The sequence below is a fragment of the Erigeron canadensis genome, chromosome 4 (assembly GCF_010389155.1).
Source record: "Erigeron canadensis isolate Cc75 chromosome 4, C_canadensis_v1, whole genome shotgun sequence".
NCBI lineage: Eukaryota > Viridiplantae > Streptophyta > Magnoliopsida > Asterales > Asteraceae > Erigeron > Erigeron canadensis.
The window spans coordinates 2,870,042-2,938,762 of record NC_057764.1 but is presented as its reverse complement, the minus strand read 5'-3'; the positions used below and the strand labels follow the sequence as shown (position 1 = coordinate 2,938,762).

The window sequence follows — 68,721 nt, the reverse complement described above, 5'->3', positions numbered from 1 at the left end:
CTAGGACGGTCTTGGGGTCAAGATCGTCCTAGTGCTTCATGAACAAGATCGTCCAACACCTCAAGGACGGGCACGAGTTCGACAAAAAGGCTTAGATCGATTTCGGGGCTTGTTAGAACATAGAACTAGTACATATATGCACAATAACATTAACCATTAACACTTTAAACGATTTCAAAACCATCTATAACATGAACAAGGTGCGGCACATCAAGAAAAAGTTTCCCTTCATTTTCAAAAATGGGTTTTGTAGATTAAAGCATGTTATGACCCAAATTTGTTTATACAAGTGTTACTAAACACATTTAGACACAAACCCATTAACTATTAACACAATTTTCATTCCAAAATTGGACCAAATCATCAAGAACATAAACTTGAAAAAGTACACTTTTAATTTGATCAAAAACTCAAATTTGTTGTTGTTACCTGAGATTTGATTCTAGAAATATGTTTTGATTATCACAAGGATGCTAAAAGTACAAATAATTTTGGTTTAACAACCCAAAATCAAAAGATGAATTTTGTGTGTATGAATGTGGCTGCAAGTGTGTGTTTTAGAGAGAGAGAGGTGAGATGAAGAAGATGAAGGAATGAGTTTCTCTCACTAAGTTCTTCTATTTATAGTTTTCCAATAATAATGATCTTAATAACTGTAGGGACTATTTGTGAATATTTTAGGGCTAGAACTTTCATAACTACGATCGTTTACGACTCGAAATCTAGTATTTTATCATAATAAATTATGAACTCGTCTTATAATTCAAGGTTTAAGATCAAAATGGGCCTTCATGTAAACACATACTTGAGTCTAAAATATATCAAGAACTTAAGTTAAATTGAGCCGTCTAATCGTTCTAATGGCGACAACACGATTCAAGGAATTTATTTAAACATTTCTATGATGGTTGTTACAAGTCAACCCCCTTCTTTTGTGTAAAACCTTTGGCTACTAGTCTAAACTTTTATCTCTCTATGGTACTATTTGCATGATACTTGATCCTGAAGACCCATTTGCAGCCAATGGGGTCTTTGCCAGGTGGTAAAGGTTGGAGAGACCAGATGTTGTTTGATTCTAAAGCACAAATTTCTTTAGTCATGGCTTTCACCTAGTTGATGTCTTTAGAAGCTTGAAGATAAGTGGTTGGTTCTGATGTGGAGTGTAGTGAATTAAGGAAGTGTTTGGTTGTTGTGGAGGAGATATTGGAGTAGTTGATGAATTTAGAGTGGTGGAATTTGGATTGAGAGGTGGAATTAATGAGGTGTTTTGGGAGCTCACAATGGTAGTCTTTGAGCTTAACAGATTGTTTCATAGTTCTTGTGGAAGATCTGGTGGGTGTTGAGGGTTGGGTTTGAGTGTTGTGAATGTTGTTAGTTGGTTGATCAATTGCAGTGTGTGTGGTTTGAGCTATGGTTGTTAACTATTCAAGTACACGAGGGTTGGATTGATCAGTTGTTGGTTCTGTTGAACGTGATGAAATTGTTTCAGGTGCAGGTGTGGTATTTTCAATGGATTGAGTAGTGACATTGTTTATGGGAGGTGTTGGAATGAAGGTGGGTGTAGGTGTAATTGGTGGTGGTGGTGTTTTATTTGGAGATGTGAGATGTGGTTGGTTGTGAAAAGGAAAAATGTCCTCCTGGAAAAGGACATGCCTACTGACAAAAGTGGTATTGGAGGATAAGTCATATAACAAGTACCCTTTTTGAGTAGTAGAGTAACCAAGGAGAACAGATTCCACAACTCTTGGGGCAAATTTGTCTGATGTGTGTTTGTGGGCAAAGGCTTGGCAACCTATAACTCTGATATGTTCAAGTGATGGCGTGGTGTTGTAAAGGAGTTCATATGGGATCTTTGAGTGAATTGATTTTGATGGGAATCTATTTATGAGATATGCAGCATTAAGGATATAATGGCCCCAAAAATGCAAGGGAAAGTTGGCCTGAAATCTTATAGCTCTAGAAACCTCTAATAGTTGCCTATGTTTCCTTTCCACCCTAGCATTTTGCTGGGGCGTGTATGGGCAGGAGGTCTGATGAACATTTCCATTAGAGTGAAGATAGTCTTGTAAGAAAGAGTTAAGGAATTCAGACCCATTGTCACTCATTAGAGTTTTGATTGATGTTTTAAGATGATTTTGGACATAAGAGTGGAAAAATTTTAGATGTGTAGTGGCAAGTTGTTTGTTGGGTAAGTGAAATACCCAAGTTGCTCTTGAATAGTCATCAACTATTGCTAAGAACTATTTACAGTTATGCATGGTAGTCTGTTTGTAGGGCCCCAAAATATGCACATGAACAAGATCAAATAAAGATGATGCATGAGATGTACTAGTAGTGAAAGGTAAAGCATGATGCTTAGACAAAGGACATATCTTGCATTTATTCACATAATCATTACAAGTTACAAGAGGAGCAAGATTTTGAATTTGTTATAAAACACAAAAAGAAGAGTGACCAAGCCTAGAATGCCACAAGTAGGATTCGTCCTTTCTTGTTGAGAGAACAAAATGATGAATTTTGGGCTCTTGTTTGAGGATGTAAAGACCATTACAGAGGGTGCCATGTGCCATCCTCTGGTGGTGGTCCTGGAAGTAACAAGATAGAGGAGTGAATATAATAGATAAGTTCAAGTTACTGCTTTCTTTGCTAACAGATAGCAAGTTGTAATGGAAGGAGGGAATATAGAGTACTTCCTGTAAAGTAATGGTGGGATTAATGGTCACTGAACCACACCTAGTAACTTCAGTATTAGTGCCATCCGGAAGAGTTACATAGATTGGGGGATTGCATATACGAATATTATGCATTAGAGCCAGTGATATGGATACAAGGTCAGTTGCACCACTATTAACAACCCAAGAGTCTTTTAAGTGTGAAACTAAAGAAGCAATTAGTGCATATTTTTGAGCAGTTAAGTGTGAGGCAATGAGTCTTTGTGTACCTGCAGTGGTGGTGTATGTACCAGCCGGAGGATTTGTTTGAGGGCTTTGAGAATTTTGCATCAAAAGGACAACTTGATTGAGTTGGTTCTGCAGCTGGTTCATTCTAGCATATAGTTTTAGTTCAGAGTTGAGAGCATTGGTTCCATCAACATTTGTCTGAGTATTGGTGGACTGAAAAGTGTTGATAGCTGCTGTTGTGCTTTATGTAGAAGCATGAGTAGGTTGAAAGGCGGATTGTTGATGAATAGCCATGTTGACAGATTTTTGTGGGTGATTTGGAGGTTTGTATTTTCCATGAAGAGGATGGCCAACTGGATAACCAAAAATCCTATAACACTCTTCTTGTGTATGTCCCTCTTTTGAACATCCTCCACAGAATATGCCTTTCTTAAAATGACTCTTTCTTATTGTGATTTCTGTGGTGTAGGGTTTGGTATATTTGTTGCAGTTTGATTAAGGTTTGTGGGTAAATGATTGAGCAAAGAAGACCATAGATTGAGTAGATAAGGCTACATTCAGTGCGGGTTTGGTCAAGATTCCCTCTATTTGTTTTTCTTCTTGCCTAATCATTCCATAGGCCTTAGTAGTGGTAGGCAGTGGGTTCATGAGGAGGATTTGGCCTCTAACATTGGAATAACACTCATCTAGCCCCATAAGAAATTGAATTAGCCTTTTCTTACTCTCCCTCTTAGTGTTAACCTTACCATTAGTGCAAGTACATGGACAAGAATAAGTAAATGGTGCTTCCAGTGCATTAGACTAATCCCAAAGACCCTTAAGTTTGTGGTAATAGACCTCAATGACACAATTACTTTGTTTATGATTAACCATGTCATTTGCAAGTTGATAAACCCTGTGTCCATCAAGCTGAGAATAATGTTATTGCAATTCTATCCACAATACATTAGCAGAATTGATATAGTTTAGAGAATTACCTATTTGATCATCAATTGTGTTGAGAATCCAGAAGATAATCATATCATTGTTTCTGTCCCATAAGGCATGAGCATCATGTTGAAAGTCAGGTTTCTTGATCTTTCCATTGACTATCTTCAATTTATTTTTTGCATTCAGTGCAATCGTCTGTGATCTTTTCCAAACGCCATAGTTATCAGAACCAGAAAGCTTCTTTGAGATCAAAAGTAGACCTGGATGATCATTTTGATGGAGAAACAAGACATGATTTGGCGAATTGTAATCAGTTGATGTAGTTGATGACGTATCAGTGGTTGTTGATGACGTATTAGTAACCGCCGATGCCGAATTGAAATATGATTGAATTTTAAGGAAAAATAGAGTTTATAATTGGGAAATAGTGGAGAAATTGATAAAATTTGTGATTTTATGGTTTATGAGATCGGTAAAGAGAAAACAGATGATTTCAATCGGTGGTGATTGATCGGAATATGAGAAGATTTCAATGAGGAAGATGATCGGAGCTGGTTATTCCGGTTAACCGGAGCTCTGATACCATATAGACAGATGAGACATTTGAGAGAAAAGGGGAGAAAGATATTTGGGAATACTTTGTGTAATTGATTAACTGAATATACAAGGAATAACAGTTATATATATATACAACAGGATAAACTTATCCACGTGTCTAACTACTTGAAATTGCCAATCCTAAGAGCTTTCTAACTACCTTCTCTATATAATTACGTATTATTATAATCAGTAAAGTATTTACAATGCCAAATATATTGTGTAGTGATATTGTTAATGGTAGGTGTAAAGTTTACACCCTTAAAACTGCTTAGTTTTCAACGGGTTTTGAGTCTCAATACCTCATGAGCTTACATCTACCTAAGAAAGACTGATTCCATTTTTCTACTTTAATGGTAGAACAGACCTTCAAACCTTTGAATGGGATGTGGAGAGAACTCATGACCTCTGTCTCCAGAGACTAAGATGTTCACCACTAATCCAACCATACTGTTTGATATAGCCTAATTAACCTGTCTACAGAGCCAACCCAATAGTATTAATGGGCTAGGCGGCTGTTTAAGGCCCACAAATGATAAGAGCCCCTAAAATTTTCAGGTTTTAGGCTTAGTTTCAGCCTTTAGCCCTTTGCATTTGTTTTGGGCTTATAATTTGTCAAACTACAATTGGGATTGTGCTTGACATGCATCTTAAATCCTTGCTTAAATCACCTCCGGTAAAGTGAAAATTTTGGATCTTAGTTTAATAGATTGATCGACTTTTTTGCACCTTTATTCTCAACTTTGGTACAAAAATTAATGTTGAATTCAATCTAATAGAATGTTTTGAATTTATTTCTATAATACACAACATAACTTTTGCTAAGTTTTTTCTTGCAATTAATTTTTATTATACTTTCTTATTTGTTAAATTGAGTATAATTCTAAAGAAAATATAATTTATTGAGATTCTTAAACGAAGAGCAAAAAACAAAAGGATTTTATGCTCATCTCATAAAGCCATATGCCCATATGTTTGTGTTTAATGGAAGGGTACCTTTTTCATATATGTTTTTGTATTTTTATAATTCAAATCTAAGTTTTATCTTGGTGTTCGATATAAAAGCCTAATTATTTTTTTGTCATATGGAGCTAAAAATTGAAGTTTTTACATTACTTGATGTGATTAAGATTGACTTTTGAGAGCTAAAAGGTTGGTTTAGACATATGAAACGGTTTTTGTTAAAGACTTTAGAGAGAAGACCCCCAAATTAGTCTCGCTTAGAGCCACCAAAAAAGTTAAGCCGGCTATAGTTATTTCTTTTGATCAAACGTCTATATTATTTGTAGAAATTGCCGAGATACATGGATTTTCATCCAATTCAAATTGGTCTTGCTTACCGTTTTGCCCGGACTCAGCATGTATCTGAAAAAGTACCTAAATGGGTTCCCTATCATGAACTGGCTTGATATCAGCTTAAAACAATCAATTTCGGCCCATATTTCACATTTAATGGCCAAATTTCTTTTAGCCTAAGTTTCAGCCATCGTTTCAGTTTCTTTTTGGCCTGAAGACGTGCTATTGAAGCTGGACCAAGATAAAATAGTGGGATTCAATGAACTACGTCTCGCGTTGAACAACGACCAGATTATGGACTTCCTAATTGATTATTTTGGCATTTTTCTTAACAAAAGCTCGTGGACGTGCTTTGATTGTTCAAAATTCATTAGTTTTTTTTTTCTTTTAAGGTAGAAAGGATACATGATTAACATTTCCGACTTTGATGCGCACATCACTTTGAAATTTTGGCAACGTACACCTTAAAAAGTTGCTTCTTCTAGTTCATACTAACCACTCTAATATGAAAATACTAATAATATCTGCTAAATAACGTATATAGATGTGAGTTCAAATAAGAAGTATTTTAAATTTAAAAAAAGAAAACTTTTTAAAAGTCATCAATAACATGCACCCATACTAATTCACACCTTATTTTATGATTTTGTAAAGGGCACAGTAATGTAATTTAAATTGGCTTATAATTCGATTAAAAGACAAACCTTATTCTTCAAATTTGAAAAGGCTTTCTCGAAAAAGAATTTCTAGTTACTTTACCATTGAATAAAAACTTTTGAAAAATCAAACTAGCTAGTCAATTCTTTTAAATCAATTTGAATAAATAACTTTTTTTCTCGATCAATATAACCAGTCAATATTTTCCTAACTAAAGTCTTTCCAAAATAAAAGTTAACTTTTTATTTTATACACTAGTTTTAATGCCCAATGTACGGATTGACTATGTATGTATATAACCTTATTCTTCAAAAGAAAATGATTAATCAACCTAAGTCGTATGTCTAAAAATCAACCTAAAACTTTAAGAATCTGATATGTGGATTCCACTAATTCTTTTTCCTAATCATGTCCCCTGATTTTTCGACATGGCATCATCTTCTTATTAGGCATATTTTTAGGCACACCAATTAGGTTGATTTATCATTATCCTTCTTCAAATTTGAAAATGCTTGCTCGAAAAAAAAATTCTAGTTAATTTACCAATGAAAGATACTTTTGAAAAATCGAACTAGTCAGTTCTTTCAAATCAATTTGAATAAATAACTCTAGGGGACCCTCCGCCGATGGTTTTCGATCAATATAACCCGTCAATATTTCCCTAACTAAAGTCTTTTCAAAATAAAAGTTAACCTTAATTTTATTTTATGTATATCATGATTGGTTACTATTTTTGTTTAAAACTTGAAATTAAAAATGTTTTAAAAAAAGTTATCAATCTACCAATATATATATATATATATATATATAACAAGGTCCTAAATTCATTCCTAAACAAATAGCAACCCTTAGATGACTTTGATTTAAAACCATTAAATCAAATTTAATTATTTCATCTTTCATTAATAACAATATTAATACTTATACTTTATATGATTTGTCAAAATATACCCTTCTAAATTAGTGTAATATGCCATATAACATATAATATAATATAAATTATATATTGATTGATGATTCGATTCGCTAAAAGATGTTGTTTAACGTAAGATTGTGATGGTATTACAAAGTTGTCAAAATTATATTATTCATTGTTTTTTAATTAACAATTTAGTAATTTAATGAGGGTTTTTTTTATTTATTTTATCTTTGTTTACTTTTAAATATTTATTTAGTTTTTACCAGAATATAAAATTGACTAATTTGATTGGTTAATAAGTTATTAGTTCAACTGTTTTATAGTATATATTAAGATTAAGATTAAGATTATAATCTATCTAACAATATATGTATGTATAATAAAAATTGAAGACTTTGATTACGGCTTTCAAGAGAGTGTTTGTGATTACGTTTTAAAGTGACTATTTAGTTATTACGTTTGTAAAAAACACAAATTATCTAAAAAAGTGTTCGTATGAAAAAATAATTTGTTTGGAGAAACAATGATATTTATAATAACATTATGTTATGGTCATAATTAAACATATGATTATTATTAGTTGATAAAACTATATCTAAATAGTTATTAAACTAAAAACTATGAAATTATATAAAAGTGGTCATTGACTTTTGCTTATAATGCTAATAACATTTCAAACAAATATTGCACGTAAGATAATAATCACTTTAAAAAATTTTAAAAATTAAGAAGATTTATTTACTAGGAATTTTAATTTGTAAATTAATTTATATCAGTTTTAACATAAGTAAGTCATAATTTAATAAAATCTAACTGTTTTGATTGGTCAATGAATAGCTAAACTAACCTTCACTCATTATTGTCATTATGGTTTTGTTATTCTTTTAAATGAGAAAAATAAAAATCAGCCAAATGTCAAGATTAAGATTAAGATTTAAATAAAAGCTATAAATTAATTTAAATATGTGTTGATTTAATTAACTTTGAGAATTTGAGAGTTGTAATTAGTCAACAGATATTTGGTCAGTCAATAGATATTAGGTCAATTGTTGACCAAATATCTGTCGACCAATATGAACATTACTTATAAACTATTGAGTAGATGTTATAAATTATTGAGTAGTGAGTAACTTTAATATGAACGAATTTTCAAAACCATATATTATTTTTAAATCTGTACCCGAATAATGTTGAACATAAAATGTAGATGTTATCGTTATGTTTTTATACAATATATCAATCTCTAGGTTCATTAGGAAAAGCTTATAGTTAATAAGTAAATTAATTAAAAGATTTGACAAGTAATAAGTTTTCAATTTAATAAATTAACAACATAATCAAATGTTATCTAAATGAATTTGAACATTTTAATTGGTAATTAATCTACCAATATATATATATATACTAAATTCTTTTATAGAGAAACAAAGATATATATGTACTAAATTCTTTTATAGAAAAACAAAGACCGTTAGATGAGTCCAAATTTTAAATTGCAACCCTTAGATCAAAATTAGATTGAACTTTAGATGTTTTTTCATATATATAACTTTCATTAGGTATTATATTATACAAACAAAAATACTTACGATCAAAATTAGAAAAGAAAAACTCAGCAATTCAAATTTGGACATATAATTGGGATGGAAGGAGTAATAATTAAATCTAGAACTTATAATTAGTAGATAATATTTGGTATTTTAATACTTATAGACCATTAAAAACTATAATGTAATAAATCTATTAGAAAATATTATAGAAACTTGATTACTAAATATTTTCAAATTTTATATTACACATATAGCAATTTAAAAGAATTTGTTTTAACAATAAAACGTTACATAGTAGAAATCTTACTTGTAAAAGAAAATGAATGTCACATAAGTTATATAAAAATAAATGATAAATAATTTGGCTTTACTTTAGCTACATAAACAGTTTTACCAACCTAACAAATATTTTATAAGGATTATGCTAAAAAGATTGACAATTAAAAATATCATGATTTAGTGATATGAGTATACATAAAAATAACATTTAATTTAAATTTAAATAAGAGCTATTTAACTAACAATGGACAAATAAACAAATTCTCGCATTTATGAGGGTGGATTAATAGGGATTATTTGAGAGTTCTGGTTTTCAGACATATATGTAATTTAGAAGTAGAAGTAAAAAATAAAAAAACAAAACAAAAATCTTACATGTAATTCAATTTAGAAATATACTATTCAAACTTTAAAGTGGATAAACTAATAATAATAACTATTTTTAATGTATATTCATGAAAAAAAAACTATTTTTTTCAACATATTATTATCATTATCATGTATTATTTCTTTTCATTCTATTATTATCATTTGTGTTTTGTTTTATTACATTTTATCTTTATCCATATATTATTCAAACGGTAAAGTTTTACAAAATAATAATCAATAAAATACTTCTTTTAATATAAACTTAAGTAAACTATGTGTCGTAAACTATACTAAAATAATAATAAAAAAAAGGTACTAAAAAATTATAAAATTTTGAATGATAATAAATAAGAGAGGGTTTGAATAAAATAATTCATATAATTCATAGATATGAAATGCTTAAAATCGGCTTAACTCAAACTTAAGTAAAAAATGTCATCATCTTTATATAAGAGAGTCTTAAATTATACTCATACAATGGAAAAACAATGACCATTAGATGACTCTCCATTTTTAAAGCACGGCACATGCGTAATGTAGCAGTGATGATTGTGATGACGGTCTGGTGGTGTCAGCGACGGGTGGTGATGTCACAACTATTGGTGATGGTGGCAGTGTGAGGGGTGTAGGTTGATGTATTTGTAGCTGATGTAAATGTAACTGATCTAAATGAGTATCAAAATATTCTTAAAGATAAGAGATTGATTGTATTAATTAACTTTATAATTGGTCAAACACAACATTAGCCATTCTATTTTTTAGTTTAGACAAAATATATATTACAAAAAAGGATAAAATAATAATAATTATTTTTTAATGTATATTCATGCGCTAATTCTTATTAATCTATAATAATCATTATCATGCATTATTTCTTTTAAATCTATTATTGTCATTTGTATTTTATTTTATCTTTATACAGTTTTTGTTTAAATGGTAAAGTTTTTCAATATTGTAACTATTAAATAGAATTTATTTGTATAGAAATTCACATAATTTATGTACTTCAATTTATTATAAGATAATATAAAAAGACTAAATATATCAAAAAAAAAAAAGTTGAAGAAAACAAATAAACCATGGATAAGTAAGAAATCAAAATGAATAAGCGATTATGGCTATGAATCATAATGAAAATTCTTTTGAGGTTCGGGTTAAGAAAATATAATCCTTAAAAAAATAAAGAATTTAAAAAATTGTAGATTAATCTCATAAAAATAATTTAAAACTTAAATTTGAATTTTTTTAATTATATCACAATTAACTTTTCACACAAATTTCGAATGATAGGTGAAAAGATGGTTTTGAATAAAATAGTTCATACAATCCATAATATAAAAAGCTTAAAATCGACTTAACTCAAACTTAAGTGAAAGATGACATCATTTTTATATAAGAGAGAATTAAATTATTTATTAGAATACAAAATGATCATTAGATGAATTTCAATTTTTAGTTACAACGTTTAGATCAAAATGATGATTCACATTGACTTTAAGATTGATCAAACACAACATTAGTTTTTTTATTTTATATTTTAAACAAAATATATATTTGCTTATTTAGATATATTAGTGTATGATAATCAAAATATATATATATATATATATATATTTAGAAAAGGTTTCAAAAGAGTAAAATTTATCTATAAAACTAATTTGTAAATTTTGACTTTATGTTATACATATATCAACTGAAACTATTATATCTATAACATATAATTTAAGACTAATTTAAGTTTAATCAAGTTAATTTCAAATTTCACCAAGTCAAATAGCTCTAATATTTTTGTTTACATGTTAAAATATATACCATGAAATTATAAATGTTTGACTTGGTATTTTAACTAGATAATGAACCTGATTCAACCCGGACCGTTTAATTAAAAAGTTAAAACAAGAAAGTATATAAAAATATGTATGTAATGTGTTGTCGATACATTATAATTTGATATAAAGATAGCAACATCTTTATATATAATAAAAAAAGATTGTTTTTCAAAAGTATTTTTAGAAAGATTATGATGTGTCATGATCACACATTTTTTAAAAAGTTTTTTCTTTCATTTATGATGTCATCTTTAAGAAAAATTTTTTTTTTTTCACTTAATGCTTATTTAAAATTCCTAATCTTTTATTTGAAACAAATAAATATTAATTTTTTCTATAAAATATTATAAAATGTCTTTTTATACTTTGTTAACGCAACAGGTACTCTTATTTTACGTATCATTGTGTTAATCGATTCACTATCTTCATATCAAGTTATAATATATATATATTGATAATAAAAATTACATACATTCTTTTACATTTTTTTGGTTTTAAAATTTTGATTACAATGCCCGGGTTGAACCCGGGTTGCTTAGCTAGTTTTTATAACATTAAACTAAGATAATAGTAATACGATATAGTCACTATATCATAATCAATTAAATAGATTATATAATTCATTTAAGTAAGAACATACCCACTGTTGTAAAACTCACCGAGTCGATCCGAGTAATCTCCGAGTACTCGCTACAAGGTAGGGTGTCGAGTCGACCGATTACTCCGAGTACTCTCCGACATGGCCACTTTAACCCCCGAGTACTCACCGTATACACCCGAGTACTCCCAACTCACTTGTCGGCCACCCTGGGAACGATTACCGACTTCTGCAACCTTAAACATACCTCTTTATCATTAACCATGTTAACGGTTTAGCTATCAATGAATCATCTCAGATTTCACCTTCTCATGTAAACGAATAATTACCTAAACAAATAAATGCGTTAGCAAACGTATATGAAGCAATGTCTTTCATCAATTATTCAAGCAAATTCATAGTACTAAAATATCAAGCCTTATAATACGCAGGAAAACCAATGCATACATAAATTCTATGATCTTTACATAATTATATGAAAACATAAAAGTTTATAATCCAAATCTTAATCTTTATCTTTATATATACTTAAAAAACAACTGACCTAATAGCTTATTAACTAATCATATCTCGATTTGATCAAAATGAAAATTAATGATATCATTGTTAATCTACCAATATATATATAACAAGGTACCAAATTCATTCATATAAAAATATGAACCATTAGATAGATTTCATCTTTAATTTTAAATCATTGGATCATATTTAATTATTTCATCTTTTATTAATAACAATTAAAATACTTATATTTTATATATTTAGACAAAAAAATCCCCCTCTAAATCACGTACCGTAAATAATAATAATAATATTCTATGTACCACTAATAGTAATTATGGAACGGAGTAAATCAACAAGGACCAAATATGAAATATCTTGCCAATCTAAATTTTTTATTTATTTATTAGCAATGTCATCGTCATCATAAAAATACACATTTATATTTTAATGCATGTGTATTTGATATATTTTTTTTATAATATTAGCTAATCAACCCGGACGGGCATAATTAAAAAAATATAAATATAACTTTCTATATACAATTACACATAAATTAATTACAACTTTTATGTAAAACATCATCATACCCAAGCTTATCGATCCAAGTAAAATAGTCACTTTCATTCAAATCATTAGAATATGTTACTAACTCAAAATTTGTAAGTTACAAATTTAACGGCCCAAGTTGACTTGGATGGCAAACATTGCTTATGCAGCTTCATTTCCGAATGTTGTCATGTCGACTTTCAAATCTTGTAATCGAGTATGTTACTTCAAGTTCCATAATGACATCTGAATTTTCTTCTCCTTTCTAACTTTTTCTTGCATCTTTGAAACTTCAGCGACATGCCATTTAAAAGAATTATCATAAAATTACAATTACACTATATGGTAGATCATTTAGAGCTATAAGCTACTCAAACACATAACGTTGTTACAATATATCAAAACACTTGTACCCCAGTTTCTCATTAGCATTCTGTCATGTAACATGAATTCAAGCGTCTTTAAGTAGAGGAGCACTGCCAATGCTCTTAATAGCTCCGCTTCACTCAACTTGTACACACAATTTTGCAGTTTAAAATAATGATAGAAAAAAGCAATTGATTAATGAGAATATTTAGACAAATAAATATTTTAAACGTTTAACTTGGAACTCCTAGCTATTCTAGCTGCCATATTTCCCTTCATCTTCAACTCAAAGTCTACCCACATCTCCATGACTGCTTATCCAAATAACTTCTCAAAATTGACAGATTATCAACAAATGTTAATGTACACATTATATTTGATGTTCTTTGAAATCGAAGCTTCAAGAGCCCCTGATGTAGCCTCGTGTAAGAGAAACTCTGCCACCATGACCTGCTTAGTGCTTAGAGACATTCGATTATATTTGAATATCAACTTTAACTCCATAAACTCCACATGAAGCAAGGTACGCATGAAGCTCATTGTAGAAATAGAAAACCTTTATGGGGTGCACCACACGCAATCCATGGACCGATAGGGTGTCTACTACTATGTCTGGATGGTTTCCTTTTAGACCCGGTGACTGAATTGAGTATGCCATAGTCGGATCATAATGTTCCATCCCAGCCACACTTGGGATGACAGCGCCGGAGCAAAGAGACCAAAGAGCGACGACAGAGGCATCATGATAGTCACCAAAAGGCTATATGCAAGTATGAAGATGTTTTTTTCTTGTTTCACAATTGTTAGAAATTAATACAGTTTCAAATTACACAATCCTTTTAGAATGGGTAACTAATTAAATTAGCATAAAATTTGGCTAACTAACTTGAATAAATCCTTTACTCGCAACAACTAAATTCACATAAATTCCAGGACTTTAAAAAATAATCTAATTGGATTGAAACATGAATTGATGAATTTATAGGCACCATGTATATAATAACGTGAATGATGTGAACTATTATCATTATAAAAAAAAAGAGCAAAACTCACATCATCCAGTTTATTTAATTAAAATTGTAAGAATAACATAGATTACACAAATAGCGAGGGTGATGAGTATGTGCTGCCCAAAGCTTCTACAATTCCAATAGCGAGGGTGGGAAACAATATATAAAAGCATCCAGCTGAACACTTGGTTGCACGCCTCACTGCACACATAAAAGAGGTACTCTTCTCTCTAAACTCTTCTTTATACCCCAAAGACAGCGACCGGGAGGCAGCACTTTTTTCTGATGAAGTGGCTGATACGGTCGCTGTGGATGCCCCAATGCCTTCTGAGGCTGGTTCGTTGGTAAACCCCCCAGCGACCTCCAAAGCCTCCAAAAAGACCAAAAGATCCAAGGCAGCATCCTCAACTAAAACTTTACAATCTTCACCCTCCGCTGACGTCCCAAAACGTAAGCGGAGTGTACCAAAGGGCAAACCTAAGGTTAGGTAGTCCTCAGTGCCCATGAACATTAGTACCCAAGCCACCCCATCAGCAGCCTCCCAACAGGCTGTTGACGAGATAAAAGGGAACAACGAGCAGCCACCTCAAACTTCTTTAGGCGAGGTTGGTGAAGATATTGGGTCACCCCATCCCACTAGAGGTCTAAGTCCAACTCCACCCCCAAATACTTCCTCTTCTTCTCAATTACCTTCTGAGTCGTTGACAGCAGCCAGATCACAGGTGATGCTATCAACAAATTCTACGGCCAGTGATGTCTTGGTCGAGCAACACACTCAGACTGAGGCACCAGGTTCCCTTACCCCCATTATTATTGCAAATGTCTCAGAAACTGTTAGTGCAAGGACCGAGACCAATGTTCTGGAAGAAACTGTTGTAAGTGATGATAAATTGGGCAGTGAGTTTGACCTTCAAGTTGATGATGCTGAAATCAAACTCGCTGTTTATGAGGAAAGTGAAGAAGAGGCAAATGTTAGTGGTTTCTTGGCTGAAGACTTGGGTTATATGTTGATTACCTCTCCTCCCACTGAATTTGAGGATATCACATAGTCGTTGGGCGATATGCCTCCTCCACCAAGCTACTCTCCAAGGCTCACAACTGCCCATGAACAAGTTGGCCATTTTGGAAAGTATGTGCCTGAATTGAATGATGCTGAGCTTCAGCGTAGAGTGAAATTCTGTCATCTTCAAATAATCAAGCTTGCAATTTATGTTGAAGTGGAAGAGGTTGATGATGAAATAATCACGGAAGTGCCACCATTGCATCATCCAGACTTTTTCAGGGTTCCCTGTGCTAGGTATCCTGTTTCTTTAAAGGCACTAAAAGTTCCTTCTGCTGATGAAGATCTCCAAACTGCCTTTACTGTTGTCAGAGTGCCTGGACTTGATTATGTTGAAACTTGCCAGTCGCACGAACTGTTGAGGAGAGTGCAAATCTGCCAAAGCCAAGGCAATACACATGGTTACTTGTATGCTTGGCTTGTGGACAAGATAGTTGAGCTAAATGTTGGTGCTCATGATCACTTTCAAAAGTTGGTTGTTGTAAATGATGAGATGATTGATGAAATGGTGGAGCTGAAAGACAAGGTTTTTGGTATAATCAAAGAACATCATTATCAAAACAAGTTTCATGAAAATATTCTTAAAAGGAACCAAACCTTGCTGGACCAAAGCATGAAGAGAGTCAGCACTTCCAACTCTCAAATTTCTGCCTCACCGGACAAGCTAAAAGATGAAGTCCACTCAGCGATGGTCACTGAAGTGCCTGGACTCCTATCCTCTCTCCAACAACTCTCTCAGTCCAACATTCTCTTCACTGCTCAACTTCATAAACTTGAACACACTGTCTCTTCCTTCTCCAAACAACAAAATAATTTTCTCACTACCCTCACCAGCGAAATCTCCTCTTTAAAAACTCAATACTTTTCATCGACTTCTTCTCAAGTCTCTGCTGATAAGACACTGCTACAAGAATCTCTAAATCGTACAAAGAGACTTGAAGAAGAAGTTGGTACTCTTAAAGGAATAATGGTTGAAATGCTAGGCCTCCTCAACAAAGAGAAGGTGGAAGTAGCTAGTTCCTCAGCTGCTTCCAAGGGGAGAAAACTGAGAAGGAGGGCCCAGCAACACAGAATGTTAATGTGGCTCCCCAAGTTGAAACTGAAGATGCTGAGATGGTTGATGAACCGGCAGCAAATGTTGAGGGGGAGAAAACTGAAAAGATTGTTGAATCAGCAGCTGCTGAGAATGTTCCAGCAGTTGCCACAACATTTTATACTCCATCTGCTGAACTTGAAGCTTCCCTAGCTAAAGCCACTAAGGATTTGCCAGCAAATGTTGAAAAGGTGTTCGCTGAAAGATTTTATACTCCATCTGCTGAAAGAGTGCCAGTGAGACCCATTAATGTTTCTTCCTTCAAGCCTGAAAGAGTGCCAGTGAGACCCATTAATGTTTCTTCCTTCAAGCTAACTGCTGAGTTCCATGCTACTCTAGTTAAGAAATATGCTGATAAAGGAAAAGCAGCAGTGGCTACTCAAAGCAAGCCACCTAAAGTTCCCACTTCAGCAACAGAACAACAAGAAAAGCTGATGTTTGGAGCTTTTTCCAAGACAACATCATCAAAAACAACTGCTGAACTTACTCCTGAAGAAGTTTTGCTTCAGGAGGAGATGAAAAAGAAAAAGAGAGAAAAGGAGCTCTCTCGAAATTTTATAAGTGAGCATATTGCTGGAGAAGAATTAAAGGACGCTGATGATGAAGTCAAAAGGTTGGCTCAGAAATCTGGTGGTTTGGAAGTCTTAAAAAAGAAAGAGGAACACTGAAAAAGGAAAAAAGCTCTACCTCAAATCAAGGGAAACAAGGCAAAGAAAATAGGAAATCTTGTCAGTCAAGGTAACTCTTACCCAACAAGGCATGAACCTTGTCTTGCAAAGGAAAGGAGTGCCCAAGTTGTACACACTGAAAAATGTTACAAATGATACACTTGGGCCAACAGAATAGATAGAGATATACAAGCTTGTTAAGGACAAAAAGGCCACTATCTATGAACCACTGATCAAAATGGCTGGTGATCAGATAAAGCAGACTCGAAAAATGGAGCAAAAAGTCAAGGTTCAAGATTCACTGCTCACCTCTACCAGACATCCATATTCTCATCCTCCTCCTCAGCAACAAAGAAATTGTATCAAGAGGACAGTTTCTGGTCAAGCAACTTCTCAGCTCCCCAGCATTCTCAGAGTTGTTCCCAAGTCAGACATTGAACATGAGCTCCATTTTGATGGTGCATATGATGAGAAGCTAGGAGGTTTCTGTTTTTGCAATGTCCATGGTCATGAACTCTTCTTCAAGACCAATGAAATTGGAATTGCTCCCTCTGGGTTTCTTGCAAAAATAAGAAAGTATTGTATCAAGTCCTCCAACAATCATGAGTTCATCAAGCTGATGGATCAAGAATTGCTGAAGCCTGAAAGATAAAAGGATAAAGCATTCATTGAGGCGAAGGAAGAATGTTAGTGGCAGTAAATAAGTCTTGTAATTCTTCTTAATGCTAGTTGTTGTAAAGTTGTTTGTCAAATAAATAATATCAGCATTCCCTCATTCTACTTGTTATTCTGATTACTTCAAGCAACTCATACTCGCTAAGTCTCCTCAGTGAATAGGGGGAGATTGTTGAGTCATGAATTCGTTGAGAGACTCAGCAAGCGACTTTGTCAGCGAGCTCTCAGCAACCACAATTATCTTCGAGTTAAAGGATAAGTTCAATGATTCACCGCCATATTTTGTAAGTCAAATATGGGCGGGAATATGAAGATAAGAAGGCTGGTCCCAAGGACACGTGTTGCAAGATCAAGATGGAGCGATGTGACCTTGTACCGTTTTGGTACTAAAAGTTTCTCTTTCATGTCGTTTTAGGAAAGAAACAAGATGAAGAAAAAAGAAATCTGCAAATCTGACTTATCCACCAATAGATGGTTGACAACCTTCATGTGTCAACATCTATTGGGTTGTCATGTGATTCTCATCTCTGCCTGTATAAAAAATCACTTGACCTAGCCGCAGTTTTGTTGGTTTTCATTCTGCTTTGCACTTAGTGTGTTTTTCTCTCTTGTATACTTGTTAAGTTTTTGTGTGTGTCAAAAACTTAACAATATTTTCTTTTCTTCTTCTTTGTAAACCGACCATGTATTCACTGTTTAATTAATTATACATATGGTTAAACGTGTTTACATTCTTATCTTACATTCTTAGGGTAATTTACATTACTTTTTTAATTGCATAATCGTTTCAAACTTAAGACTTATAGCTTATATATCACATTTATCGCTTTTTGGCATCTTTAGTTCTTATTAACTCCTTCGTGTCTTCACATGCATTGGTGTCTAACTTTGTGTATATAATATATGCTCATGATAATGATCTTACCGTCGTCCATAATCGTATAGTATTGGTTACCTTATCTTTTATAGCAAATGCTCAGCTCATTTCATAATATAATTACCACTTCAGTAGCATATATAAAATATAAAAATATGATATGCTTTATTAGGGTAGAGATCCTGGAAGAAGGTGTCTTAAGAGAGAAGAGAGAAGAGAGAGAAGGTCTTATAGGCCAATCAGAACACGACATGTGTCAAAATGGAAAAAAAAATGCGCGATGGCATTTTGGTAAATAAATCAAACTTTTCTGAAGCTTGGTCAGCCTGGGTTCTGGTCAGCTTGGGTTTGGGTCAGTTTGGGTTCTAATCAGCTTGGTAGGTCAGCTTGTTTGGGTCAGCTCAGGAACGCAAACTCTCAAAACCATGAATCACATTGATGATTTTAAACCTAATGTAATTCAGATTTTGAACCATATTTTATATATCAATTTGTACATATCAATGCTAAATTAAGAATATCTAGACCACCAAAACCTAAACCACCCACTTTTTACCCTGATAATTGTCTTCCAGTAGATCCATTACATTTCATTTTGCGAGTTTGCCCCCCCCCCCCCCCCCTCCCTTACCCCTTCCACAAAAAAAAAATGATGAAATTGTGATCTTTATCAATTGATATAAAGAAAAATAATATGTCCTAAATATTTTGAATTGCCAAGTTAGAATCCATTATAGACAACGCATTAGTATTAAGTTTAGATTTAATTCTATAATAACTTTACAAAATTTATGAAATATAACCATGGATGGAGTCCGACTCCAATTTTTGTACAATGTAAACTTTTTTAAGGGTATATTTGTAATTTTGTTTCTACATAATATTAATAAATAAAGAATACATACAAACGTTGACTTTGTTGTCATAAGTCTCTTCTAAAAAAGTACATCACTTGGTTGGAAACAATAGTCTTGAGATAAACCTCTCTATTGGTAGAACAAAATTTTTAAGTTGCTTTGATTTTTAATAGAATAGGAAAAAAAAATAGGTTGGAAAATTGTTTTTTTTTTGTTTGGGTGAATGTACAGTACATTGATGATATAGTTGTATATAAAAACGTTATATTTTTTTTTCAAATTCTTTTATAAAATTAATCACAATAATCACGCATATTTACAAGCTAAATTATATATCATTAATTTCGATAATTTATTTTATTTTGTTTAATAGAGTGCAACTTCTCTATCATTACATGCTCCAAAATTGCAGATCAATGTTAAAAGTTGATGTTCTCAAAGTTGTCACTCACCAAAGCTAAACTCGGCCTTCTAAACACTGCCGTTGATAATTTGACTAAATCAGACATTATATATATATACGTATATATAATACAATATTGTAGATACAGGGTGTTACAACATTATTAATTTTCAGTTTTACCTTTTCATGGTTTAAAATATACTCCCTCCATCCCATTAAAAGTGTCTACTTTTATTTTGTCAAAGTCTTTCTTTTGTATCTTTGACTACAAATATTTTTTATTGCATTATATAATATTTGATAAGTTATACTCAATGAAAACATATCAAAACCTCTATCAACTCATCTAACTTTCATCAAATATTATACATTATAAATAAAAATATTTAAGGTCAAAGTTGCGAGACAAAAACTTTAAAAATTCAAAAGTGGACACTTTTGATGGGACGGAGGGAGTAGCTTACTATTTTTATAGAAAGTTGATCTATATATTTTAAATGAACCATATCCCAAATATTTCAATTAAAATATGCTGACTATTATTTTATTGGAATATATAGATTGACAATTAAATTATTTAAAATTTTTAGTGTATAACTAAACTATTCGAGTAAAATGTTAAAACACAAATGAAGTGACAATGCAGACATATCCGGATGAATAGAAGTTATCCAAAAAAAACAAAAATTTTACTTAGCGAGACCTCTGATAGATGATGTATCCATTTTTCAAAAGTGTGGTTAAATAACACATAAATATATATATGAGAAACAATGACTAAGGTTTGTTACAAAAGTGTCTGGTCACTATAAAGAGGAATCTAATCGACGACTAATGTAACTTCATGTTTTCTAGTGGTTTAATTCTTACCTGGTTAAAATTTGTCAACTTATGATATTATAAAAATTTAAAATGTCATTAATTATAAATAATATAATGATATATTAAAAAAATTATATTAACAATTATTCTATTAGATATATAAATATTAGCTACTATTTTTAATTTCTTGATTAGATATATTGGGTAAAAAATGTAAATTTGTGATGAAAAACTAAAAAGTGTAAATTAAATTTAAAGGGGTATATATATATATATATATATATGTTAACATATATTTCTGATTTCTTGATTAAAACTATTGGGTAAAAAGTATAAATTTGTGATGGAAAATCAAAAAGTGTAAATTAAATTTAAAGGGGTATTTTTTGTATAATCATAAAAGTATAAGTATTAATATTGTTATTTAACAAAGATAAAATAATTAAATTTAATCTAATGGCTTTAAATCAAAGATGAAATCCATCCAAAGATTCTTGTTTGTTTAGGAATGAATTTATCACCTTGTTATATATATATTGGTAGATTAGTAGATAAATAATCTAAATTAAATTAATGAATAGATACATAACCTCGCCGCCTCTACATATATAAAAGGTATGGTTTATATTAAAACTAAATAATTAAATAATCTTGCTATGTACTTGCCTTTCATTTATGTTAACACTAAATTATTATCTCGCGTAATACGCGAGATATCATATTTAATTAATGACATGTTATCATTTTATAATAATGTTAATTGAATACATAAACAAAAGATATTGAAAATAAATTAATTAGTATCATGATGCAAAAAAATGTAAATTAGTATCTTGCTTACATATAAACATAGTTTCAGTGAAAACTATTGCATTTACAATCAAAGTTTAGATTTGTCTCTATATAGAGAAAAAAAAACATAAAATTTCATGATATCATGTTTTTATACTAAAACTTAAATTTATTGTATCAAGTGATAGTTTAAATTCAAGATAACCATATTTATTTAGCGGATTATAATTAAACACTAAATATAGATTTACCTTCTCTTAAGTCGTGTAAATATGTTAACTTTGTTTTATAATCTTTCACGTAGTTTAATGCTTATATAGTTACATAAATAAAGAAAAGCTAATAAAACAAAAATAACCTTATATAAAACATCAAAACATCATAGCAATTTCTAAGGTGTACCTTTACATTTAATATTCATTTGATTACTCTCAAGCGAACTTATAAATACCTCTTTTTTTGCTCGAAGTCGTCGCGAGCTCTACATTTTTAAATTATACTAATTAACTTTTAGATGCGTATTTTTCATTAATTATAATAAAAAATTTGTGTACTAATAGAAGTATCTAACTATAGATATAGTTGATATCTATTCAGTTTTTAAATAATTGTATATTTTTTGTAATAGATTATGATTGTAAATTACTTTTTACGATCTTTTGAGTTCTGAGTAGTACAAAACAATTTTAGTGGTTCATATTTCCACGCAATACATGAAGTATTACAAGTTCAACATACAAACAAAATTAAAGGTAACAATTTTTGGTTCCTCCCACAACCGGTGACCTGTATCGAAAGTCTTAAAATTTAAATTTGATTAAATAGAATTGTCATGTCATGAATTTTTCAAAGTCTAACTTTTTTAACTTTGATTATATATAACTTTGTTTGTGAATAAAAACTATTTGAATTGATTGTGTTTTAGTAGTGTATAGCACATAAAGATATATTTAAGGTCAGAATTCATCAACAAAGACTTTGAAAATTTAAAATATGAAATTTCGACACCATTAGAAGTTTCATACAAACCTATTATTGCTTTTAGATTAAAAATATTACATATCATATCATCATAAGGTAATTTTTAAATTTATACGAGTATTTTAGTTGTCCTATAACTATGTATCATTTTTATTAAAAACACTTAATGGGTAATATTTAATAATTATGGTTAAAATATTGTAACTTTATTACGAATGTCATATTGTTATTGATAAACTCATTATCAAGAATTTGATTCGATGTTTGTAGGTGTACATATATTGTTATTCTTACTAATTACGATTGGAAATTTTAGGTGTACATGTTATTATTATAACTATTTGAGCATCATAATTTTGATGGTTTTTTTTAATCATATAAGGTATAAGTATTAATATTGTCATTTAATAAAAATGAAATAATTAAATTTGATCTAATAGTTTTAAATCAAACATTAAATCTATCGAAGGGTTGCTATCTATTTCGTAACTAGTCTTCAATTCGTATTCGAAGAGCAGACATTCAAGGCCGTATATATAGAATGTGTCCCATAAATACATTGTTGAAAGAAAACGGTATTAATTAAGTGAAAACTTTGGTGCTTAGGCGTATATATATTATTAATCATATAAGGTATAAATATTAATATTGTCATTTAATAAAAATGAAATAATTTAATTTGATCTAATGGTTTTAAATCAAACATTTAATCTATCTAAGGGTTGCTATCTATTTCGTAACTAGTCTTCAATTCGTATTCGAATAGCAGACATTCAAGGCCATATATCTAGAATGTGTCCCATAAATACATTGTTGAAAAAAAACGGTATTAATTAAGTGAAAACTTTGGTGCTTAGGCGTATATATATTATTATTCTTACTATTTACGGTTGAGACACTCTAGGTGTACATATTATTATTATTACTAATTAAGTTAGTAATTTAAAGGATACTATAATAAATAAGAAGAGCATATATTTAAATTATATAAAGTATAAGTATTAATATTGTCATTGTTAAAAGATGAAATAATTAAACATGATCTAATGGTACTAAATCAAAGATGAAATTTATCCAAAGGTCTCTATTTGTTTAAGAATAAATTTAAGACCTTGCCACTATATATAACTAAGTGCGGGTATATTTTTGATTATGTGACAATTCTCTTTATTTGTTACCTTGGATTTTAGCTTAGGTGTTACTTTTTGGTTTTTTAGCCCTTTTTAAAATAAGATAGTTCTTCATTATTTAACTAAATATAAATATATTATCTATTATCTATTATTAATTAATTAATTAATTAATATATCTTCAAATATAAATTAATTACTACTTTTTTAAATACAAATCTTTATTTTATTATATCAATATTAACTTCACCTTCATTTTAATTTTTATTTTTTCAATATATTTTAAAAACATAGTTGTTATTTAATCAAAGTGTTAACTTTCATGGATAGAAATTATTTTTGTTTAGGATTAAAAATAAGATTTTACAAGTAGCTAATACAACCTATGTGTTGTTTACATATTTTTGATAAACATATAAATTTATTATATATGATGTAACTATCTTTAATAAAAAAGTTTACATTTGACGATATTGTTGCTAAAATATTGTAGTTGTATAATTTTAAATTTAAAAAATGTATTTCCTCCGTCCTATTAAACTTATCCACCTTAAAATTTTCAAAGTCAAAATTTACGAACTTTGACAATAAATATTTCTATTTTTGTGACATGATAGTTGATAAAAGTTATACCAATAAAACACAAATCTAAAACACAATTAATCCATATAATTTTTATCAAATATTATATAACACAAGCAAAAATAATTAAAGTCAAAGTTCGTAAAGTTTGATTTTAAAAATTTAAAAGTGAGCACTTTTAATGGAACGGATGGAGTACTATTTATTTCTATTACAACAACAATTATTTACCATGCGATGCATAAGTTTAATTTTAACAACTATATTAATGTTAATGTATATAATATAATTGTAAATAATTTTTAATTAAGTTATTTACAATACAGTTACAATATGAAGCATGAATATATATTGGTTCATTACGTGTACACTGATCGAACTATCTATGACTTCCTACGTAATCTCTTAATAATATATTATTATTGAGATGTTATTATTTATGGAATATTAATATAATTAAGAGGGGTATATACTGACAAAACATATAAAGTATAAGTATTATTATTGTCATTAATTAAAGATGAAAAAATTAAATTTGATCTAATGGCTCTAAATCAAATATGGAATCCATCCAAGGGTTCTTGTTTGTTTAAGAATGAATTTACCACCTTGTTATATATATATATATATATATATATAGAAAAGTGAGTATGGGGCTGTTATGGGTTAAAAACCCTTCACATCCCAATATCTTAATATTTTGAATAAATGTTTGACCCCCCATGATTTTTATGATTTAAAAAAAGGTATGTGAAAGGTTCTTCACCCAACTTAAGTGAGTAATTATTATAATTGTTATAAATAAAAACTAAATAAATACTTAAATGTGTAAATAAAAAAAATTAAATAAAGAATCTTCATTGAATTACTAAATCCTTAGTTAAAAAAGCCATAAAAATAACATAATTCTGATAATTTTGTAATAGCATCACAATGTTCTAGTGGAATACGTTAAACATCAAGGAGTTCGAATAACAATATATGTTATTATTATATTATATGTTATTTATATATTAATTAATTATGGTATTTAATAATTAAGAAGGGTATATTTTGACAAATCATATAAAATATAAGTATTAGTATTGTCATTAATAAAAGTTGAAATAATTAAATTTGATCTAAGGGTTCTAAATCAAAGTTGGAATTCATTCATTTCTATTTGTTTAGAAATGAATTTAGGACCTTGTTATATATATATATATATATATTGATAGATGGTATAAAATTAGATTATTACTCGCGTAATACGCGGGAAACATATATAATTAATGACATATTAACTTATTATAAGTATTTAACCATGTAAGAACTAAACTACTAAGAAGTATGAAGTTACATCAATGGTTATTTAAATTCTGGTTAAAAGTGACCAGACGGTTAAAAAATTGATACATCATATATTAGAGGTCTCGCTAAGTAAGGTTTTCGTTTCTTTGGATGTCTTTCATTCATCCGGATATGTCTGCATTGTCATTATACTTGTGCTTTAACGTTTTGCTCGAATAATTTAGTTATAGACTAAAATTACTAAGCAATTAAATTATCAATTTATATATCACATGTTGTGTTAATCTAAGTTAAAATTATGCATTGTATTATCGCAATTTTTATAAAATTATTATTTTGATATATAATTGTGATAGCTTATTAAAAAGGCCGGTTTGACACCCCAACTAGTGTTCAAAACATTGATTTAATAAAAACTTTATATGATATATATCCTGTACAAAAATTCTTATAACCACACTTTATTTGTTATATGATGAAAATCCTATACAAAAATATAGTTTAATAAAAATGTATTTCATTAAAAAAAGTTTATTGTGAAAAAACTAAACAAATTAATTTTAAAAAAGAATGATATAAAATATAAAAATATTATTTTCCAAAGTTATATCATTAAAAATATTAATTATTAATGTCTACAAATTTAAATAAGGAAATAATAATATTTTAAATTTATTAATATAAATTTAAATCCTAAAAGGTTAAATAAGGTATATAACATCATCATTTGATCTAATGGCTCTAATTAAAAGTTGAATTTCATCTAAGGGTCCATACTTCTCTTATTATGAATTAAGATTTTCCTTTTGTATATATTTATAAAAGTTAAACAAAAATCTATTAAATCAAATATTCCTTATGGCAATTTAAAAAAAAGTACGAAAAGTTTTAAAATTTAGACCATGGTTGAATTTTGTTGATAAAATCAAATCCCTAATTTATAAGAATTAGGAATTGTTAGAAGAATACTCGCGCGATGTTACGACGATAGTGGTAGCGGCGACAAGATAATGGCGGTGATGGGTAGAGGTGGAGATAGTTGGTTTCGGTGGCGAGTAGTGTCGCTTATTAATGTAAAAAGAGTAATGTAGTTATTTTTAAAATTTAAAGGTGTATATTGTAAATTAATACCATCAAGGATATACTAGGTATTCAATAACATTATCAATAGTGTTAGTTATATTATTAAGGGCATTTTTAGTATTTTAAAACTAAGAAAAATTGAGAACAAGTAGTTTGTTTTATATAATAAGAATGATAATTTAAGAATTATTTAACATGAGTTTATCACATTAAAAATTATCTAGGGTACATGTATTTTTTTTTTTTAAATCAAATATTTTATTTGTTTATTTTTTTTTTAATCAATTCTAGAATGTTAATTTACTTTTTTCCCTTTAAATTAAATAAAGATTATTATTCAAATTAAGACTTATAATTTTGAAAAATAAATTAACAATGAATTAACTTACCACTTAGGATTTACATTCATAGCAAGTTAACATAACGACAACGAAAACGGTACCCCGTAACATATAGGTAAATAGGTTATTAGTTATTTATAAGAAATCATTGCAAATTCATCACCTTTAGGGGAAAAAAATGGACAGATCTTAATTTATATGATCAAACGATTAAAATTCTTATCCGACCCGGTTGACATTGTAATGGGAAAAACCTCGATCAAGATAAGCTTAATCAGGTTTTTGCACTTAATATATCAACGCCTATTTTTACAATATGTAATCAATATAATGAGTTTTAAACTTGCAACACACGAGGTCTAATTTAATTATAATATACATGTGGACCAAGTTTTAATAGTTTTATGATTTCGATCTAAGTTTATATAATTCGGATTATGATTCAAACTCATGTAGTACTTATTCCAGAAACAAATAGTCGAGCCATACCTTTAATTTGGATTTGTATGTATATTTACTCGTACTCTTGGAATCAAACACATAGCCATGAATGTCATCAGTGACAGGAAACCAAATACATTATTTCTACTTTTAACCTTAAACTTCCGTGCTGATAACGTGTTGTAAACAACGACCTAATAGCTAACAAATATAATACATATAATAACAATAAAGAATAGAGAGAATAAAAGGGTGGTTTTATTGATCTATCGATCCACATACATGAGCCATATATATAGGCTCCATAACATTAATATATTTAATACAAATAAATGAATGAAAATACAAATGGTCATGAGTTATATGGATAGCCACATAAAAAATATAATATATAACATTTTAATTAATCAGATCTCATAATTAACTGTAGCCATTAAATAATTTAATGGTTGAGATTAGTTCTCGTAGTTCTTGACAAAAATTGAGTTATCATTTTATCTTTTTATTATATATAAATATATATGTAAAACATATTTGAAGTAATGGGGATCACATTAGTAGGAATGTAGGCTGATACGTCTCCAAAAAGCCCCGATTGTCAGCTGTTGGCTTTCTTCATCTCTCCTAAACTTCCCCCTGGTTTCGATCCGAGTTGTATGAGGTAAAAACTATTTTTTTCTGTATTTGGTATTGATATATAGGGTAGAGATCCAGAGAAAAGTGTGTTAAGGAAAGAAGGGAGATAAGGTCATATAGCCCAATCAAAACGTGACGTGTCAAAATAAAAAAAAATGCGCGGTGGCATAATCGTAAATAAATTAAACATTTGTGAAGCTTGGTCAGCTTGAGTTCTGGTTCAGCTTGGGTTGAGTCAGCTTGGTCAGCTGGGTTGGGTCAGCTTGGTCAACTTGGGGTTGGGTTAGCTTGGGGTTGGGTTGGGTTAGCTTAGGGTTGGGTCAACTTGGGGTTACATTATATAACCATTTTATCATAGGTGGTTACATTTATATGACATTATTCCTGTTATAAAAGAGACTAATTATCGTCAAATACATATACATTTAAATGTATGTAAAATTTATAAAACTAACATATGAATTAAACATTAATAAACGTGACGAGTAAAATCCAAAATCTCATATTTGGCTAAATGACTTGATTCCTACATAATGCAAAGTGCGTACGTTAACTTTTAACAATCATTTTTTAAAAAAGAAAATCAAGTGAATTGTTGAAAATTAAGGCCCGTGCATACTTTCTGGCAGCCATTGATTAACCATTATTGGTTTTTTATTTTAAACTTTTGGGGTCTCATCAGTTTGATACTTGACTACTTGAGTCTATAAATTTATTACAAATCTCTACCCAGCTATAAATATATCTAAGTTGTTCCGACCGCTAAGTGGACAAGGAGTCTTGATCCAAGGTGCTAGGAGGAATATATGGTGGGGTTTGAGTGACTAATGACTAATTTTCGTTATCCTAAAAGTTAAATAGACTTTTTAAAAGTTAACTAGTGCGATCTTTGGTGATAAGGTTCAGTTCTTATGGCTATAAATTAGAGATTGTGCCTTCCGTTTAGTGCTCCTTATTCGGTTTAAGAAATATTATTTGGTATCTTTATATTTAACACTTCATTACTAATAGTGAAACAACTTTATTAAATACTCTCTTCAAAAGTGTCTTGTTTTAAATTTGTAAAATACTTATTTTGTAACTTTGATGATCTTATATGAATTTGTTTGTGTCTTATAATAAATAAAAGTTATATAAATTGATTAAGTTTTATATAATTTTATTTAATATAATTTATCATGTATTATACAACTTAAGATCAAAGTTAAAAAACATATACTCCGAATATTTAAAATAATAAGGACTGAGTAGAAGTCTAAAGTAAATTGAAATATCAAATACTAAGATTAATATTAATATTAATAAGATTAAGATAAAGATACAATACATATCTGTTTTCTCACGGAAAAAAAAAAGAAAGAAAGTCAAAGTTAGTAATTTGAAAAGTCACGGTCAAAGTGCTGCTTAATTTTCCTCTTTTTGTTACAAATCATGGTTGAGTTACAATGATCTCATATTTTCATTCATAATCCCTTTTTATTTTGTCATTCCATTGTTATCCTATATATGTTTACACCTAGAACAAAAGATATTAAAAAATTTGCTAATAAAAGACTCAGAGCAGTCTTTCTCTGCTCCTGAAAGTATGTTCCTTTCCCAAATAATCTTGCTGTGGATTCCTACTGTTATAGTATTCACAGCAAGTGCAGCTGAATTTCAAACACACTCCTGTGGCCCCAGCACCACAAGACAAGAAAACACTGCTTATTTTTTAAATGTCATCAAAGTCCTCGAATCACTTGCTTCAGATATGAACGTAAACCCAGAAAAATTCTTAACCCGGAGTGTTGGAACCGGTCAACAAGACATGGCATACGGGTTATACCTTTGTCGGAAAGATCTTACCCCAAATGATTGTCGTAACTGCTTGATTAACGCTCGTAAAGACATCAAAAAGTCATGTCCATTATCAAAAGCTGCAGTCGCATGGAGTGATCACTGCATGCTGAGATACGCAAATTATTTGATATCCTCTAAGATGGAGTCGGAGCCGTATGTACCTGAGTGCAATAAGATTAACATTACCGAAAATATTTCAGAACAAAGACGGTTTTGGGATGATACTAAGCGTTTGATGGGCCGATTATCAAGCAAGTGTTCAGAGGATGAAAACAAGTATGCATTTGACAACGTAACCTATAATGACACGACAACGATTTATGGATATGTTCAGTGCACACCAGATTTAACACATGATAGTTGTTTGCAATGTCTCCAAGTGAGTATAGACCGTTTGGAAAAGAATTGTTACGGTAGACAAGGAGCACGAGTTTTAGCTGCAAGTTGCAATGTTAGATTCGAGATTTATGAGATCTTACCTCCCACGGCATTAGTACCTTCATTTGATACTCCAGGTTTGACCTCATATATAGTTATGCTTCTTATTGTTGTTAGTTAGTATTTGTGTTAATTTCTTGAATTTTAGTGTAATCCAACTAATCGATCAGTTAATGGCCATTCAGGGAAAAAGAATACTTCAAAAATTGTAAGTGCAGCCATTGTTTCTGTATTCGGTTTTCTTCTACTAATCGCGGGTATATACTATCTATGGGTAATGAAGAAGAGGCATCATCACAACACGTCTCGTGGTTTGATTGATGAAACTGGTATGTTGAAATGTCCCTCAACCTTTTTATAAAAAATACATAATTCTGCAACTAGATATACTTAATTAGTACTATATGGTAGTAGTAGTATTTACTTATGATTTTGTATTTTGCGGCTTTATTACTATATATACAGATGAGAGTGACATGATAACTGAGCAATCGATACAATTCGATTTGGGCGTCATTGAAGCAGCAACAAACAGTTTTTCTATTCATCATAAAATAGGTGAAGGTGGATTTGGAGGGGTATACAAGGTACAAAACATATGAAATTCAAGTTAGAGTACTTAACACTATCTTTAAGTTGTTAATACTTGATGATAATTGTAACCAATTTATAACATATGTTTACAAACTCTGTATCTATGAAAGGGGGTTCTTCCAAATGGGCAAGAAATAGCAGTGAAGAGGCTATCGAAAAGTTCGGGACAGGGTGCATTGGAGTTCAAGAATGAAGTAGTGTTACTTGCCAAGCTGCAACACAGAAATTTAGTCAGACTTTTGGGATTCTGCCTTCAAGCTGAGGAGAAGATTCTTATCTATGAATATGTTCCTAACCATAGTCTTGACTTCTTCTTATTTGGTAAGTCTCTAAAACCTTTAGCTTACTAATTCAATACACAATTTATATAAACTAATTAATTAGGTATCTTGATTAGTAATTTGTAGTTATTCAATTTCTCAAGTTGATTTAAGACTTTATCCCCCATATGTGTTTTGATATTTCTCAGAAGACCATAATGAAAGTTCTTTTTTAAAAAAAAAAAAACTTTAGTAAAGACCATATATATGCTAAAGAAGAACATAAACTATTGACCTGACTTAAAAACCATATTCTTCAACTTTCCACAAAATGACTCTAAATTCTCCATAAGATTTTTTGAATATTGCAACTTTAGTATATGTTCCATATGTCACAAGGAAGCTTCCCACAGAATGATTCTTTGGTTGTAATAGATCCTACAAAACAAGTGCAACTAGATTGGTCAAAGCGTTACAAAATAATTGGAGGAATTGCGAGAGGGATGCTATACCTACATGAAGATTCTAGATTAAGAATCATTCATCGTGATCTCAAGGCTAGCAACATCTTGTTAGACGAAGACATGAATCCTAAAATTGCAGATTTTGGAATGGCAAGAATTGTTTTCGGAAATCAAACACAAGCAATGACAAATAGAATAGTTGGAACTTTGTAAGTTGCCTAAATTCCGGTTTAACCAAATCAAACTACATTTACCATAAAATTTTTCTTATAATTTTGATGTATATTGTTGTTGTTTGTAAGTGGGTACATGTCACCAGAATATGCAATGCACGGCCACTTTTCCGTGAAGTCAGACGTGTTTAGTTTTGGTGTCTTAGTTCTTGAGATTATTAGTGGCAAGAAAAATACAGGGATCTTTCAATCAGGCTACACGGATCTTCTATGTCATGTAAGAATATCCATTATATACTAGTACTAAATATCTTAACAGATTCTTTTGTTACCTTACTCAAACATATGGTTAATTTGTAGGCTTGGAGTAAGTGGAAGAATGGAGAACCAATCGATATACTGGATCCGAATGTAGTGGACTATATTTCAAAAATTGAAGTCTTGCGCTGTATAAATATCGCGTTATTATGTGTCCAAGAAGATGTTGAACTAAGACCTTCGATGGCTTCAGTGGTCCTCATGCTGAATAGTAACTCGGTTGTTTTACCTTTGCCGCAAAATCCCCCCTTTGTGTCTCAGTATAGAGTTAGACATGATATGCCAATGCCAGAATCAGATACTAGTAGTGGTATGATTTGGCCTGCTGAAACTTCACTTATTACTGTTGTACATCCACGATAAAGTTAGCTATGTATATATGTCCTTCAATGACTAGGTTCAAATTTATTGCATAATATATTTACACATGTTTACACTTACTATGCAAGGAAAAGCTTTTCTGTAGATATTTAATTGATGTAAAGGTTAATAGAGTTATTTTGGATTAATGACTGATATTGTAATTTAATCATTAATGATATTTAAGATAATTTCTCTATAACTTTTAAAGAGAGTGTTGTTTTATTTATTAAATAGTATAAAATTATATATTAAGTGTATAAGGGAATTAGGATTAACAAACTAAGGATATTTTGAGTATAAAAAAGTGTTGGATTTACTAAAATAGAAGAGATCAATATGCTTTATAAGGGGTTATTGATATACACAGGGTACGTGTAAAATGAGAACACGGTTATAACACTGAAAAACCACATTTTAATGCACAAAACAAAAATCGCTCTCGTTTCTGACGCATCAATCTGTTGTTAAACACTTTAATAATGACAATTAGTTATACACTGCACTACTACACAAATCTAATTAGGACATCCTAAATAGAACCCGCTTTTATTATTAACCGGGTTATACTAAGACCTCCCAGATAGAACCCCAAATAAAACCCGCTTCTTTGAAATACACCGGGTCATATTAAGGCCACCTTCACAAATCCCTTAAATAAAACCTGTCTCATCACAAATCTCTAAATAGAACCCGTCTCATCCTCTAAATAGAACCCGGGTAAATGGTCAACCGGGCTTTATCATCCCCCAATTTCCTTCTAAATTTTTTAACATTGGTGCGTTTCCCTCCCTCAAAATAAATTCCCTCAAAATCAAAATCATTCAACCTATCTATGCTTTCATCTATCCTTTATCTCCATCTTTATGTTGTTGGAAAAATATTGATTCGTATTATGAATATAATGAAAACATGATTAATAATACTAACCTGAAGATCCTGAGGAACCTGTTAGTTGATTCAGCATACGTGCCATTGTGATCGGTTCCCAAATTAAGGTGATTATAGATTAGATGGGGAAGAAGAGAAAACACACACACACACACAATTAAGGGTGGCCGTGATTAGTGATGGTGATTAAGGTCACTAATGACCTAATTATGTTATATTTATAATCATAACATTTACACTTAGCCCCCTTGGTGTTTTGTGTGATGTGCTTATAAGTCTCTTTAATTCTAATCACCTAATGGGAAACCCTATATTATGTCACTAATGGTAAATACGCCCATCGTATATTTACCGACATAAAGATTTCATTTATTTGTCAATTATCATATCGGACTGATATATGATCAGTGAAGGTCATAACTACGTGAGTCCAACATATGTTCCCTGACCCCTTTTGATCTCTTGGAATTCACATGCCTTGTTAATCTATCTCTCATAGTCATGTATGTCTCTTTTATCTCTTTCCAATTAATCTTCACTAATTTTTAGGTCCTTTGAACAACAAGTCTCTACTAATATTTATACATTATTTTTTTAGGTCCTTTGAACAACAAGTCTCTACTAATATTTATACATTATTAATTGGTAAGTTTGATTCGTTTTAATTATTATTTTTTTTATTTATCAGAACTACAAATTCCTTTTTATTTTCATTGGTTTCAAATCCTCCCCTTTAAATATTCATAGAGTTTGATTTACGATATGAGTTGGAGTTTTATCTATTTATATTTGAGATAAAGAAATCAATAACTTGGAATAAGATTAACAAAGAAAACTGAAAATAAAATCTGCAAAATTGGTGAGATAATATATATGTATTTATACAGTTTATTATGGGTTCGTGTTCTACATATTTTGCTGAATTTTTGTGAATTTATACCTAAAAGACTCCCTTTATAGTCACTGACTAAAAATACTGTGATTAAATTTGTTTTCGTTGTGGTCGTGCAAGGTCTCTGAATTACGAGGCGACAATAACTTTTTCATCTTGGCTATAGTTTCGGATTGTATGTTTCTATATGATTATTTATTTATCAAAGCCAAACATCGTTCCTGTAGTGCTTTCTATGTGGGGTGTATTTGATTTAAGAAAAGTCAAGCCATTTAAGCCTTTTCTTTATTATTACCGAGTCCCCTTTCATGATTAGGTGATTGTTTACAATTTATTTTTTTCAGTTACAAATACGTGGCTGGTGGGATTTCCCGCCACAAGAAGAAAAATGCAATGTAAGTGTTTCTTTGTGTTCCACTCACCGTTACCTACTTTAGAATATATATTTCATCAACGTTTATGTTTCATCAGTGTATAATGTTAGAAGTAGCATATTGGGTCGTGTATAAGAACAACCGCTCTTATGCAAATCAAGCATATTATTAGTTACTCAAGGTACGTTAACTACTGTTTACTAGATTGAGATTTAATATTAACTTGGATTGCTAATGATAGGTTAAATGCGAGTTCGTTAGCTTAACCAAAGGAAGGTTATTGGACTAGTAGTTATTGGAGAGTATCACTGAAAAAGTAGATTAACTCAACATGATCCGTTTTATCAGAAGAGATGACGGTCAAATAGTCAAAGGACCAAACGTGAACCTTATCCTTCTATAAAGGACTGTCCTTGAGGTTTTTATTATGAATACGAAAGATTGTGTTCGCGCGTTGCGGCGGTGAGATGGTGGGGGTGATAGATTAAGTTATAGAGTATGATAGCCAAATGCCTTACCGTACGGGCTCCGCCTTTGGATTTAAAAATTCGTCGAAAGTATATATCGAATGACATCTCTAATGAAAGAGCACGAAATTTTAATAACACCTATACAATTTTTATAATTTATCGATATACGCTTTTTGATATAAAAGATTTTGAATGACTTAGAATAATAAAATAATTTATGAAAGAGAGAGTAAAAAATGAGTGATAGAGATTTGAAAAGAGGAAAAAAAAAATGAATGGTTGAGATTTAAGGGTATTAGTAGAGATGTTTATATTAGTGAGTAAAGAATATAGATAATTTAAGTAGTTCAATTACTTAATTGAGATTTAAAAAATAAAAGGTAAAATGCTTTATAACGTATTAAATAAGTTATGACATAAACAGATTTTAATTGAATATAATTAAGCTTTATGATTAATCAATAAAAAGCTATTAGGATAATATTTTGTTTTAGTATGTATATAAAGTAGCTTATCAACCACGTAAAACGGATAGTTTAAAATTTTGTCATGACAAATTTATTTAGTCAAACATAAATATAAAATATCATGTATAAATTATTAGAGTTTTAAAAAGAGAATAAAAGAATTTTGTTTTTCAAAAAATATGATATTATACAGTGAAAGATATAAATGAAAGAAATTTTAAAAATATTAAATAATGAAATACTCAAGTGATGAATTTACTAGTTTTTAGAAAGTTTAAGTATGACATCAAAATAAATTAATTGAATAGAAAAGAATTAATCTTTAAGATGTTAAATAAGTTATTTTTATAAAATGATGATTTAGGCCCAATTCTTTTTCATTTGTATAATATAGAGATAAGTATAAAGATAAAGATAGCTGGATAAATGTATTGATTTTGAGAAATAACGGGTTTACAATTTAGAATTTCTCCATAATTAAATACCTTCATTTTTTTAAAAAATATATATATATTTCTTTATTAATTAGTTGGACATGTATCAAAAATGGCAAGTAGGAATTCACCAAAGACTTAACAAACCAAACGGCTAACACGTATTACCATATACCGTAACCAATATCTCTGTTTCCTAAATTATATCGAGTACGTGACTCCCAAATTTCAAATATATATGTGTATATATATTACCATAAATTAATACAAAAATACTCCTACTATACGTATTTACTAGAAGATCGACTTAATTATCGATCTCCCAATTAAATTTCGATCGAAAACCTAATACTTCGGTACGTATCATCATTCCTAGCTATACTAGTTATATTTACAACTTGAAGGATTAGCATGCAGGTGTTAGTTAATTAATAAACTCAGATATATATTTCTTGGTTTTGTAGCGTACGTTTTTGAGAAAAAAACTTTTTAGAGATCGAAAGTCAAGAATTTATAGTTACGAAGATGGAAGAATCCTACTTGAGGAATTACTTATCATCAGGGAATGCGAATAATAATGTCGATATATTTGAGTTCATCAAGAAAGCCATCACGGTGGCTGCTACCGACTACCCAACCGAATTTCGACAAAACAAAGACAAGATATTCGAGACTCTCTATTCGTGTAACAACAACATCACCAGCAGCAATCTGATCAGCCAGAAAGAAGATGATTCGCAAAAAGAAAGTATTCCAAAGACGGCTTGTGATCGTCCAACAATCCCTTTTGTTTATAACCGTCAAGGGATTGCAGAGGTTTTGAAGATCAAAGAGGTTCTTGATCAAGGCGAATCTGAATCGGCGGCAATCATCTGTGACTTGTTAACCAAGCTTCGATACATGGAGTTAAGTGTGAACACTCTGGAGGTGACTGGGATAGGGAAGACGGTTAGGGTTCTTCGGAAACATGCATCCAAAGAAGTTGGTCAGGTCGCCGCGAGACTCTTGAAAGAATGGAAAGATGTTGTGGAAGGATGGCTCAACAATAATAATGACACATCAAGGATGCCAAAAAGGATTGAAAAGACGAGTGAAGAAAAACTCGAAGCTGTGAAAAGGAAACTGCATCAAGCTTACGAGGATGCCGAAAACATGAAGAAGAAGAGACGAACACAAATGCTGGCGTTTCATCAACTACCAAAGAAGGGCCTTCTTCCGGAAAAAGCTCTACACATTAAGCCTCGAGGCCACCAGTTGAGAAGACCTGGTAATAATGCGATTAGATCAGTGGTCCAAGCTTATTGAACAATCCATCAACGAAAAGTTGTGCATTGTACACATACTATACTACTTACTGATTTGCTAATTTGATCATATAATCAAACCCCGCAAACTATTGATTTTCCTTTTCAATCAAAATTGATAAACACTCATAACTATAGATAGGAAAATAAAAAATAGAGCAACATTCTTGACAAAGTCGTTATTTTGATAACCCCATAATCCACCTGATGCTAACTCATAAGTTGAATCTAACAAGGGGTGAAGCTTACTCAGTCTTATGATAATTAAGACCACTTGATTACAATATAAGCAAAAATTTCAAAAAGAAAAGAGAATTATCAGTAAATACCTTTATAAAATCCGTTATGTCAAGTAAATCGGTAAAAACCCATAAACAATTTCCCAGCGATGGTGGAGGTTGGCGTGGTTGGTCGCGATGATAGACGGCATGTGGTGGTGGTGGTGATGATGATTCCGGCGGTAGCCGACGGAGGTTGGTGGTGATGATTCTGGCAGTGGTCGGTAACAGTTGATTGTGATTATTCCCGCGGTAGGGGCAAGAATGAGAGTGTTTGGTGGAGCCTGAGAGAAAGAGGAGCATCGTGTGTGTTAAAGGGATGAAAGATTGGTAGAAGGGTAATGATGATATTTTAGTGTATATTAGGTGTAACTAAATAGTGTTAAAGTTTAGGCCTCAGGGAAATGATATTCGTACCACATCATTTGATAAATTTACCACTGTTGTACATTGCATATTTGTACATTGTTCTATAAAACATGTATAATGTAGTAAATATATATTAAATACTGTGGTATAATTATCACTTCCCTAAAGTTTAAGGGTATTTATGGTAATTTAAAGAATGAAAAGTTTATAAATAAAGATAGGCTATTTTGCTTTATAAGACACGAGATGGGTACCCATGCAATGCGGCGACGGTGACGGCAACGGATGGTGCTAGTGGCGGTGGTAGTAACGGTGTGGTTATTAATCTAAAAGTAATTAATGTAAATGGTAGTGTAGTTATTTTATGGTTAAGAGACGTATCTTTTGTAAATAACTTTATTAAGAATATTATACGGATATTAGGTGGAAATACTTAAATTAATGAATAAAGGAGACAGATAGTTTTGATAAATATGGGTGTAAAATATTTTAAGGATATATTAGGTAGATTTAGTGTGTGAGCTAGGAATGTATTAATAATTAAAAATATTTTAGGTATTTTAAAGGTAGAGAGTTGAAAAGAGAGAAAGGTAATTTGTTTATTAATAGAGGGTCAGATTTAAATTTAAGATTGATGATACTATAAATAGTATAGGCAGTAGCCGATATTCAAAATGCACCATGGTGAGAAAACGATTCCAAATGTACAGTAAATAAAAGGCACACAAACAGATCCGTTGCAGCCATAAACACTTACAAGTGACCTTTGTCACCCGCAGTGAGGATTTTGGAAATAGGGGACGAATTTCGCATTCCACATAACAAATGGTTACAAAATCAATAAAATTGGAGAAGTAAGGATGATATCTATTCTGAGAATGAAAAAAAAAGAAGCTTTTTTTTTTGTTTTTATAATATAATATGTATTAATTTTAACTAATAATTAAAATTTTGTTATTTTAATATTCATTCCCAACGAAAAAATGTATTCTCTTTCCAAATATATATACTATTTTCTACTATTTTTATTTAATATTACATTTTTAGTGAAATATTCATTTAAAAACTAAATTTTTTTTAAAAACTAGTGAAAAACACTGTGGTATTAATATAACACAATGTGTTTTAATTGTGTTTACTAAAAGTACAATGCATCTAAAAAGACAGTGTTTGTATTGTGTAATCTAAAAACACATCGTCTTAAGTTGTTTTGCTCAGTTTTTTAGTTTAATGAAAATTTTAATTTTCAAATAATCACAATCCTACATTTTCATTTTCTACCATTCTCTTACACCAAACATCCCTTCTAAAAAAATATTAAGACACATCAGTGGAGGCTACAAATTCAAATCATAGAAAAGTTCTACATCAAACTCTAAACAATTCTAGCCAACATCAATCCAATTCCATTCCCAAGTAAATCAACTAAATCCAACTCTATTTTAACGAAAAACTTATATATGCCTGCTTATAATCTTCGAGTTTTGTAGTTTTGTACTATAATCTTCGAGTTAACCAACAACTTCAAAAACAATCAGACATCACTATCCATTCAGAATCACAAATCCACTCAAACTCAATCGAAATCGAGCTAGCAATTTTTTTGGTAAAACTATTGCCCAACTTCACAACTTGTTTGAGCTCAAATACAATCATTACATGGAGATAATTAATGTAGAGTCTACCAACAATTACTATTTTGCTATATACTATTCACTATTACACGATAATTATCAACAAAGTTATCAAATTCCTAAATATAAATATCGATAGTTTTTATTATGAATATGAGTTATGACATAAACACATAAACAAACTTTAATTTAATAAAATCAAGACTTATGATTGATTAATAAGAAGCTATTAGGATAATAGTTTATTTTAGTATATATATAAAGTAGCTTATGAAAACGTGGATAGCTTAAATTTTTGTCATAACAAAGTTATTTAATCGACAGAATATTAAAATATCATGTGTGATTTATTAGACTTTTAAAAAGAGAATAAAAACTTTTTCTAAAGAATATCAAATTATATAGCGAAAATATAAATTAAAGAAATTTTTAAAAAACTAAATATGAAAAACTCAAATGATGAATTTCTAATTGACATTATCTATGACTAGTTTTTAGAAAGTTCAAAATTATGACATCATAAATACTTTTTTTTTTTTTTGAATATGTGAATGATTAGAGTGAGTTCGTTCAACATATGGGTCTCTACATCTTTAGGGCAGGTTGGCATTTATATTTTCAGGAAATCATAAAGGGAGGAAAACTTCATATTAATCCGTCAAACGACATGATAATTAATAAGAGTAATCTTGTACTTGCAGGATTCGAACCTGGGTCTCCCAGACTCAAGACCCTCATGGGAGGACTATGATACCATTGAAGTTTTACATCAATGATATCATAAAATTAATTAAATGAAAAAAAAATTTCTTTAAGAAATTTTTTTTAAGATGTCAAATGAGCTATTTTTTACCAAAGGATGATTTTATCACAATTTTTTTTTATTTTGAGAAAATTTCATTACATCACCCTAAGGTTTGTCATTTTATCAATTTTTGCCCCCGTACTTTTTTATTATTATTACATCACCCTGTGGTAACTTTTTGCTTCATTAGGTACCCCTCCCTCTAACGTCCGTTTATTGTCATCCGTTTAAAACACTCTCTCCTCCTTTCTCATTCTCTTTTTCAGATCAAAACTCATCTTCTTTCCAAATATTACAATGAGCAAGAATGAACATAAAGAAAACCTAATTACAGTTGTTGAAAAAAGAAGCTAATTACATTTAAAAAAAACAAAAATTTCCACCACTTAAAGAAGATCATTTTGGCTATTCAAAAGTCAGCAACAGTAAAAGGAAAAATCAAGAATCCCAGTGTTGACGTAAAACATGGTAACTTTTAATCTACCATTACAAGTATTCCACCTTAAACACCAAATCTGAACAAATATAAACTCATAAATTAAACACATATATAATTCATATTCCACCATCACCACGAGATCTATCCACCCTCAAACCACCACCCTACTGAGAAGACTTTTCAATTTTGATAAAAGGATTTAAGGAAAAAGATTTTGACGGCCACTATATGTTATCTTCACCTCACCATTATCGACTTCGTTATAGATCTAGAAATGCAACATTCTCCGCCGGCGAACTATTCCGGCACCAACTGAAAAATGGCAGCCGTACCGGAAAAAAGGTCCTGTATAAAAATGGCATCTCCAGCGCCGTCTTCACTCGAAACCCTACCTCCTCGTCGGTGGTGGTGGTTTGATTGCAGCAACAACAAAACCTCCGGCAACGTTAGTTTCGACGAGGTTTGTGTGTGGATCTGAAAAAGAATACAAAAAGAAAAAAGAAGTGTTTAACGATAAATGACCAATATACCCTCACGTGATTAAGTTAACAGAGGACTACAAATGTCCGTTAAAGAGATGTCTAATGATGCAAAAAGTCACCACAAGGTGATGTAATAATAAAATAAAATAAAAAGTACGGGGGCGAAAATTGACAAGATAGCAAACCATAGGGTGATGTAATGAAATTTTCTCTTTTATTTATTATAGAAATAAATATAAAAATAAAGATAGTTGGATAATGTATTAATTTTGAGAAATAATAACGGGTTTAGTACAAGTTAGAATTTCTCCATAAATACCTTAATTTTAAAAAAATAATAATTCTTCTCTATTAATTACTTGGACATGTAAACAAAATTGCAAGTAGGAAATTTATCAAAGACTTGACAAACCATACGGCTAACACGTATTACCATATATCGTATCCCATATCTCTGTTTCCTAAATTATATCGAGTACGTGACTTCCAAGTTTCAAATATATACGTGTATATATATTACCATAAATAAATGCATTAATACAAAAATACTCCTACTATACGTATTTACTAGAAGATAGACTTAATTATCTCCCAATTAAATTTCGATCGAAAACCTAATATTTCGGTACGTATCATCATTCATATACTAGTGATATTTACTACTTGAACGATTAGCAAGCAGGTGTTAATTAATAAACTCAGATATATATGTTTATATATATTTCTTGGTTTTGTAGTATACGTTTTTGAGAAAGAAACCTTTTAGAGATCGAAAGAATTTATTGTTTCGAAGATGGAAGAATACTTAGGGAATGCGAATAATGTCGATATATTTGAGTTTATCAAGAAAGCCATCACGGTGGCTGCTACTGACTACCCAGACGAATTTCGCAATAACAAAGACAAAATAATCGAAACTCTCTATTCGTGTAACAAAAACACCCAAGAAGATGATTCGCAAAAACAAAGTATCCCAAAGGCTTCAAAGACGGCTTGTGATCTGCCAAAGGCTAAAAGACCGACTATTCGTATTGTTTATCGTCAAGGGGTTGCTGAGGTTTTCAGGATCAAAGAGGTTCTTGAAGGCGAATCTGAATCGGTGGCAATCATCTGTGACTTGTTAACCAAGCTTCGATACATGGGGTTAAGTGTGAACACTCTGGAGGTGACTGGGATAGGAAAGACAGTTAGCGTTCTTCGGAAACATGCATCCAAAGAAGTTGGTCAGGTCGCGAGTAGACTCTTGAAAGAATGGAAAGATATGGTGGAAGAATGGCTCAAGAATAATAATGATGCAAGTTGTGTTGTGCACCAGACTTTATCAGATGAAGAAAACAAGGCTGCAAAGGGTCAAGTGATCATCGATCAAGAGAAGATCAGTAAGGATATGTATTCAAAGGAATTGTTGATTCAAGACAAAATAAAGAGATTAGAGCAACCCATGGAAAAACAAAACCGAACCATCACACAACGAGCCAACAATCAAACCGTGGATGTAGTGGTCAAGAAAGTAGTGTTGCCTGCAGTTTTGAAACCAGTAGTGAATATGGTTGCAAAAACTCAATCGGGGATCGCTTCACATAGTATAAAGAGTACAGAGAGTTTAGTGATTCCTCATCATCAACAAAGTAAACAAATAATAGATGCAGCAGCAAGGATGCCGAAAAGGATTGAAAAGACGACTGAAGAAAAACTCGAAGCTGTGAAAAGGAAACTGCATCAAGCTTACGAGGATGCCGAAAACATGAAGAAGAGACGAACACAAATGCTGGCGTTTCATCAACTACCAAAGAAGGGCCTTCTTCCGGAAAAAACTCTACACATTAAGCCTCGAGGCCACCAGTTGAGAAGACCTGGTAATAATGCGATTAGATCAGTGGTCCAAGCTTATTGAACAATCCATCAACGATTTGGATGCATGTTGTTTTTTTTGTACCACTACTCTTTGGCTTCTAGCGTTTTGCTAGTGATCATTCTTAATAGATTCTGCCGTTAGTTAAAAGTGATTAAGACTTTAGTAGTTATGTATATCTCATCCCTTAATTTGAAGCTTCTGTTATAGATTGCAATGATGTACACTGCTATGCTTGGTTTAGTTTGTATAGTATAAACTATAAAACTACTCTATATTATGATATCCTCATTTATGATATTTTATCTCGCCTTTACGCTGCACAAAATATTTATATAAAATACAAAAAAGCAGAAGTTAAAACAGCCATAAAGATTCATGTGGGTAAGTTACAAGTAATAAGACATCCATACAAACCACAAAAAAACTCTTCACTCAAATCTTGAACATCAATGCAACTAAATTAGAATGTTTATGTGAATGCACATCCTAATTTCATCTTTAAAGAAATATTGATATTTGTATATTTACAATCTACAAATAATGCATTTCTCACCCTTGGGGCATAGGCATTTGCCGATTTTCAAAATGCACCACCATGACAAAACAATTTCAAATGTACAGCACAAGGCACACAAATAGATCGGTTGCTGCCATGAACACATAAAAGTTACCTTTGTAGAGACGGTGGCACACTCAGAATTCTGAAGTCTTTGGAATCAGTGGTTAGTCTCAGAGTGATTTCTTCTCAGATGTTTGAGCATGAGATTCCATAGGGAGAAGAGACAAGATTCGCATCCTACAGACAAAATGGTTACCATATGCATAAAATTTAGCCTTAAATTAGTAATGCTTCACACTCAACTGAATTTAAAGTCATTTCAATTTATCCCAGGCTCTTTAAGTTTCAAACCAATTTTGACCTATTTACTTACAAATGGGTTGATATGGCTTTGTATTTTATCTCAAAAGGGTCAGATGGGAAAGGAAAATAAAAATTGCCTTGAGGGATACACGTTAAATGGGTTGTAAGTTGCAGAAAATGTGTAATTTGAATAAATGAAACCCCCTAAACCCTTTTTTTGGAAAAGAGAGTTGATTGTTGATATATAAATATATAATATAACCGTAGAATGTAGTGATTTATATTTGTCACACTAATCATCCAAAATGAAATCGAGCAAAATGTTCCCTCGCCCACACCAAAAACTAATAGTTTTGTCAAGTTACCCCACCTGCCCGACCTGCTCATTTTTTGCCACCTATACCAATAGCTATCTAGAAAAGTATATTTGGGTGTCTACCAGAATAAAATTTGGATACTGGAGCCCTAGTGCAAAAATGTTAGTAATTCTAGATTGAAGGACTTGATTAAACCAATAGTTTAGTAACCAGACACTTTTAGGCAGCCTCTTAATAACAAGACTACGGCGAAATGGTCGTCAATTGATATGTCAAAATCGGAAAGATTCTGCATGGTAAGAAATCTTACAGTAGCTTATCTGCAACAAAAAATATAGGAAGTTTTCCTAATTCTTCACCTCCCCAATTTTCTTTTTGAGAGTTAACGACACTCTCAGCATCTGAGCCTGCTGCAGTCAAAACAAACTGGAATCCAAAGTATTAGCCATTTATGGCAACTTCACCCATTTATATACATATTTGCCTATATTGAAATTGAATTCTCTGATGAATTATATGCTATTGCAAGTAACAAAAAAACATATGGGTCAAATAGGTTGAGCACATAAAAAGTCATTGGGAATGTACTCAAATACATAAAACCTGCTAAATTTTTGGCTTTAAAAATACTTTACATTGTTATAGCTATACAATAAATATTTATAAATCAAAAAGAAGAACGGATATAAGAAGTGTTTGTAAGTCAGCCTAATCCGAACTAACCCGTTACCCATACCACCTAATTCGGCTTATGTTGCCATCCCACTGCCAATATTCTATTTGATTAAATTGATCACCACAATCTCATATGAAGTTTTAAGTCACAGCAGTCATAGGAACAGTCAGCATTACTGGGGACACAGGGACAAACTGGGGACACAGGAATATGTATGTAACCACTTCTTGAAATATTTGATTAACGTAGATTTAATCACTTAATATGTATGTACATAATGTGCTAGGAAAAGCTGAAAATATAGAGATCCAAAAGGGTTGGAGTTTACCAGTGGAAAGAGTACAGCCATTACCCCGTAACTCACCAAAGGAGAAAAGAAGAATATAGCCAAAACACAAGGAGATCCTGAAAGTAACAATTTAAATAATCAAGTGAATAACATTGTCACATCTTAATCACAAACACATAAAAAAATAAGGAAAGTAACCCATATATATATATATATATATTCTTAAGCTTCATAAGGATTAAATTCAGCATTTGATGGTTTTTGCTCCCAATTAATTATAACGGTACACAAGTGATGGTCATACCAACATTCAAGGCAAAAGTGGGTAATGTTTGACTTTAGGTCAGATATCTAAAAGATTAAAACACCCTAATCACAAACTAGATCTAAGTATCAATATTTTGTAATGGCAATAGGTAGATATGCAATCCTGGAATCAAACTTTTCCTTATAAAGGAACAGTTAACATTAACCTCGGGCTAGAGGAAGCAATATATTTAGATACGAGTGTCATTGAACATGTGGACACAGACGCCATTCAGGGGAAATGTGATCAACATTTTCATTTCAAATTTCTCATATTATCTTTTGGAAAGCAAAGAATTAATGCATTAAAACAACTAAATTCAGACAAGCATAAGTTAAATACCAAAACCAGCAAAGAATGCCCAGTTAGTCTCGAAAAAGTCAAGCCTTTTATCCAGACTCAGGCCAGAGAAGTTCCATTTATACCTAAGAAATGAAAAGTTGCAATGAGATTATATGCAGTGAGACAACATTAATAGTAGAAGTGATGGGTTGATTCGGGTTATAGTTTCTCTCTAGCTGCTTAAATGAGAAATCAACTGAAACAGGTCAGAAGTAGATGAAAGTATATTTTTAACGCATAAAACCGCCTAAATCAGTTTAGTAGAAATAACATAATAAAGCAGGTAACCGAAGAGGGATCCAGAATCCCTGCTTAGGACTCAGAAAACCTTTGGCTATGATGTATGGCCTAACCAGTATAGTTTTTTTTATCCCTAGACTACCGAGTGAGGTACGAATCCGGGTCTCTTCTGAGACCTTGAGGACTCCCTACCACTAAGCTACCTTGAAGATGGTTTCAGAAAGAACATATATAATATGAAAAAAAGAAGATAATTTTCGTAATCATATTGGCATGCAATTTATTCATATACATGTAACAATTTTGGATGAATAATATTTCAGTCAACCCCACGGCCCTCCATTTGCCAGAAACTACCCATTAACCCACCCATTATGCCATCACTGATTAATAGTAGCAGAACTATTCATGAAATATAATGGCAGCCAAGTAGTAGAAACATACTCAAAGCAATAATAGGCATACATCCACGAAAGAAGTACAAAATTGAGTAACTTCCCAACATATGGTACAAAACCTGTGAGGTAGACCTGTTACAATCGCATTTTTATTAGTATGACAGTATGTCAACTAAGGGATGCCATTTAAAAATACAATCAACATGATGTATCAAATTATATTATATATAATTATATATATACACACACCTCCAGGAAGAAAAAGCTCAACAAGAGGACTGAATAGCCCTGTTCCGCTATTCCTATCATAACCCTGCAGATATATGATAATGTAACAACTAAATTAGCGACACTAAAGGATTGACTTCTGCTAACGTGATATTTAGTATCTGAATAACAGTACCGGCCGAGGTCAGTTGGTTTGTCAACATTTGTTGCCTTTTGAGAAGTTGATGGCTCCTTTTGGCTAGATAGAGTTGAATTCTTTGGTCCATTTTTCCCGGTCACCATAAGACCAAACTGAGCAATATCATTGTACCTAGATAAGTGATACACTGAATATCAGCTCTTATCAAAGAAGATTATATTAATTGGGACATGCATGTGTGTGGGCACAAAAAAACACACTAACACAGATATTAAGAAGAAAATAATTGTACCAGATAGTGCTTAAAATGAAGCTGAAGATGTATAAAGGGTAGAACCATAGAGCCTGTTGAGAACCAAAATCAAAATATTACTTCAACTAAAAGATCATACAAACCAAAAGCTTAAGCCTCGTATGATAAATAAGGAAGAGAAACATTATTAAACATCTACTTCGAAAGATCATGCTACTATTCCAGAATCAAACAGCTTTACCTAATAACATCTGAGTACAAGCTAATATCCAGGTGCAGGTATATTACTTAAAGTTAGTGGACACAGATATCCAGCTATTTTACTCGATGTTAGAGAGATATGAGGTACGAAGTATAGAAAACAAATCATGTAACAACAATATATATACTCATATGATATAGCTGAAATTCACCCAATGGACTTCCAGAGAGATGAATACAAACAAATATACTTATTTAGCAGTGAATGATAGTGGGTGGAAGACATGCCACTTCGCATTTGAAGAGCTTTTATTGATGTTAATGTAAGAATTTTCAAATAAAATTACATTTCAAAGACAACAGAAGGCATAGCTTGATAAACTTTCTAAATGTATACTCACATAAATAAGTTGTAAAAGTCCGAGTCGTAAGAGGGCATACAGTCTTATAGGCATCTCCGATGAACATGTCTCTTCATAACCTTCCACAGTTGTAGATGGTAATATCCAGTGCAGCGCTGGAATGACTACAGATCTTAGAATAAAAATACTGCAAGCATACGAAACTAAAGTATAAGTATTTTACAGATATTAAGAAACTTATGGATAAACATTTTACTTTTGATTGCAATAATCATATAAACCCTTGATAAATATATAGCAACTAATACAAATATATACAAGAAAAAAAAACACAAACACACAAAAGCAAGTGCACTTCCGATTTTCAAAATACAAACATATTTATTTTATAAATTTCAATTATTATGACATATGATCAAAAGCTAACTACATACAAACATCGTCGTTTTCTAAATCATAAGCTTGAACGAGAACGAAAAGTTCACACAGAAGTACACGGTTGGGCAAATCAATTCGATCTGCTAAATCAGTTGTTGATCTAGAGAGATTCTACAGGTTTAAAATCGAATTAGGGTTCTATATACAGATACTAACAATCGTTAAGTCGCTAACCAATTTCTCACCGTCTTGATCACCAAAAAATAATTCCAACCAACATTTGAACTTTTGTAAGATTCTTTGCTAGCATGACCTTTATATAAGTTGCCCCATAATCAAAACAGACAACACGAAAAGTTGCTTAATTAACCGAATACACACAATAACTACAACGAAAACAGTTTAAGAATACATTTTCGATGTACCTTGCCCCTCGATAACCAAAAATAAAAATTACCTTATCAATTCAATCTTTCAAAAAACAAACACCAACTAATAGCAAGTAATTAAATAATTAAATTATTACCTTCCTAAAAAGATGAAGCCATTTAAGAGAAAGCACTGGCCAGTTCGGATCATCAGTTGCTTTGACCTATACATACAGACACAAACATTATATGGAGTATCATATTATACTTTCATTATATAATGATCAAAATAAATAAATAAAAAGCAGAGACCTAATTTAAATTATATATATATATAAAGTTGTACCTGAGACAGTAGATGACTACTCTGTGAAGACAGCAAGCTTCTCGGAAACCTAAAATCCATAACATCGATGTCTGTTTCAGTTTAGTACGGTAACTTGATATCAAAGGCCCCATGTTTTCCATTTGGTCTTCTTCTTCTTTGACAAAATAAAAACAAGACGTCAATTGGTTTCTTTCCTCCCTACCCTCCTTCAGCAGCAATTTGCCCCCTAATGTTTCATTTAGACCCTTTTGTTTTTTTCATCTTACGGTTTCACCACTAGTGTTTTTTTTTTTTTTTTTTTTGATTATAATAATTTGGCATCCGAAGCTTTTACAGTACTTTTGTTGTCTCAAATTTTTATCTGGTGTGCACTTCTATTTTTTGGAGACGCGTTTGAAATTAAATTTTATGGTGTTTGTTTATTTAAATTGATAATAAAGTGTAATGTTTGTATAGATTAAATAAATTAATATAGTTATTTTTTGTTTATTAAGTTAAAAAACAAATAATTTAAATAACTTAATAAATTAGGTATTTTTGATTAAGTCACAATTTTTTTTTATTAAATCCTTAAATAAACAACACCTTAGTTTCTTTATTCTAACTTTGAACGGTTTTTAGTCGTTGAAACCAAGGCCAAATTTTTGTATTTATAAATTTATTTTTTTTAGTAAAAAGTTGTATTACCCCGATGATTTGTATTTATAAGTTGATAACGGAAACAATCAGTCATAATAATAAGCTCATAAAAAAAAGGAATTGAACTTGATTTCCTTGATAAAACACTTTAAAAAAATTCTGTATAGTTCTCATCGTAATGATATTTCATTATTCAAATATAAATGCTCAAAAGGTTAATATAATATGGCGTCCTCATATAATATGTATGTATTTGTTATTTTGTTAATTGAAATTTTATATATATATATAGGATAGCAAACACTTTAGGACATTGTCAACATCAATGACGTGAATATATTAAAGTTGAAAGTGTTAGCCATTAATCTGTTCTATCTTTAAAAAGAAAAATTGAACTTTTATAAATATAGGATGGGCCAAAGTCAACTTAGATGGGCCTGTTGGCTGTATATGTATTATGTATACATGAGTTCAGAACCAACATTTAACCATCACAAAATTTTTCAGGGTGGGCCTTGGCCCATTTAATTCATGTTCGGTCACTTGAGAGCTTTGTAAGATTCAACGGGTTGCAAGAGGACTTGTTTACCACAACCACAAATACATCTGAATATACCAATGCTTATTTAAAAGGGTTAAGCAGAGTTGACCAGCTCACGGAAACACATTTAAACCATCTGAATATACCAACGCTTATTTCCAAGTTGATGTCGTTTCCAGAATATATAACTTTTCAACACATGAAATCTAAATATTCCAAATTGCTTAAGCTACAAAAAGATTTGAACACCAATTACGAACCCTTGTTATCAAAATTTACAATGATTATGAACTCCGGTATTATAAGGGTGAGCAAAAATCGAACTGAAAAACCGAATAAAACTGAACCGTCAAAACTAAAAACCGAACGAAACGATTGGTTTCATTTTTATTTTCTAAACACCGAACGGATCGATTCAATTCTCGGTTTCATATGTCAGAAAATTAAAAACTGAAACAAACCAAATTTAATATTATTTATTTTATATTTATATTATTTTACATTTATATTAATTAATTATAGTTAGTAATATGTTAATATATAGATAAAGTTTTTGATTTTTAGTGTATAATCAGGGGATTATAAAGTGATTAAGAATTACCTAGACACTAGCCTGGCTAGGGATTAGTAGGTACTAAATGGTACATGGGGTCAGGAGGTTTGCATCCAATTACCCTTTTCAAATCTACTATATAAATAAAGAAAAATCGTTATGACATTAGATTTCAAAAAATTCTTTTATGTGATACTTTCACACATCCTTTTAATTTATTTATGACATCATCATATTTTTTAAATTTTAAAATATCCTCTATTTTATATACACCATTAATGTAAATTTTACTTAAATGTCTACATTATTATGTAAGATTTATCACTTTATTTTTTTTGTTATAATAGGTCAAAAACTATGATGTCTTTCCCGATAACGGTTTCACTCTTTTGTTTTTATCAACCGTATGTGTTTCAACGTGTGTCCACAACTACACAATTTTTGTTTATGTTTAGTTTCATTTTTTATATAACAACTTAATTATCACAATTTTTCAACTTATTTAACGTTGTTATTATACATTTTAATATAACAATATATTTTAAAGCTACCCCAGTAACATTCAGTTTATTTGCAAAACGTGTATAAATTAACCGGTTGAAGCTAGGTTGATTAGCTAGTAGTATTAATTTTAAGTTCTAAATAAATACGCATAGCAAATCAGTTCATTTTATAGAAAATTATACCAATTTAACACCTAAAAAAATATAACTATATCAATTCAACACCTAAAATTACACCAATTTACATCTTTACAACTATAATATCCTAATACTTATCCAATGCAAATACATGGGGTAACTTTATAATGACATTGGCCACTATTCTACTAATTTTCTTTGTTACAAAACTTTTCTATACAATAATAACAACATATTTCAATATATTTTAGTTATAGCTATTAATTATGTTATTCATATTAATATATTTATTCCGTACTGGTTCAACCCGGACATTTTAATTAAAATTATAAAACTATAACATATGCATGTAATTTTTGTCATTAATAAATCGATATGAAGATGATGAATTGAATAACTATAATAATTATTAAAAAAAATTCTTTGTTTGTAATAAAAGATTAGGAACTTTAAACAACTATTTAGTGAGCTATTTTTAATTAAAAATATTGTAATATATTTATGACATCATAATTAAAATAAAGACGTTTTAAGAAAAAAATGTAGACTTGTCACATCACAATTTTTCTAAAAATATTTTTGAAAGACAATTGTCTTTTATTTAGTATAAAGAAAGATAGCTATTAATTATGTTATTCATATTAATATATTTATCTCGTATATAATAATCTAGTTTTGTTTTTAAAAGTGGTCATGTGTGACTTAAACTTCAGGGGTATAGCAATCATTTCATTTATCATAAGACCAAAAATGTGATAGATGATTTATTGTCGTATGTTTTCAAAACACTATCAGATTTGCATAATAAAATATAGGGGTTGCTTGGTTTGGGTATTAAAAGGTGAGAAATGAAAATGATTATCATTATATTTATATTTATATGAATAACATCTCTTAAAATTGAAATCAACTTTACTTGTAAAATTTACAAGACTCATGACCATTTGATTAAAATTAAAGGTTAAGATTAAAAAATAATTTTTAAATCTTATCTACTAATTTTAATCCAATATTTAATATACCTAACTTTACTAGTAAAGTTATATAAAACTTTAAAAATATTATATAAAACTTCACGGAATCTTAATCCGTATTTTATACATTGAGTAAACGTTATCCATTACAATCTAATACACCATTAACTATTAAATGGGTGTTATTTAAGCTAGGTGATAACGTCTCCATGTTATCACTAATATGCAAAACTATTTCAATTCAATTATTTTCTTTAGAGTACTCCAACATTAAATATAAACGATTCATATGTCTACGCAATACGATGGTGATGATGGTAGCAGTGCGGGGTGGTGATGGCAGCGCCAGTGGCGACAGATGGTTGCGGTAACGGGTGATGGGGGCGGCAATGATGGTAAATGTAAAGGTAATTGATGTTAAAGGAGATAGTATAGTTATTTTAGAGATTAAGGAATTTATGTTGTTAATTATTTCATTAAGAGTATTATACGCAGTGGTGAAGTTTGAAATTTTTCAGTGGGGGTCGGGATCTAAATATTTTTCCTTAACGCTATTTTTCGGGTAAATGAGGAGTCGAAACCGAGTATATCAAATTTTTCTATACGAAAACAATAAACCCCCTACAACGCAAAAAAAAAAAAAAATCGGGGGTGGGGGGGTGGGGGCTTAAAAGTTGCGTCCTTGATTATATGTATTTTAGGTGATGATATTAAATCAATGAGTAAAAGAGAAAGAGGTTTTTCAATTGTATGGGAGTAGATATATAATGACTAGTAATACATATTTCGATCAAAAGTAAACAATAATTACGTATAGTATAGTATAATTTAGTTATGAATGGGGATTCCCTAAAGTTAACTTTAGGGGTAAAGTTGTTAATCTTAACCCTTGAATTAATATCAAGGATCAAGATTCAAAGATGATCTTTGAATCTTGACATTTGATTTCAATCCAAAGGTCAAGATACTTTCAACTTTACCCCTAAATAACTTTAAGGAACTCTAATCCTTTGATTATAGTGTTAGTTCCAGATTTACTGGACTCGCTCCAGACGAGAAGACTGGAGCCCTCTAAAGATTTGTCCAGAAATTATGAGAAGGCCAGTGAACCATTTACTTGTACAGGAATCTTGATTTCACCAGATTGGTTCACTAGACTTCACTCCAGTCAAGATCATCCCACTGAAGAACATTCTCACTGAAGTCTGAAGAAAGAAGTCTGATAAATGGCGGAGCCCACTGGCAGACTTACCAGATCTCCTGACTAGAGTCCTTGACAGTGTTATAGACCTTACAAGTCTGAACACTGATTACGAGGAATTGACATATTTGCCTTTGCACGCTTTTACCCGGACAATCCATTTGTCCTTTGTTAAAAGTTCTTACACGCGTGTAAAGGTGGTTGGTTAAAGTATTACAAGTCACATCATATTGTTTATGTACTTTAACCAATACTTTTAAGAAATAAATATTATATTCTTTAAATGCATGAAATATTATTTTTACCTATAAATATCAAGTCATTTTTCTCGTCTAAATTACTTTTGCAATTTGGTGCATTTGCCTAAATACTCTCGATCTTAACAGTTATACTTCACAACTTTAAGTATTTTGATCAAGGAGTTTATTTAGCAAATATAGATCTCTTGTAATTCATAGGTTGTTTAGATACTTACTTTTGTAATATCTAGGTTCTGCAACAACCTTGTCTTTTATTTAACATCAATAAATAAAATACATTTGAAAATTACATTTGTGTTCCACCATTTACATACTTGTTTATTTTATTTATTGCGTAAGTCTTTATTGCTTTATTTATATTCTTGCATTTATATTATAAACAATACTAGTTCAATCTAGTGCATATTTGACCTTGTTATTATACACTTGTAGGTTAAACTAGGGGTGTTGAAAATAACCAAACCCATTTAACCTGACCCGATCCAAATGGGTTCGGGTTATACAGGTTGGGTTATTCGAGTTTTGGGTTAGTTATTTGGTTAACCATACCCATATAAACTTAATCGGTTTGAGTTGTGGGTGATAAAACTTTATTTTGGGTTAACCCGAATAACCCGAATAAATTATTCTTATATTTTGTAGAATTATTATAGTAATAATTATGGCATGGTTACTAGAATACTAACACAAGTTGACAATTATAATTTTGTTTCTCCATTACATCTTTCAATATATATAAATTTTGTCTAATATTATGTAATTTGTTATTAAAAAATTGGAAACAAAACCGTTTGTACTTCAAATTTGGAGTGACTGATCACTATAACATGATATATAAGAATTTAGAGTGACTGTTCACTGTAACAAGATATATAAGAATTTGATTCGGAAATACAAGAATAAATATTCTTTTGGACTATAACGCATGTACTCTCTTCTGATGATGTACTTCAATACTCATATCTTGGAATTGTTATGTAGCTAAAATACCGTATTGTACATGTAAATCAGCAACTAACCCTATTTTTCACACCATAAGTTTTTGTAGTTATTTCAAAACCTTTTCAATTGGTTAATTTGGGTTTAACCCAAAACCCAACCCGAACTAACTCGAACCATTTAACCCGACAACCAAAACCCAAATCTTTATTCGGTTTGGTTTATGGGTCACATTTTGTATGGCTCAAACCCGAATAACCCGAAACCCAAATAACCCGACCCATCAACACCCCTAGGTTAAACCATCGAGGTAAGGACTTCATATAGTTATAGTCATGGTCAATTATATCACCACAATGTCCAAAACTCCAAATATCTAAGTTAGCATTATCGTTAATTAATCAGGAAGATAAATAAAACTCAAAACTATTTAATTATGTCTCGTGGGAAGACTTCAATTCCTGGCCAACCTGATCGATGTACTACTCAAGTTAACTGTGTGATTAAAGCTAATTATGACGTTGAAGCTAAGTAAACAAGAATAGAACTTGTTGGCTTGTTTATTAACATCTTTTTTTAAGGAAAATAACTACTTTATACATCCACCATTAAGTGTCTTTATTCTGGCTTTTAATAATTTGTTTATTCACTAATTGCCTGGCGATCGACCTGCTTATCCGCAACCAAATTAACCTGAATACAGCATGTGTTAAGTTGTTGGAGGGTTCTTGGCATTTAAATGCCTTAATTAGTCTTTTGGGCTGTAGGATTAGAGTCTTACATGGAGTATGCTTTTCTTGGGTGAGTTTATTTTACAGCTTCTGCCTTCTTGTGCCAATTGTCAGGATTGGTTGACACTCCTTAATTAGGTTTAGTAATGTAGTTTGGTCTAAACAAAGAATTACATAATGCTAAGCATGATTAATTTAGAGATTTGTACTGTATTCTTTTTTCCTCAAACAGGTTCCTTTAATTTTTTTATCTGTTTTTATGTTTGCTGCTATGTCCTATAATTTGGAGCAGTTTTGTTAGTATCTATGTGGGGACTACGTACTCATTGGTTCTTTGGAAATTATGTGAAGGAAAATTGCCATGTTTGGAAATTTATTCTTGTTAAAATATGTAATCTTATTCTTAGTATTTGTGGTTTTGTTGCTTATTGTATGATTAGCATGTATGCAGGTAGCTTATGGAATAAAATCAAGATATAAGCTGGACTTAAGTTGCTGCTTCTGATTAAAGGACTTCATAAGTGATCAAATACATAAGTTCAAGGACTAAAGATGCTAATACTGGAAACTTCTAAATATAAAGACTGTTTTTGTCATTAGTTCATAGTTTTATATATATATATATATACAAAGTTATGAACTAGATAGGGTTCATAACAAGATAACCCGTTTTCCCTTTTGATCGATATTCTCTCTCAATATCAATTCTGTAATAATCTCTATATTCATTTTTTGATCTTTGTAATAGAACACACAATAATCTAGTTGTGTGAATCCTACTTAAGTAGCAATTGGGATTTTTGATTGATTAATTGATTCAATTAAGATTGAATTAGATAAGATTAAATTGAGATTTAATCTGTATTTTCTGGATTATTGAAAGTTTGTTCATGGTATCAGAGACAGGTTGCGTTAGAAGATTACATCGATTAATCGAATTAATTTGTTATAATAATAATCTTAGGGTTTTGAGATCTCCGATTTAGGGTTTTATTTTTTTTTTGGGGGGATTTTGAGTTTAGATCTAGTTATTGTTAACGGCGTATGATCATTTATTCACCGTTAAAATATTCAGATCCAATTGTGATTGAAAAAACTAATTTGAAGAAATTAGGGTTAGGGTTTCCACTGTTCATCGACTAAGAGAATCGATTGAATAGTTTGGCTTCTTCTTCGTGATTCTGTTATTCATCAACTAAGTGAATCGATTGAATAATAGAGTTGTTCTTTCTTTATTTCATCCGATAGCACTGTTTGTCTTCTATTCCCTTATCTCTTTATTATTTTTTCTGTTATAAATTTTTTTTTTATCTTATTCTCATTCAAAACATCGGTGTTAAACTTGACCTACCTTTTGAAAGGCAAGGAATCCTGTCCCTGACACCTTTGGGAGAATAAGTTTTATTTTTATATATATATATATATATATATTTTATTGTTCTTGAAATATTGTGATTGTTAATTGAGATTAACTGTTTATCTACTTGTTATTTGTTTGTGATTGCTAATTGACTGTTTCTTGTTTGAGATTAACTGAAATATTGTGTTAAAATGGATGATGATAACTTGTATGGTTACGAAGAGTATGGTTATGTGTCAAATAATGAATCTGAAAATAATATTACTCAGATTAGCAAGCTTGATCTTAGCAGTCCTTTACATTTACATCCTAATGATTCTTCTACTCTGTCTATTGTTTCTATAAAGCTAAAAGCACCTGAAAATTGTATTTAGGGCAAATCTTTAGTAGAAAAGCTAGTCTTGTATGGAAAGAATTAAAAGAAACTTATGACAAAGTAGATGGTTCTGTGATCTTTAATCTTCATCATAAGATTAATTCTCTATGTCAAAATGGTATGCCTTTATCAGATTATTATCATAAATTGAATGCTTCATGGAAACAGTTTGATGCTTTGGTACAATTGCCTAGATGTACATGTCATGCTGCTTTTGATTCTGCTAAACATGTTCAATTAATGAAACTTATGCAATTTTTGATGGGTCTTGATGATATATATGTGAATGTGAGAAGTAATATTTTGACTAAAGAACCATTACTTGATCTTAGAACTGCTTATTCTATTCTGTCTAGAGATGAATCTCATAGGGGTATTACTTCTAATTCTTATCAAAAATCTCAGTCGTCTGCTTTTGTGTCTAAAGTATATCCTTCTAAAGGTTTTCCTAATAACAATAATTTTTCAAAAAATTTCAGAGCCAGTTCTTCTCAAAATAATAATAAAGGTTCTGCTATTGTTTGTGAAAATTGTGGTTTTAATGGTCATTCTATTGATAAATGTTTTAAGATTATAGGATATCCACCAGATTTTGGTAAAAAAAAGTTTGCAGGTTCTCAGTCTAACAACAGGAAGGTTGCTAGTCATTCTGCTGCTTTTTCTTCTACTCCTTCATTTTCTGGTGAGCATTTAACCAGAATTATGAATTTGCTGAAAGATAATGGTGACACTTCTCAAAATGTGAATGCTAATATGGCAGGTGTGATTTTAAATAATAGTTGGATTGTTAATGAAAACTTTAATAGGTTTTTTTGTTCTAATGCAAATATGAAACAATAGTCTAAAATTCATAGTTGGATAAATGATTCAGGAGCAAATCATCATATAACTTATTCTGAAAATGGTTTAGTTAATGTTATTGACATATCTGCTTTAAAAATTAAAGTCAGTCATCCTAATGGGACTTTTGCTTATATTAAGAAAATTGGAAATTTACAGTTAACTGACTATTTGACTTTATATGATGTACTTGTTGTACCTGAATATTGTGTTAAGTTACTTTCAGTACACAAGGTTGCCAAGGATAGTAAATTGCTTATTGTTTTTGATGAGTCTTTATGCTATGTTATGACTCAGGGTTTGAATACAATGAAGGTTCTGGGAATTGGTAAACAAATAGGTGGTTTATACTATATTGATGAATGTTTAAAAGGTATGCCTAGACTTTTTACTTGTAATGTGTCTAAATCTGTGTGGTATGCTAGGCTTGTTCATTCTTCTGATGATGTTCTGAATCAAATGCAATCTTTACTTAACTTTAAACATGAAAATGAAACTGTGTGTGATATTTGTTTTCAAGCTAAACAAACCAGGAATTCATTTCCTATAAGTGATCATAAAACTACTTTTCTTGGTCAACTTGTGCATTTAGATGTTTGGGGACCTTACAAGATTACTATAAGGGGTGGTTATAAGTATTTTCTAACCATTGTATATGATTATTCAAGATTTGTTTGGGTTTATTTGTTAAAATCTAAAGATGAAGTTCTAGAAAATGTAATTGTATTTTTTAACTTGATTAAAAATCAGTTTAAAACAACCATTAAAACTTTAAGAAGTGATAATGGAACAGAGTTTTTGAATTCTAAGTTTAATACCTTTGTTGAAACAAATGATATTCATCAAACTTCAAATGTTTATACTCCTCAACAAAATGGAGTGGTTGAAAGAAAACATAGACATCTTTTGAATGTAGCTAGGTTTCTTTTGTTTCAGGGGGGTTTCCCTCTTAATTTGTGGACTGGATGCATTCTAACTGCTACTCACTTGATCAACAGATTACCATCCTCTGTGCTTAATGGAAAGACCCCTTATGAAATGATCTTTAATCAGTTACCAAATCTCTCTCATTTAAAAACTTTTGGTTGTCTTTGTTTTTCAAAAAATTTAAACAATAATGATAAATTTTCTAGTAGAACCACCAAAAGTGTTTTGTTAGGTTACTCACCTTCAAAGAAGGGTTATAAACTTTTGTCACTTGATGATAATTCAATCTTTGTTTCAAGAGATGTTAAGTTTTTTGAGCATATTTTTCCTTTAAAACAAAAAACTGAATTAATTAAACCTTCTGAAAATGATTTCTTTAATTTCCTTGATGAAAATGAGTATCCTAAATCACCCTATGATGAAGAGAGAGATGGTGGGATAACCGATTATGATGGCAATAGTCCTTCTCATTCAGGCAGTGTTCATAATGACATTACCAATGAGAGTGTGACAACTGCAACATATGAAGATAGTATACATAATTCCGAGGGTGAAGTTGGTTTAGATAATCATTTGATTCAAAATAATGATCATTTATTTGAGAATAATGTTGATGATTTAAATAATCAAGAAGAAAATCAATTCTTAAACAATGACAATATTGATAATCAGTCTTTGAGAAGATCTGAGAGAGTTTCTGTTTTTCCAAATAAGTATAAGGATTTTGTTGTTAATTCTAGTATTAAGTATGGTCTTGAAAAGTTTGTTTGTTATTCTGCCCTTACTAGTGATTGTTTTTCATTTATTTCCATGCTTAATAAAAGCACTGAACCTCAAAGGTACAGTGAAGCTTGTAAGCACACTGAATGGGTAGATGCTATGAATAATGAGATAGAGGCTCTACACAGAAATAATAATTGGGAATTAACTGAGCTTCCCAAAGATAGAACACCCATAGGTTGTAAATGGATTTATAAAACAAATATAAGTCAAATGGTGAAATAGAAAGATATAAGGCTAGACTTGTAGTAAAAAGTTATAGTCAAAGAGAAGGTGTTGATTTTGATGAGACTTTTTCTTCTGTAGTCAAAATTGTGACTGTTAGATGCTTGATCAATATTGCTATACAAAATGATTGGAATTTCTATCAACTTGATATAAATAATGCTTTTTATATGGAGATCTTGATGAAATTGTTTATATGAAGCCTCCTGAAGGTTTTTGTGATGTTAATGATAAAAGAGTTTGTAAACTAAATAAATCTTTATATGGGTTGAAACAAGCTCCTAGACAATGAAATGCTAAGTTATGCATTAATTAAACATGGATTTGTTCAAAGTAAAAGTGACTACTCCTTGTTTACAAAACATTCTGATTACTTGTTTATTGCACTACTTGTTTATGTGGACGATATTATTGTTACAGGAAATGATGAATCTGAAATTGAGAACTTTAGGTGTTATTCGAAAACACAATTTCAAATTAAAGATTTAGGGTTATTAAAATACTTTCTTGGAATTGAAGTCGTTAAAACTATAAATGGTGTTTGTTTAAATCAAAGAAAGTATTGCTTAGATCTCCTTGCTGAATTTGGATTGCTTGCTGGAAAACCTATTCATGTTCCTCTTGATCCTAATGTGCAACTTTCTAGTGAAGAAAGGAGTTCTGATCCTGTTTTATTAAATATTACCAATTATCAAAAACTCATTGGTAAATTGATATATCTAACTCATACCAGACCTGACATTGCTTATACTGTACATTATTTAAGTCAGTTCATGCACAAACCTTTAACTTCTCATCCTAAAGTTGCACTTAGAATTCTTAGATATCTGAAAGGTGCTCCAGGAAAAGGTATTTCTATTCTGAAATCTTCTTCTACAATTCTTGAAGCTTATGTTGATTCTGATTGGGGAAAATGTATTGCTAGTAGGAGATCTGTTACTGGATATTGTGTTTTTTTTATGTGGATATTTAGTGTCTTGGAAAAGTAAGAAACAAAACACTGTATCTAAATCTTCAGCTGAAGATGAATACAGAGCTTTGGCTGCTATAACTTGTGAGGTTATTTGGATTGAAATTTTTTTGCAGGATTTACAATTTAAGAATGTACTTCCTATAAAAGTGTTTTGTGATAACAAATCTGCTATTAAAGTATCTTCCAATCCTGTTTTCCATGAAAGGACTAAACACTTAGAAATTGATCTTCACTTTGTGAGAGAAAAGATCTTGGCAGGGGTCATTAAAGTTGAGAAAATAGATTCAGCTAATAATATAGCTGATATTCTAACTAAAGGATTGGATACAAAATCTCATGAAATATTTTGTAGAAAATTGGGGTTAACAAATATTTTTGAGAATAAGATTAAGGAGAGATGTTAAAATATGTAATCTTATTCTTAGTATTTGTGGTTTTGTTGCTTATTGTATGATTAGTATGTATGCAGGTAGCTTATGGAATAAAATCAAGTTATAAGCTGGACTTAAGTTGCTTCTTCTGATTAAAGGACTTCATAAATGATCAAATACATAAGTTCAAGGACTGAAGATGCTAATACTGGAAACTTCTAAATATAAGGACTGTTTTTGTCATTAGGTCATAGTTTTATATATATACAAAGTTATGAACCAGATAGGGTTCATAACAAGATAACCCGTTTTCCCTTTTCATCGATATTCTCTCTCAATATCAATTCTGTAATAATCTCTATATTTGTTTTTTGATCTTTGTAATAGAACACACAATAATCTAATTGTGTGAATCCCACCTGAGTAGCAGTGGGGATTTTTGATTGATTAATTGATTCAATTAAGATTGAATTAGATAAGATTAAATTGAGATTTAATCTGTATTTTCTGGATTATTGAAAGTTTGTTCAATTCTGTTTTTTTTTTTCTGCTCGAGTTTTTTAAGTTAAGATGGATTAGGATATCTTCAATGAGAAAAAGCTTTTAAAAGCTTTTTGTTTTGCCAACTAATCAATCCGGGGTAAAAACCGGTGACACAACCTCAAGGCTTGTATGGCACTCTGCATCAAAAACAATACGGACACGACCTTCATGAGTGCGGTTTTTCTCTTGTCTCGGTTTTCTGTAATTGGCATGAGTTTTTTTCATTATTTTGCAATCCTCGCAGTTAAAGCTCCGGGAAGAATCTAGAATGTGTTGCTGTGTTTTATTTCTAGATTTGTGATTGTACTATTTGGCTTCCAGCGTTTGCTAATGATCATTCTTAATACATTGTGCCGTTAGTTAAAACATAAAAGTGATCAAGCGTTTAATAGTTATGTATAGAGAAAATAGCATGAATACCCAAAAATCACTATAAATATACAAAAATACCCAACTTTTTTTGAGTTTTCATAAAATACCCATTAAATCACAAATCGCAAATCAGATTTGCGATTCAGACCCTAAATCGCAAGTCGCAAATGAGATTTGCGATTTAGACCCTAAATCGCAAATCAGATTTGCGATCTGCGATTTGCGATTTTGAGATTTTTTAAGTTCATGCTTGATATAAAGATCGATATCCAACTCCATTACATCACCTAATGTTAGTACTTTTCTTTAAGTGGCAAAGGCAAATGATGTGTCGATGCTTTGGTTTGAATTAAGGTTTCAAGTTTCATATAAACATATCGATATAATTAAACTCTGTAACCAAGTAATTCAATCATAACAAGAAAGTTATTCTACCAAAATTACTCATATTAAATATATCAATAGTAGTATTAGTAGTAAATATCAATACGCCCCTGCATTGAAACTGCAGCAAAAAATTAAGAAAATAGGGTCCATAGGGATGATTGTAGAACTTTGGTGAATATGTCTACATCCTGTATATTGTGCTAGTGAGACGGTTAATGAAGAACGTGAACTTGGCCAGTTGCCACTTTGTCATAGCCGAAAATAATATCGATCAAATCATCAAATTATGGTTTGTTTCATGGGTTTGTATTGTACTAGACTAGAAGACAAGTAGGCATTTTAACATTGCTACAGTGGACAATGGAGCTGGATAAAAATAGAATTTCCTTTTCATTAAAGCAAAGCATCGACACATCGTTTGCCTTTGCCACTTGAAGAAAGTACTAACATTAGGTGATGTAATGGAACTGGATATCGATCTGTTTATATCAAGCAAGAATTTAAAAAATCTCAAAATCGCAAATCGCAGATCGCAATTCTGATTTGCGATTTAGGGTCTGAATCGCAAATTTGATTTGCGATTTGCGATTTAATGGGTATTTTATGAAAACTCAAAAAAAGTTGAGTATTTTCGTATATTTAAAGTGATTTTTGGGTATTCACGCTATTTTCTCTTATGTATATCTCATCCCTTTGAAGCTTCTGTTATGAATTGCAATGATGTATACTGCTATGTTTAATTTGGTTTGTATAGTATAAACTATTAAACTACTCTATATCATAATATCCTCGTTTATGATTTTTTTTTTCTCGCTTTTATGGTGTACAAAACATTTATATACAGAATACAAAAAAGCAGAAGTTAAAATAGCCATAAAGATTCATGTGGGTATGTTACAAGTAATAAGACATCCACACAAACCACAAAAAAAAAAACTCTTCACTCAAATCTTGAATATCAATGCAACTAAATTAGAATGTTTATGTGAATGCAGGTCCTAATTTCACCTTTAAAGAAACATTGATGTTTGTATATTTACAATCGACAAATAATGCATTATTCACGGGCATATATGCATTTGCCGATATTCAAAATGCACCACTATGACAAAACGATTTCAAATGTACAGCACAAGGCACACAAATAGATCGGTTGCAGCCATGAACACGTAAAAGTTACCTTTGTAGAGTCGGTGGCACACAGAATTCTGAAGTCTTTGAAATCAGTGGTTAGTCTCACAGTGATTTCTTCTCAGATGTTTGAGCATGAGATTCCATAGGGAGAAGAGACAAGATTCGCATCCTAAAGACAATGGTTACCATATGCATAAAATTTAGCCTTATATTAGTAATGCTGTACACTCAACTGAATTTAAAGTCATTCCGATTTATCCCTGGGTCTTTAAGTTTCATAACCAATTTTGACCCATTTACTTACAAATGGGTTCATATGACTTTGTATTTAATCTCAAAAGGGTCAGATGGGAAAGGAAAATAAAAATTGCGTTGAGGGAATAGACGGTGTAAGTTGCAGAAAATGTGTAATTTGAATAAATAAAACCTTCTAAACCCTTTTCTTGGAAAAGAGAGAGTTGGCTTTAAATTTTAAAACATATTAAAAGCTACTCATTCTAATACAAAATTCTTTTTTGTGTATTCAAAAAAACTTTCTTTTTTCTACCTTTTATCAAAAAAGCCTTTGTACCCAATGCTATCCGAAAGAGTTTTTTTCTTCAAAAAGTTACAAGGAAAAGATTATCATATTGCATGGTTTAACTTTATAAGTCAATGAATTGGTGTGGACTTGGAGAGTTCTTTTTAAAGTCTGGTTTACCTTTAGGGGGTGTTTGGTTCGTGGAATTCTTAAGAATTCCTAGGAATTGGAATTCGAATTCCTTTCCTTTCCCATGTTTGGTTGAAAAGTATAATGGAATTGAAATTATAAACATTCCACCAAATTCTTTAAATCATGGAATGTTAAATTCCTTCAAGATATCGATGGAATTATAAAACTTTCCATTGGAATTCATAAAAAGCCCACAAAAATAAACCCTACCCTTTTTCCATCAGACGTTATTATGTTCTTCATCTAAAAACTTTTCTTCCCCATAGTTGCTTCTCAAGATCTCCTCCAAAAGTTTAGATCTACAATTTTCGGTTTCTATCACAAAGGTATTTCTCTCTTTTTCTTTTTATCTTCTCAAATCTTATTTCATATCTTTTAATCTTATCTTTTTTCTTTTAAATTATTATTTGTGTTCCTGCATCTTGATTTGTTTTTTTTCCTTTTTTATTATAATGGAATTTCTAAGTTAGGGTTTATTTTTATTATGTGTTATGTTAATACCAACTATATATATATATATATATACACATATATAAACTTAAAACTTTGGCTGTTTTAGAAAAAAAAAACTAAAAATATAATTTTTCTTCAGCAGCTCCATCACTTTTTCCTTTGAAATCCTTTCAAGTTTATATATGAATTCACACTTGCTTAAATACGGGATTCATAAACTCATCAGTATAAAAAAATGGGCTTTATATCTATTTATATAGCAAGGAGCATATGTTTTTTTCCTGGAATTGAAGCAGTGGTATATGAAATAAGTAGTTAGTTTTATATGAAATTTTTATGGACAGGATATGGCTCGGCTTAGTTTAACAGCCCAAAAATGTAAGAAGAGAAGACAAACATTGATTTTATCTTGGTGGAACCAAGTGAATATAGTTATCTGTTGGTTCATTGTATATCTTTACATGTTGCTTATCGAATACCAAATGGATAAACCACGTATTCGATACACTTTGTCAAAAATAAATCGACATTCAATATTGAATAGATATGTTTATGAGAGTGATACTTTGGCAATAACAAATATTAGGATGAACCGGAGATGTTTCGACAAGTTGTGTGCCATGCTTTTTACATTTGGTGGTTTAAAATCAAGTAGAAATATGGGTATAGAAGAGCAGGTTGTAATATTTCTTCATATGATAGCTCATAATATTAAGAATCGTACCATGATAACCAACTTTCATCGTTCGGGAGAAACAATTAGTAGAACATTTTCTCGTGTTTGTAATGCGGTTATCAGATTGCATTCACGTTTGCTCAAGAAACCCGAACCTGTTCTCGAGAACTCCACTGACCATAGATGGAAATGGTTCAAGGTATATATATACATCAGATTAACTATTTATGTTAGTAACTTCAAGTATATAATAACTTGTTTATTTTTTTTCTTCTTAGAATTGTCTAGGAGCTTTAGATGGAACATACATACAATGTTTAGTACCACTCGGGGAGAGACCTAGATATAGAACAAGAAAGGGAGATATTGCCACAAACGTGTTAGGCGTGTGTTCACAAGATATGCAATTTATCTTTGTGTTACTGGGTTGGGAAGGGTCTGCAGCAGATGGTAGAGTGTTACGAGATGCTCTTGATCGACCTAATGGATTAAAAGTTGCAAGACCCGGTTACTATTTGGTAGACGCTGGATATACAAATGGAGAGGGTTTTTTAGCCCCGTATAGAGGACAAAGATATCATTTAAATGATTGGCGTGATGGATACCAACCGACTACACCAAAAGAATTCTATAACATGAAACATTCATCGGCAAGAAATGTAATAGAAAGATGTTTTGGTCTTTTGAAGGGAAGGTGGAAAATTTTGAAGGACAACTCATTTTATCCTATTGATACAAAGATTAGAATCATAATGGCATGTTGTCTCCTCTACAATTTTATAAGACAAGAAATAGAAGAAGATCCGCAAGAAATGGAAAATGATGATGTGGATGAGGGAACCGGAGATGGAGGTGGATATGGAGAAGAGGATAACATAAGTTCTGTTGGAACTTCAAACGAGTGGACTACATTTAGAAATAATTTAGCAAATACTATGTTTGAGTCTTGGAATGCTAGCCGCATTTGAAACTTTTATGTATTGTTGCTTTTATTAATTCCATTTGAACCTTGTATCTTTGCTTTTATTAGTCCTGTTTTAAGCTTCTGTTTATCCATTTTTAGTGTTGTTTTTATGCTGATTAGGGTTGTTTTTGCTGCTGTGTAGTGCTGCATGTTTATCCATTTTTAGTGCTGCTTTTGATGCTGATTAGGGTTGTTTAGGCTGTTGTTTTTGCTGCTGTGTAGCGCTGCCTGTTTATCCATTTTTAGTGTTGTTTTTGATGCTGATTAGGGTTGTTTAGAATGTTGTTTTTGCTGTTGTATAGTGCTGCCTGTTTATCCATTTTTAGTGTTGTTTTCGATGCTGTTTAGGGTTGTTTAGGCTGAAAGTTTTATGGTTGAAAGTTTCAATGATGCGGTGAAGTTTTTTGGTGAACGCCTCAAAGAGCACATCTCAAACAAGTTTTATGGTTGAAAGTTTCAATGATGCGGTGAAGTTTTTTGGTGAACGCCTCAAAGAATCGTCGGCTGAATTGAGTGAAGGTATAAAACTTGATGTTGAACTAAATAAGAAAACCGCTATGCTACCTTCGGCGCTTGAAAAAATAACATCTTTGTCTCAGTTGGAAAGATTTAAGGCAATTCGAAAAATGAAAAGTGATCCTGATAGTGTGCTTACATTTTGGTATCTAAAAGAAGAAGAAAGGGAGGCTTGGGTGCGTTTTGTGATGTCAGAAAATTATAAGACTGATTAAAGTATTCTAGCTTATGTTGAAGTGAAGGGTACTTATTTTGAAGCCTTTTTTTTGTTGTACGTAGATGACTAATTTGCTTCAACCAAATGTAGTTATAGAAAGTCTTGGTAAGTTTGCATTGTGGTTTAATTATATATTTATGGTTTACTACTAGTAAAACAATTTGATTATATATGAATGGTTCAGTAGTACGTGCCTTTTCTGTATTGTTGAAGCCTTTTCTGTATTGTTGTACGTAGATGACTATATATGTGTTGTGGCTTAATTATATATGAATGATTTAATTGTGCCTATTCTGTATTGTTCATTATATGTGTGTTGTGGTTTAATTATATATGAATGGTTTACTATATATATATATATATTATAAAATAAGAATAAAAATCTTACAAATTATTAATAAAGAAAAAATAATTTTAAAAAATGATCAAGGGGTAATTTTGTCATTAAAAATAAATTACATTCCAATTCCATTGACCCATTTACAAACCAAACAGGATTAGGAATCTGAATTCCATTGAATTCTGTCAACCAAACACAAGACAAAATTTAAAACTTTCAGATTCCAATTCCTTTGACAAATTCCAATTCCATCAAAAAAATTCTGTGAAGCAAACTGCCCCTTAGAATATTATTGGCAGGAGTGATGGTGGGGTGTAATTTTGGGTGTATAAATGGAACTCAACGTAGGACAGGTTTGCCTTTTCAAAGTCAACCTTTGCAAAATGTAATATTGACTAATTTTAAAAGAATAAGAGTGAAAGACTGGTGTATATTGTTTTTGGGAATAGATGATGTTTTGAAATGGGAGGAATTTGATGAGCTCATCAATAATGTGATAGAGTTGACTACCAGAGTCAATTCCATTTCGAAATGGAAGTTTCTATGGTTTTTTGGTTTACTAAAATAATCAGAAGTGTTTTTTAATTGCTAAAAGTTGGGCTTACTTTGAAGTTTTAATTCGTGTATGTTGAGATTTAATTTGCACATTAAAGGGAATGAAGGAATTATGTTATAAATGTATAATAGATTCAAGAAATGGGCTACCTTAGGTGGGTCGAATGAATGCTATCCTAATTACTAATCCAACTGATATTCCAAAAAGCAGATATGAAGTCAAGAGTTTTATGTTATTCAAGTTTTGGGTAATTTACACGTTTTGTTTCGAGAGATTTTGTAAAGTGTACTTCCCTTTCCCTATGGGTATGGGCGTATGGCTATACTAATCTTGTAAATATTATTTTTGTTAATAAAGCTTTTCATAAGGGCTTATGCTTTACTTAAAAAAAAAGAAACTGATTACCTATGCTTATGAAAGGGATTAAACAGCATTGACCAGCTGACGGAAACACATTTAGACCCGCCCTTAACCCATTTTTTTAGTCCATGTCTTTTCCAGAATGTATAACTTTCCAAAACATGAAATCCAAATATTTGCACAGATTAAGATACAAAAAGTTTTGAACACTGATCAAGAACCCTTGATATCAAAATCCACAAACGATTTAC

General features: G+C 30.8%; 6 protein-coding genes across 7 annotated transcripts; 4 read left to right on the top strand and 2 right to left on the bottom strand.

The window, feature by feature from the left end:
* Positions 1-13,815: 13,815 nt before the first annotated feature.
* LOC122595412 lies at positions 13,816-14,855 on the bottom strand. The gene is made up of 2 exons (XM_043767764.1): positions 14,484-14,855; positions 13,816-14,100 (listed from the first exon to the last, which is right to left on the bottom strand). The coding sequence occupies exons 1-2, from the start codon at positions 14,853-14,855 to the stop codon at positions 13,816-13,818; spliced, it is 657 nt and encodes a 218-aa protein (XP_043623699.1).
* Positions 14,856-29,611: 14,756 nt separating this feature from the next.
* Positions 29,612-32,676, top strand: LOC122596513 (cysteine-rich receptor-like protein kinase 15). The gene is made up of 7 exons (XM_043769101.1): positions 29,612-30,435; positions 30,544-30,687; positions 30,824-30,945; positions 31,063-31,273; positions 31,648-31,885; positions 31,979-32,126; positions 32,210-32,676. The coding sequence occupies exons 1-7, from the start codon at positions 29,667-29,669 to the stop codon at positions 32,528-32,530; spliced, it is 1,953 nt and encodes a 650-aa protein (XP_043625036.1). The 5' UTR covers positions 29,612-29,666; the 3' UTR covers positions 32,531-32,676.
* Positions 32,677-36,580: 3,904 nt separating this feature from the next.
* LOC122595411 (probable mediator of RNA polymerase II transcription subunit 26a) lies at positions 36,581-37,360 on the top strand. The gene has a single exon (XM_043767763.1). The coding sequence runs from the start codon at positions 36,581-36,583 to the stop codon at positions 37,358-37,360; it is 780 nt and encodes a 259-aa protein (XP_043623698.1).
* Positions 37,361-42,148: 4,788 nt separating this feature from the next.
* On the bottom strand, positions 42,149-49,126 carry LOC122598559 (protein EI24 homolog). Of its 2 annotated transcripts, XR_006323650.1 has the most exons (12): positions 48,928-49,126; positions 48,740-48,805; positions 47,875-48,022; positions 47,312-47,364; positions 47,056-47,190; positions 46,902-46,965; positions 46,699-46,784; positions 46,015-46,097; positions 45,405-45,481; positions 44,711-44,826; positions 43,893-44,017; positions 42,149-43,219 (listed from the first exon to the last, which is right to left on the bottom strand). XR_006323650.1 is itself a non-coding variant. In XM_043771151.1 (11 exons), exons 1-11 carry the CDS (start codon positions 49,047-49,049, stop codon positions 43,951-43,953), a joined length of 1,017 nt encoding a protein of 338 aa, XP_043627086.1. In that variant the 5' UTR covers positions 49,050-49,126; the 3' UTR covers positions 43,661-43,950. The 2 variants fall into 2 exon arrangements, 1 of the variants encoding a protein (XP_043627086.1); XM_043771151.1 differs by lacking the exon at positions 42,149-43,219 and having other exon boundaries at positions 43,661-44,017.
* Positions 42,160-43,260, top strand: LOC122595409 (probable mediator of RNA polymerase II transcription subunit 26b). The gene has a single exon (XM_043767762.1). It carries the CDS (start codon positions 42,160-42,162, stop codon positions 43,258-43,260), a length of 1,101 nt encoding a protein of 366 aa, XP_043623697.1.
* Positions 49,127-65,500: 16,374 nt separating the features above from the next.
* LOC122595408 (protein ALP1-like) lies at positions 65,501-66,485 on the top strand. The gene is made up of 2 exons (XM_043767761.1): positions 65,501-65,716; positions 65,796-66,485. Exons 1-2 carry the CDS (start codon positions 65,501-65,503, stop codon positions 66,483-66,485), a joined length of 906 nt encoding a protein of 301 aa, XP_043623696.1.
* The last annotated feature ends 2,236 nt before the right edge of the window (positions 66,486-68,721 follow it).

Excerpts from the sequence above, each read along its gene's own strand:
- LOC122596513 (XM_043769101.1), top strand. The coding sequence starts at position 29,667 with ATGTTCCTTTCCCAAATAATCTTGCTGTGGATTCCTACTGTTATAGTA. Across the intron at positions 30,688-30,823 it reads TGGTTTGATTGATGAAACTG|ATGAGAGTGACATGATAACT; the intron begins GTATGTTGAAAT and ends CTATATATACAG. Across the intron at positions 31,886-31,978 it reads AATAGAATAGTTGGAACTTT|TGGGTACATGTCACCAGAAT; the intron begins GTAAGTTGCCTA and ends GTTGTTTGTAAG.
- LOC122595408 (XM_043767761.1), top strand. The coding sequence starts at position 65,501 with ATGGGTATAGAAGAGCAGGTTGTAATATTTCTTCATATGATAGCTCAT. Across the intron at positions 65,717-65,795 it reads ATAGATGGAAATGGTTCAAG|AATTGTCTAGGAGCTTTAGA; the intron begins GTATATATATAC and ends TTTTCTTCTTAG.
- LOC122595412 (XM_043767764.1), bottom strand. The coding sequence starts at position 14,855 with ATGGGCACTGAGGACTACCTAACCTTAGGTTTGCCCTTTGGTACACTC. Across the intron at positions 14,101-14,483 it reads CCACCCTCGCTATTGGAATT|CCTTTTGGTGACTATCATGA; the intron begins GTAGAAGCTTTG and ends ACTTGCATATAG.
- LOC122598559 (XM_043771151.1), bottom strand. The coding sequence starts at position 49,049 with ATGGAAAACATGGGGCCTTTGATATCAAGTTACCGTACTAAACTGAAA. Across the intron at positions 47,365-47,874 it reads GACTTTTACAACTTATTTAT|GCTCTATGGTTCTACCCTTT; the intron begins GTGAGTATACAT and ends GGTTCTCAACAG. Across the intron at positions 45,482-46,014 it reads GGCATTCTTTGCTGGTTTTG|GATCTCCTTGTGTTTTGGCT; the intron begins GTATTTAACTTA and ends TGTTACTTTCAG.
- LOC122595411 (XM_043767763.1), top strand. The coding sequence starts at position 36,581 with ATGGAAGAATCCTACTTGAGGAATTACTTATCATCAGGGAATGCGAAT.
- LOC122595409 (XM_043767762.1), top strand. The coding sequence starts at position 42,160 with ATGGAAGAATACTTAGGGAATGCGAATAATGTCGATATATTTGAGTTT.